Below are 72,089 nucleotides of genomic sequence, written 5' to 3'. Positions count from 1 at the left end.
TTTTCCTGTGACTTTGAAGAAAGTTGCACGAGTTTGGTTTTTTGGTCTAAGGTTGAAATCTATCCACAATCTCCGACAATTCATTTTTTGACAACATTCGGAGCAGTCACAGTCATAGAAGACTTAGGTTAACTTGATAGCGATGAAGCAACGCACTGATGAATCTGTCAAAGCCTCTTCCACAAGGAATTACTAGAGGTCCAATACTTGAATCCAACGGTGATATTCACAGCTCTAATCGGTGGCATCAAGGACAAACAAATTTTGTTCTCCCTATCCAAGAAGCCGCCTTACGATTATCCTAATTTATTGGTCGGTGCGATAAGTACATTAACGTCGTCGAGACTATGGCGGCACGTGGGGATGTTGAAAAAGGAAGGATTGAGAGAAAGAAGACGGAGACAAGTGACAAAGACACCCAGGCAGGTCGAAGTAAGAGGTAGCACTCTGACCAGAGTTCGGGTCGGCCTCAGAGCCCTGTCAAAGCCTTCACCCAGTACATGCCCCTTAGAGGAGATTTGCCATTTTGATGCAGATCAAGAATGAGAATCTTGTCAAGTGGCTGAGTAGGATGACCTTGCATCTCAAGAGGCGAGATCAAAATAAGTATTGTCCCTTCCATTAGGGTCACGACCACGACAAAGATATAGAGAGTTTGATTCAGAGGGGGTACCTCAAACGACACATTAGCCAAGACGATCAAGAAGTTGCATAACGTTCACGGTTTGCACGACCTGTGACCAAGTCTCCCTGATGGTGACGAGCAGCAAGGTCACCGCCAAGGTGATGTCAGGAGAGGTTGCCAGTAAGACAACGTCAGGAGAGGTCACTAGCAAGACGATGCCATGAAAGAGAGTCGTTGAGACGTCGTCAGGAAAGGGAGCCCAATCGAAGGAGGGATCATGAACCAGAGAGGACAGCCGGACCATCAGAGGGAGGTATGAAGATTAGGCCAACTAAGCCTTATTCGAGACAATCCTCACAATTAGTGGAGGACTTGTAGTAGGGGGCACCAGTCCTCATAATTAGTGGAGGGCCCGCTATGAGGAAAAATGACGCCATGGCAGGGGATTACCACATGTCTTCCACTTCATCCCCTTCTTTGGAGGCAGAGAGAGAGAGAGAGGTGAATTGGATGTAGGGAGTCGCCACCTAGAGGAGGGTCTAGGACCCGGAATTATAAATGTAATGACTCTCATTGCAATGCCCTTTTGGGGATTAATGGTCTGTTGGTTTGTGTATGGGTAAAGTTACAGTTCAGGGAAGATATTAGGTAGCCCAGTCTGCCCGAACTTGCCGGTCTTTTTATTGCTTGGCTCGGTAGTGGTATAACATGATTTTGGGGAGAATGTAAAATGCGAGAAAGCTATAAGAAAATAAAAAACAAAGGAAGTGAAGAAACACACACCAAAAGGTTTGACTGCAAGGCAAGGGTCAGTATATAAGAAAGTAAAATAAAGGACTCAAAGCCTACGTGACCTAAGCATGATCGACTCTAACTAAGCATGGTAGGGCATGAAAATAAACATGAGAAATTAAGATTGAAGAGGCGTAGAAAACATGTGCATGGCTTATAAATATACATAAGAAATCCATAACATGTATGCAAGCATAGGGGAGTCTTAGACTACGGGGGATGAGGACAATGGATTAATGCATGGATGCAAGTGAAATAAAACATTAAAAAGAAAGGAGGGAAAGCAAGGAGTATGTGTTGTTATACCATGTAATGGCCACCCAATAGACCTATGACACATGGCACTAGGGAGAACAACCAAGGACGGTTGACAGGTAAAAACTATCCACCCGAAGACCCATGATGGATGTGATGGGTAAGAACCATCCACCCAAAGATCTAAGATGGACGTGCCGGGTAAAAGCTATCCGCCCAAAGATCCATCGATAAAAGATCCACGGGTCTCTCCATGGAAGCAAGAAGAAACTGGCGTGTGTCTATCAGGTCAATCAACCCGTCAGCACCAGCCCTATACACCCTAAGACATCACCCCTCACTATGGGCAGCTGTATTGCAGAAGGCCTAGCCACATCAATAGCCTCCAAAAATAGTAATCCAGTGGACAATACCACTCTCCAAAAGAAGATACCACCCTCCAACTCTCCATCACATTTATGAGCCTCCCACAATGCTCAGAAGAAAAGGGAAGTCTACGTTCTATTGGGAACCTCACCCCAATGAAAAACTCTCCATACAGGAATCTCCACATCAGAAACAAAGAAACACTCCACCTCCTAATCATAGGAAGACTTCTCCATTGGTCACATCAAGACCTCTTCATTGACATTACGCCCCAAGGGGATTAAAGGGGAAGGAAACCCCTCTCATAAGAGGATTGATGGATAGAAAAAACAACAAGAAAGAGAAGAAACACTACTAAACTCTTGAAATTCTCATTTGTTTCATCTGTTTGCTAGAGAGACCTAACTTAGGAATCAGAGAGTCCCTCGTCAGCCCCCCACGGCCCGACGTTCACCTCCCTTTGCCCATTTGTTGTGTTGTGCTGGTCTTTGCCCTTGGTGTACCCGATAGAGGTTTCTTAACGAAACATATTGGCGCTGTCTGTGGGAACGATACTATTTTATCCAACCCACTTGATTACCTTCTGTTAATGACTGAGAAAATAGAAAACTTACAGCCCAGCTCCTCCCGCAGGAGAGGAAGTGGCCGTCCTCCCAGAGGAAACACCAGTGGAACCAACCACCCTAGGAGAATAGCTTCATAGATGGAGCAACAAATGAATCAGGAAGATTCAACCATAGAGCTAGTGGCACTAGTCTCTGATGATCTCCCAGAGGGACATACCATCCCAATTATGGAGGAGCTCCCACCACCACCACCTGTTTTGGCTATAATGATACTAGAGGTGTTGGATCTTGACGCTCCAGCCACTAACGCACAAATCAATGCCTTCCTTATAGACATGGTTAGGCAGGGAGGCCCTATTAAGTTTCCACTACCACCTTCCATGGTACCTCCGCAACAAGTGCCTACGACCCAAGATTCATGAGGGCCTTTGGCACGAACATCATCTCCGGTGCAAAGATCAAAAATCGAGTGGGGTTATCTCAGCCATCCTCCCTCAAGATGACAACTCCATTGTTCGAACGAAGATGCTCAGCGAGCAGTTCCCTTCGAGGTAACCCCGTTCCAAGGAACGCGGAGCCCACAACTTGACAGTAAACCCTGTTGGAACGGAAGAACTCCTAACCAGAGAGCCACGCGTTGAGAACCAGTACAGGTCTAGAGAGCGCATTGGGGATCCCCCTTGATAAAGCCTGCTCGATGACCACAAGAGGATCTATAGGCCTAGTCAGTAGATCACGGTGTCCAACAGACAAACAAACCAAGATCTGGAAAGAAGGATACGAGACCTTAATGCATGACTCCAAAGCCTTTGCTGACCGGCGTTACCCCTTGGACTTTCCCTCACTGGAGATCACCCATTCTCCGTAGAGATCATGAGTGTAGAGTTGCCGCATGTATTTAAGCTGCCAAACTTCATACCATATAGTTGGACCACATATCCGAATGACTACATTAACTACTTTAACGCCATGATGACCATCTACAGAGGAGGCGATGCTGTTTCTTGTAGAGATTTCCCTGGATCTTTGCAAGGGGTAGCAACTACAAGGTTCTCCCATCTGAAGTCAGGCTCCATGAAAAGCTTTGTGGATCTCAGAAAGGCCTTTGTCCTCCACTTCTAGAGCAGCGTCAAGACTGCCATCGACCTCCTAACAGTCAGGCAGGGAGATGATGAGCCCATCCATGATTATATCACAAGATTCACTAAAGAATCCTTGGACATTAAAGATTTAGACTATACCATGGCGTACAACTTACTCTACATTGGCGTCACGGAGAAAGAGCTCGTCCGATCCATAGCTTTGGATCACCCTAACACCATGATAGAGCTACTGCAAAGGTGCTATCAATATGCCAACATGGCTGACGTCCTAGAAGTACAGAAGATGGTGGAGCAATGAGTCCAAGAAAAGAAGAGACTGTCCCCAGAGAAGGACGATCAAAGAAGCAGAGAGAAGAAATGAAGATTTGACCGATTAGAAGACAAATGAAGAGAGAAGAGCATTAAGTACACGCCACTGAACACATCCCGAACAAGAATCTCGATGCAGATTAACAACTGTGGACTCCTTCAGCAGCACAAGCCGATGTACTCAACACCCAGAGAAAGGAATTCAAAGAAATACTGTCGATTCCACAGAGATAATGGGCAAAACACGAAGGATTGCTGGCAGTTAAAGAAGGAGATCAAAGAATTGATCCAGGCCGATCGACTCTACCAGTATGTAAAGAATGAAAAGTAAACTATCGTTCAGGCTAGGGAAGAAGGAAGGGGCCAACCCTGAAAAGAGGAAGCAAAGGGCCCCAGGGCCACCAGAGACACCCCACTAAAGAAGGAAGAAGATCACGTTCCAAACCTGAAGCTAACCAGCTAGTAGGCGTCAACATCCTTACCATCTTCGGAGGGCCCGATTAGGAGTTGGTCCAAAAGGCAAAAGCTCACTCTCAGTTCGGCAGTGTGGCAAAAGTACAAAACAAGAGAGTAAGGCCAAACCTCGCCATCATCTTCATGGATGAGGACCTTGGAGGGTTAAGCTTCCCACATGATGATGTGATAATCATACAAGCAATTATCGCCAAGCACACAGTTCATCGAGTACTGGTGGACACCGGAGCCTCCATGGACATCCTATCATATGATGCCTACAAACAATTCAGGTTTGAAGAATAAAAGCTTCAATGCGAAGGTATGTCTTTGTATGGATTTTCAGGTTCTATTGCTAATATTGAAGGATGGGTCAAGCTCCCCCTCACAGTAGGAGAAGCACTTAAGGACTTAACCATCATGGTTAACTTCATGGTGGTCAAAGTCAATGCGGCTTTCAACATCATCTTAGGACAACCAAGCCTCAACATGATAGAGGCCATGGTATCTACAAAGCACCTCAAGATGAAGTTCCCAACACCACATAGCATCGGGGAATGCCAGGCAGAACAGAAGAAATCAAGAGAATGTTATACAAAATTTATGAAACAAACAAGAGGGAACTGTTGGGGCATGGCCCTGACCATGGAGATTTTTGACAACAGAGACGAAGCAAAGGAGTGGCGTGGAGAACTAGTTGAGGACCTTGTAAAGGTCATGCTGTGCGAGACAAATCCTGAGTGGACGGTCCAGATCAGAGCTCTATTGGACGAAAAACAAAAAGAATAAATGGAGGAGTCCCTTCAAAGCAATGTGGACGTATTTTCCTGGTCAGCATCCGAGATGCCAGGTATACCCCTTCACCTAGCTGAACATGCATTAGATGTTGACCAACACAGGAAGCCTGTACAGCAGAAGAGAAGGAACTTTGAGCTAGACCGACAAGCAACCATCAAAGAAGAAGTTGAAAAGCTGAGCCGTTTGGGTTTCATCAGGAAAGAACAATTCCCAACATGGTTGGCAAACGTGGTGATGGTCCTAAAGACCAATGGAAAGTGGTAGATGTGTGTGGATTACATGGACCTTAAGGCCTGCCCAAAGGATGAGTACCCGCTCTCTCAGATCGACCTCCTGATCAACGCAATGGCTACCCATGAGATGCTGAGTTTCATGGACGTCTACTCGGGCTATAACCAAATCATGTTGAAGGAGGGTAATGAAATCCACATGAAATTCAGAACAGACCAGGAAAACTACTGCTACAAGTTCATGCCATTCGGGCTCAGGAATGCGGGTCAACCAGATGTTCCAAGACCAAATTGGCAGCAGCATGGAGGTCTACATCGACGACATGCTGGTCAAAAGCGTGAAAGCTGAGCGGCACATAAGAGATTTGGAAGAAGTCTTCCAGGTGCTGAGGAAGAACCAAATGAAGCTGAACCCTACCAAATGTGTCTTCGGTGTGACTTTCGATAAGTTTTTTGGGATTCATGGTGTCAAAATGAGGGATCGAAGCTAATCCCTCCAAAATCCAGGCCATCAAAGACATGGCACCCCGCTAGTCCAACCAACAAAAAAAATGTGTACGAATTTCATTTTCATAGCATTTCTACTAGTATGTATTGTTTGTATCTCACTTTTTTCATAGAAAATTAAGTTGAAGTTATGAAAGACGACTCTCCAAAGAGAAAGCCTTCTACATGAGGCACAAAAGGCCTCTATGTGAGGAAGAAAAGCTCTCTATGTGTGGCAGAAAATCCCTCTACATAAGGCACAAAAAATCCTCTCTGTGAGACAGAAAAGCTCTCTATATGATACACAAAAGCCTCTACATAAGGCACAAAAGGCCTCTATATGAGGAAGAAAAACCCTCTACGTGAGGTAGAAAAGCCATCTGTGTGAGGCACGAAAATCCCTCTACGTGAGGTAGAAAAGCCCTCTACGTGAGGCACAAAAAGCCTCTATATGAGAAAAAAAAATGCCCTTAATGTGAGGCACGAGAGGCCTCTATATGAGAAAGAAAAGCCCTCTACGTGAGGCAGAAAAGCCCTCTAAGTGAGGCACTAAAAGACCTCTATGTGAGGCAGAAAGGCCCTCTACATGAGACACAAAAGCCTTCTACGTGAGACACGAAAGTCCTCCAGGTTAGGTAGAAAAACTCCATGCATAACAAAGGCAAAGAAAAACTCCCCGCAAGACAAAGAAATAAAAACTCCATGCAAGAAAAGTTCCACGCAAGAAAAAGAGAGAGACCAGGAAGAGTATTACTCAAAGTGCAAACAGAAGGTAGAAGTATACAAGCCAAGACTATTCACCGTTGAAAAGTCGTGGTGATACAACTCCAGTCAAAATCAGGGGCCTAGGCAATCATAGCCTCTTGTACAAACTTGATACCAGCAAGGTACATAGAGTTGCCATACATCTTGTATTTAGGGGATGCCTAAACTATTCCACGGCCCACTCGACAAATTGGGGAAGTGCGTCTCGACACTCCTGAGCAAGATCTAGTTGGGCAGAAAGCTCCCGCAGTTGATGATTGGCATCATCTAGAGCAGCCTCATACCACCCTTGGTCATGCTCCACTTCGGCCACAACGCTCTTTAACTTTTTAACACAAGCTATGAATGATCTATTAGCTTCGAGAGCTTAATTCAGATCATCAACAAGAGAAGCATCAACAATTTGATTATCTTCCGTGATAACCTGGAATGCATCAAGGTCAACCTCCTGGTCATCTCTCTTCTTCGTCAACTTGGCAATAACTTTCCCAAAAGCCCAAAGCTCAACGCGATATTCTCCGAGTTGAGCCTCCAAAGATGCCCCTAGACTTGGGGATAAAGCTCCTGTTCCAACAAGGAACGTCGTGGTAATATGAACTACATAAGGGGCCTACATTAAGTAAGCTGAGTCAAAGAAAGAGATAAAGGGAAGACAAAGAAAGTTCTATTCCAACTAAAGTCGAAGTACATTCGACAAAGAGTTACAAAAAAAAAAAAAAGGTGAAACGAAGTATTTCATTCAAGGGGAAGATCTACATTGTGACCATCTCCCGCAAGGGCTGGGGGATCAGCGTTATCTCCAATAATCCCCACCTTCGCAGCGGCATCCTCCTCACCAAGGTCTTGGCAACTTCTGGCTCCACGGCAACACCTGCTCCCACCTTGGCCAACTCTGTCGCACGCTCCTCACTAGTCTTCTCCAACTGCAGCGGAATAAGCAGAGAAGTCAAAATCAGGAGTGGACCCCAGGACAAAGTTCTGAATTTCCCGAGCTCCAAGGATGAAGGAGTCAACATCCGCCTCGATCAAGGCATCATCAAATTCTTTGGAAGCCTTGAACTCAAAAACTGCCTGGGCAACAACAAGTGTATCTCGCTCGACAAACTCATCCAACTTGGCCTCAGCATCCTTCAACATGGAGTCAAGCTCCTAAACACGAGCCTCCACCAAACTCTCCACTCGCCCTTGGGCCCATTGCAAGTTACCTTCTAGAGCCTCCTTCTCATAGGCCCAAGAACTCTCCAAATTATGGTGTCTCTCTACGGCCGAGATTATCTGACCCTTAAGCTCCCTGTTGTGAGAGTTCACCGCCTCCAAGGCACTCTCAGTACTGGCAGCCTACAATTTGAGCTCTTCTTGGAGGTCCAAAATCTGCTGATCCTTCTTCCTCAATTCCTTAAGGAGGAACATCAGATGATCGTAGGCACCACCTACATGGGCAACACACTGAAGAAATACAAGTAGTTAGACAAAGCGACGCAAAAAAAAATCTCAGAAAGTTACACACAAGGTAAAAAGAACCAGCCTGGACGAGTGTACCCACAACATTCAGCACCAGATCCTTAATGGATAATTTCCCCACTAGTTCACGATTGCGAGGAAGCCTACCCTCCTGAACCCAATCAATGCCCGGTGAAATGTCACAACGGACAAAGCAAGTAGCTGAAAGACGCCATGAAGGGCCAAAAGGAGAAGTGCCCTCATTAGGGCATGAAGGGGTCAGGTTTGGAGAAATCTATTTGTCTTGCCTTTCCCCTAAGTCCTCAATCAACATCCACGGCAGAGGAAAGGAACTAGTCTCCAATGGCGATCGACCCTGGTTCAGCCGAAGGGACAACCTTGTGACCTCAGCCCCTGGAGTATCAAAATTATGAGGCCTAGAGCTCTCGACAATAGGCAGAACATGCCGAATGAGGAAATCCTCCTCAATCAGAGGAGAGGCATCAAAGGGAGGATCCAATTTCTCCAACCTCTCAAAAACCCAAAGCTCAGACTCACTCAAGGGAGGTCTGACATTCAACACTGAAAGGTTGGGTTCAGACCACACATTGTCGGTCGATACTCCACCAGCCCCTAGAGCAAAAAAGAAGCGGTGTTTCCAACTCTTATTTGAAGTAGGCAAGCCAACAAGACACTCCACCCCAGAACGCTGGCTAAGGATATAGTGACCCAGGGAACTAGAATGGGGATTGATATGAAAAAGATTCAAGAAAAAATTCAGAGAGAGGGGCAAGCCAAGATTATTCATCATGGCAATGTAGGCAAGGATGATCCTACAAGAGTTAGGGATAAGCTAAGAAAGAGAAAGGTGATAGTACTCTAGAAGCTCGCCAAGGAATGGCTGAAGAGGGAATCTAAAACCACCAATAAAGTGGTCCTTGATAAAGCAAATCTCTCCCTCAGAAGGGTCACAAAGGAATTCCCTTTCTCTAGGAAACCTAAAGGCTCTCGAGTTGGGAACCTGACATATCGCCCTAAGATGGCTCAAATCGGTCGTGGTAACTGTGTTGCCATACCCTTGGGCACCCCAAGGATGGGAGGGTCTTACTTTTGACCATTTGTATCCCTGAAGAGTACGGGGCACTACACGTACCCCCACAGGACGAAGAGAACCACCTTCAAGGGCAGAATGGGCAGGGCCAGAGGTAGAAGCCTCACCACCATGACGAAAAGAAGACCCTTCACAGGATGGATCCAGAGTTGAAACACTACCCAATAGGAGCCCTTGCCATAATAAAGGGGAAGCATTCCTCGTCCTGGTCCTCTTTTGAAGGGAGGATTTATCCTTACCAAGGGACATTAGAACTGAAAGATGAGGGGAAAGGGAAAATAAAGAACAGAAGACCAAAAGAGAAGAAAACCTTATTGGTGGAAGCACACTTGAAAGAAGAAGAAAGGAAAACCAGACTAAATCAGCACTTGATCAATGAGAATAAAGCTTGTAGAAAACTAAAAGACAGAAAGGAGCCTAGAAGGGCGAAGATAGAAGACAAATGGGTTTTTAAGAAAAACCCGAGACTGTACTCATCAAAGGGTATTTAATGCTCCTCAAAAAGTGCAACAAGAAATCGAAAAGGCACAAACACGCAATGTTATTTCAAAGGGACACTATGTTTTATATTATGAACATATATTCACTCTTGCATAATAATGTTTTTATGTACACTCTTGCATAATGGTTTTGTTAATGAAATAATTAATGTTCATAAGCAAGAATAAAAATGAAATAAAAGACATGCCGACAGTTATCAACATCAATAGACACCCAGCACATACCTGCCCAAAGGTACTATGGTACTGAAGGGAAAAGTAATAGGCATGTACTTTGGTACTTTGGTACTGAAGGGATAATTAGTGCTTTTAGTGGTGTTGAGACTAAGGGAATGAAAATGGAAAGATATAAATGAAATGAATGACAAGGAAATAAATGAATTGAATGATAAGGAATATGAATCCTAAGTTTTTCTTAGGACTAAGTGATTGCTTTAGATACCTGGGGTCAACCATTAACAAATAGGGTGACATAGAGGATGATGTCTTTCACAAAATTAAAGTAGGATGGATAAATTGGAGAGGTGCATCGAGAGTGTTATGTGACAAACGCATGCCTATTAAGCATAAGCGAGAATTCTACATGACAGTAATAAGACCAGCCATGACTTATGGAGCAGAATGTTGGGCAGTTAAGAAGAGTAATATGGATAAGATGAGTGTAGTGGAGATGAGAATGTTGAGGAGGATGTGTGGTAAGAAGAGTAATATGGATAAGATGAGTGTAGTCGAGGTGTCAAAGCTTGAAGCCTCAATGGAGTACTAGGTCCAAAAGACCAAGTGGTAAGTTCTTTCCCCGTTCTTAATGAATATTTTATTTTGGAATATTCAGGGGTTAGGGAATAAGCCGTCATTGAGGCACCTTAGATCTATTATTTTATCTTTTAATGTTGAGATTGTTGCTATTGCGGAGCCTAAAATTCCCTTTTCCAAGGCGGGTGCTATCATGAGGAAAATTGGGATGGATGCCATGTGTTCGAATGGTTCAGAGAATGGGGATAGAATTTGGTGTTTTTGGAAAAACTCGTGGCAGATTCGGGTTTTGGAATGTCATCCTCAGTACATCTCTTTGGAGTGTGTGAGTTTATCCTCCGATAGGAATTGTTGTTTAACAATGGTTCACGCTCTTTGCTCTTTGATGGAGAGAAGGGCGCTTTGGGATTCACTGGTTTCTTTCGCTAGAGATATCTCACTACCTTGGGCGTTATGCAGTGACTTCAATGCTATCCTGGCTCTAGTAGAGAAGATTGGGGGTAGACCACCATGTGCTCAATCGTTGGAGGAGTTTGGGAGGTTTGTGAATGAAGCAGCTTTGATTGATGCTGGCTTTTTGGGAAATGCTTGTACTTGGACAAATAATCAAGAAGGCAGGGGTAGGTTAATGGCCTGTCTGGATAGGGTACTTTACAATTGGCTCTGGCCAACTCACTTCCCTGCTACCCAGGTTCACCATTTAAACAGGACGTGTTCTGATGACACACCTATCTGGATTGACTACCCTGCGGATTCTAGCTTTAAATACTATACCTTTAAATTTCAATAAATGTGGTTGTCCTACCCGGATTTTTATTCATTTGTGAAAGAGAAGTGGGCCATCCCTTGTTTTGGATCCCCTCTCCATACTCTATGTTTGAAATTAAAGTTCCTTTGCAGTCAGCTCCTAATATGGAATAGAGAGGTGTTTGGGGATATACATCAAAATGTAAGGAATGTCGAGGATACAGTGAGTAGGGCAGAAGTGGATTATGACCAAAATCCCAGTGTAGAGAATTTGGAGGGTTTGAAGATCCTCGGGAACCAGTTGCACAATGTGCAACTCCAAGAGGAAAGTTTTTGGAGGCAGAAATCTAGAGTGAAATAGCTAAAAGAAGGTGAAAGAAATACAAAATTTTTCCACACAATGATGAATGTTCGGAGGAAAAATCCAAGTGTAGAGAAAATAAAATCTTTTGATGGGCAGTGGATTAGTAGTTCGAAGGGAGTGAATGCAGAGGCAGTCTAATATTTTTCTGATATTTTCTCTACTCAGGGCTATGCATAGGATTTAGATCTCCTTGGGAACATTCCATGACTTGTTTCCAATGAGGATAATAAGATGCTTCTTGCTTGTCTGTCACTGGAGGAGGTTAAAAATGCAGTATTTGATTTGTCAGTGGACAGTGCACCTGGTCCTGATGGTTTTCTGGTCACTTTTTTACTACGTGTTGGGAGGTGGTAGGTCATGATGTTTGGGCAGCGGTCAAAGACTTTTTTGATGGTGGACTCTTGCCAAGAAGTTTTACTTCAGCTCATCTTATTCTCATCCCAAAAAAGGAGAATCCAGAGGTAATGTCTGACTTTAGACCTATCAGCCTGTGTAATTTTGCCTATTAAGATTATTGCAAAAATTATCTCTTCTAGATTGGCTATTATTCTCCCTAGCTTGATGTCGGAGGAACACAGAGCTTTTGTACAAGGTAGATACATCCATGAAAATATTGCCTTAGTCAAGGAGATGGCTCAAGACCTTCACAGGAAAGTTAGAGGTGGTAATGTGATTTTGAAGCTGGACATGGCCAAGGCTTACGATCGTATGGAGTGGAACTTTATTTATGAGGTGTTGCATAGGTTCGGTTTTGATAGGGAGTAGTTTGCTTTAATAAAAAACACAATGGAGAATTGTTGGTTTTCAATTGTTTTACATGGTGATCCCTCTGGTTTTTTTAAATCCTCTAGAGGACTTCGGCAAGGGGACCTGCTGTCACCCAGTTTGTTTATCTTAGCTGAAGAGGTGTTAAGTAGGGAGTTGAAGGAGTTATTTGCAGAAGGAAGGGCGGCACCCTATCAGCTTCCTAGAGGATGTTCAAGCATCTCGTATAGCCTTTTTGCTGATGATATGATTATTTTTACCAGGGGGTTGAAAATTTCTTTGAAGCAAACTTTGGGGTTCATTAAGTGGTATGAGTCTGCTTTAGGCAAAATGGTTAACAAGCAAAAGAGTTGCTATATCTTAAGCTCCAAGGTTTCGGAGGCACGTAATCGTATGGTGGGAGAGGAAATAGGCTTCTCTAGGAAAGCTTTGCCTATTATTTATTTGGGTTCTCCTATTTACACTGGTAGGTTGAAGGTGTGCTATTTTAAAGATATTTTGGCGAAAGTCAGAAATAAACTATCAGGTTGGAGAGGAAAGCTTCTCTCTTCAGGGGGTCGTTTAGTGCTTCTCAAGCATGTGCTTTGTGTAGGCCAAACTGTGGTCCATGGGATCATAATGGTTCACCGTGGCAAACCAATTTACTACAAAATTGAGAACCCTAATTTAGGGAACTCCAGGGTTGTCCCTAGGGACCCCTAGGGTTGCCCTAGGGCACCCCAAAGTGGCATGGGCACCCCGTTTACAATTTTAGGGTTAACCAAGGTCTCCCATGGTGTCCCTATAGGAACCCTAATAGGGTTTGGTGGAACAAACCAATGCCCATTCCATTCATCTCTAGTCTATCACATAGAAAGAGGGATCCATCCCATACTCGAATACACAGCAAAAATAAATCGATTCGGGTCTCTTTCGCATCCCATGAATATTCAATAATTAATAACAGAAGGAATTAATAACGAATTGCTAACCTGGTGAGCCTCAAGTGTTGCTCCTCCAATAGACAATGGTTCTTCCTCCAATGAGCGCTCTAAGTAAACAGATCTGAACCTACAAATGGCACTACCAATGTTCTTCAAGCCAATCCCAGATGCTCTTAAGTTCTTCAGCACAGATCTAGGTTTCTAAAACCCTAACTCTCAAACACAGATGAGAGAAACTAAAAGAAGGAGAGAGATCACAAGAGGGAGAGAGAGTGACCAAAACGCAGGAGAGGGGGTCAGGCTGAAAATGCATAGCACACCCCCTCTGTGTTTTTGGTCCCCTATTTATAGGCCTAGGGTTTTCTAAAAACCCTGAATGGATTAGAATTAATCCTAGTGAGAGTTTGTCTATCTCTCTCTCACTTTGGCAGTTTTGTTTAAACTCAAAATGCTTCTAAAAGGGGAAGAAGCAGAATCTAATAGGGAAAGTATTAATTAGTTACTTTATTTAATATTTATGGATAATTACAATTAGCACCATACCCATTAATTAAATAAAGAACCAATTAAAATAGCAAACTTCCAAATAACTCCCTATATGATAACAAATTATCATATACAACCCCCCCCCCACTAATCAACATCATCATTATGGAATCTAGGGCATGTACACAAGTACTGCCAAACCCCAATCCATAGTACATGTCCATATAAAGTGTCTGTGCATCTGATCGGGTCCCACAAAACTCGATAAAACACTTTGTTCAAATAATTATATATAATCTATCATTTTATGTAAAATAGATTTTTGCAAAATCATTTCCAAAATGGCATTGGATCCAGATTCTAATCCGACCATACACAGACAATCTCAATCTTGGTGTTCCCCAATTGGGCAGTGGTGACCTTGTAGGATAACTCCTTCATTCACAAAGTGTTCACACATTCCCAGAACATCAGCTTTGACTCTCTTGAGTCTTAGTAATTGATGAACCAAGGAATGCGATCACACTTTGCAACGACAGGGTTCCCTCAGGCAAAGGGTGTCGGTGACACATGTCTCTCCCTTCCTACATTTGGCAGTAATACATGAGGGAATCGACAAAGTAGATTCTTCGCCAATACACACATCAAACATGTGAGTACTCGCATTTGTACCCTGACATCACATGTCTAGGCATACCCAATGCGACGACCATATGATAAGGGTGCCCAGCTCAAACCCTAGTCGTGAGTACCATTTTAAGTAAAACTTACGGACACATAATGCTCAAAAAGTTTATATCGCATGTGATGATATTAAACTAAAATGTATAAAAGTTCAATACAAAGTTAAATTGGGTTGAACCGGACCGAACCGGGTTTGATGGACACACAAGTCCAACACTTTGCTCTTTGCCCATTCATATTCTCTCCATGTTGGATGTTCCCAAGTTAATCATGGTTAAGTTTTACAGGTTGTGTGCTGATTTTCTGTGGGGCGATTCGGAATGGGGGAAACGACATCACTGGGTAAATTGGCAATAGATTTGCAAGCCGTTGTTGGAGGGAGGACTTGGTGTTAGACGATTGGAAGACATCAGCCTATCCCTGAGATTAAAGGGGTTGTGGAAAATCATGTTAGATCAGACCCTATGGAGTGAATTTTTCAAAGCAAAATTTCTAAAGGGGAATCATATTGTTTTAGTTGGGTCAAGAGCAGTTGGGTCAAAATCATGGAGAAGGGCGTTGGATCAGAAGGATCTCGTGCGTAATAGATCAAAATGGCTTATTGGGGAAGGTAACGTTAATTTTTGGCTTGACAATTGGCTTGGTATGGGTCCCTATTTGATTTTGTGGATGGCGCCCATTAGTTGAATCTCTCTCTCAGAGTTAGGGACGTTCTTAATAATGATGGGGATTGGATCAAGAGGTTTTGAACTTCATTGACTCTACCGATGTTCGGAATGGTATACTCCAAAGCAACATTGCTCTCTCATGTAGGGCGGATAGGCTTATTTAGATACCGGCCATTGATGGAAAATTCAAACCGAAATCGGCTTGGAACGAAATTCGGGTATAGACTCCTTTAGTGACATATGCTAAATGGATATTGAATAGCTCGATTCCCCCTAAAATTGGTTTCTTTGCTTGGCAACTCATGAGTGGGTGAATTCCAATGGATGATGCTTTGATGAGAATCGGTATTCCCTTGGTTTCTAAGTGTGTGTGTTGTGGAAGTCCTTCAAGGGAAACGACACCCACATCCACTCCTCTCATCTTAGAGAGAGTTCCACTAAAAAATAATCTTGAGGAGAGTAAGAGGACTCTTAGAAATCTTGATTAAGAGCAAGAGGACTCAAACAAACAACTCTTGATTTTGAGCAAGGGGACTCAACACTACTCTTGATTTCGAGCAAGAGGACTCAACCAATCTTGATTCCGAGCAAGAGGAACTCAATTAATACATAAAGTAAAAACTTCTAAGAAAAGGGTTACCTCAACCTTATTAGGAGTGTATGCTACCTTCCACCCTTGAAGCTTAAAGCTAGATGAGGTAGAGGAGCTTGAGTGTGTGAGCTTGTGATGATTAGATGCTTGGAATCTATGAATGTTCACTTGAGGCTATTGCAATTAGAGCTTGTAGTGAAGTCTCTTAATGATGGTGATTAGTATTAATTAGAGCTTAAACAAGTGCCTATTTATAGGCTAGGTAGCTCAAACTAATTAGGAATCTGTATTAAGATTGGATTCATAAGACAAAGTTAATCTAGTATATCGTTTCCTAATCCGGTATGCCGGTTCACCAAATTTCTTAAAATAGCCTTTGACTCAACGGTCAAGTCCCAACGGTCATATTATGATCTGGTATATTGGATCAAGATTCGGTATGCTGGTTCAAGGTAAACCAGGCAAAAGGTGATCCGATATGCTGGATCCCAATCCGACGCACGCCCAAAGCATACTAAAATCAATTTCCTGAGATTGCATCTGATCCGGTATGCCGTTTTATGATCCGGTATGCCGGATCAGCCAATTCTGCTGAAATTAGTTAAGTCCTTTGTTGGACTTACTTGGATGATTCCAAATAGGTTTGGTCACATGTATTGGGGTTAATTTTAACCTCCTAAAGTCCATCTAAATGAATGCATGCTTGTGTGTGTGCATTACATCATTTGTGACTTTAATTATGAGTTTAGTACAATTCTAAGTCTTCAATCTTCTTCAAGTCTTGAACTTCACTTCTTTACATGAATGTCTTCAATGTGAGTTCCTCTAACTTGTCTTGATCTTTGTCTTCAAAACTTGTTTTCCATTCTTCATGATTCTTTGATGTCTTGAAAGATTGGACAGAGGTTCAATTTGCTTTGAGCATCAATCTCTTGAATTGAATGCTCCCCCTCACTTGGTGCCATACTCTTATCTATGCATCTTAAACAAGAGTTAGTACACTTCGGTTTATTTGTTATCATCAAACATTTATATCATCATGATAAATGATTAGAGTGTATGTATGAGGACTTTTCCTCAACAGCCTTCTCCGATGCACAATGGACCTGGCCAGATTGGGCATCAACTGAGACACAACGCTTAAGGCGACGATGAGAGAGATCCTCTGCCGCCTTCATGCATTGTGCCTCCATCGATGCCCATCTCTAACTCGGACCACTGTGCATTAGAAAAGACCTCATGTTATCTTGGCACTATTGTGTTTGCATGATGAAGAGGCAATCAACTATATTTGGTCAATGCTTGCATGATGAAGATTCATTTGGACTTTATGGTCGATTATTGTGGATTTATTTTACCAATTTATAGACAATTATACCGAAGTTTCTGATAGAGGTATTTTAGTGTCTTCCTCAGTCTGGTTGGTTCAAATTATGCATCGATTGATGTCCTCTACGCAACCCAGGAAAGGCGTGTGCAGAGGGGATCATTTGAGACTGTCATGCTAATGTAATCTCTAATTTTAGATTCTACCTTGTTGTTTCTATGAATTTCGTGGTGGATTTTCGTCCCTTGGTTTTTATTACAATAGTGGACTGCTCTTCAAAGTTTTTTATGAGGTATCGAATGGAAAATCTCTCATCGCTTTAGAGAAAAAAATCGGGTGGCTGATTTTCTTACAAAGTCAGCTTCGGTTGAAGAGGACCCTCAGGGTTGATGCTCAAAGGAGGCCAAGATTCCGGCTACATTTTTCTTTCCTTATATTTATTTGTCCGCTAGGTGATCTCATGCTAATGGCAATGCCGTAGGTGGGGGATTGATCTAGTTGGTTTTGTTCATTTTCTCTGTGTTTTTCCAGTTTGTCTGTAATCTTCATTTTTCTTTAATATATATATAAGACCTTTTAGTAAAAAAAAAAAAAAAATTAGTTAATTAGACAAACGAAAGCAACTTATAATGGGGTATTGTTTTGGGTAATTTTGTCATACCATTATTTGCCATCCATGTGTGAATTCTTCCGCATACCAAGATAGAAAAAAGGGTGTGGTGCACTCTATCTCATAAAAACCTCCTATTTTATTATTCGTAACCCTATCCTTCCTACCTATTGCATAGGTAAACCAAAGATTAAACGGTTAGTTTTGTAAAAAGAATTCTATTTTTGAAGGATCGAGTTTCTCTTCACCCATGGTGAATGGAATTCCATTCAACAAGGAGCAGGAGAGATCGGGAATAGGTATCAGGAGGGTATTTTAGAACATACAAAAACCCTAAGAGAGGTTTGTGAACCATAGAATGGTGGGTGAATCGTCCTCTATGAGTGGAAGAAAACGTTATCCATTTTTGAATAATCTTGTAATTTTGTTGTATTTAGTGTGAAGATTGTGAGAGACTTACAGTCACAGCCAAGTCATTACTATAGGAGATTCTGTACTAATGGATTTTATTGGGGTCTAGCCGTCTAGGGTCCTCACTGTCGACCTTAGTCTACTTATTATTCTTAATTTCTAGTTACTTGCTTCATTAAAAAAATAATTAAAAAAGAAAAAAAAAAACGATGTAAGCTTCACACCTTCGTTCACGCGTTAACACTCACGCCTGTAAGAAAGCGATATGTGAAAATCTATGGGTGTTGCGAGTAAATCGCTTTCACAGCGGCGGCTTTTCTATCTCAAGAACCTATCTGGTGAAGATTTCAATGGAAAAAAGAACGAGTCATGGATTGCAGAACCTACATTACGGGACAATGTACGCTATTCTGCTCAATCCACAACTGAGGCGGGTTCTCATTCTCCTATAACAACCATTGGATTGAAATGAAATCCACGTGACGGCCTATGAGTTGAGCAGACAATGGTCGCTCAACCTCAAACCCCAGAGGATCCAAATTCACAATTCTTATAGCCCAAATTCCAATCGGAACTCGGAATTCTTCACCGTCTTCTACAGAGAGAGAATAGAATGAGGACACCAGTGTTCATGTTGCCTCTCTCCTTTCTCCTCATCCTAATATCTTTTATCCCACCATTAACGGCCCAACAACAACAGCAGAACCTCTCTTTCTTCTCCATCTCTAACTTGCCATGGTCACCAGCAATGAATCAAACCCTTGTATCCACTAACTCAACCTTTGCTGCTGGATTCCGACCATTACCCAACTCCCCACACCTCTATATCTTCGCCGTTTGGTTCCTAAAAGGCCTTGATAAAACCATTATCTGGTCACTTAATAGCACTAGTACTTCACCAGTAAACCAATCTTCTTCTCTTGTCATCATGCCAGCCGGCATTCTCCAACTCAACGATTCAACCGGAAACAATCTATGGCAGCCGACGGCGTTCGGAGATCCTAAACAGACTAAACTAGTCCTCGGCGAAGATGGTAACTTGGTGTTTGGCAATTGGAGCAGCTTCAACTATCCAACCGATACAATTCTATGCAACCAGACCATCGATGGCACAACCCTAGTCTCAAAGAATGGAAAGTACATGTTTAGAAACAATCAAGACTTAGTTTTCAATTCATCCAATGTTTACACCACAATCACTCCGATTGGCATTCTGTACTCTAGTGGGACTCTCACCGTGAAAAATATTGCCTCTTCATATATGATGGCTGATCTTGGATCGGTTCGGTTGCGCCGATTGACTCTCGATGACGACGGGAACCTGAGAGTTTATAGTCTCCGTTCTCGTTCAGGGACATGGATGATTGTTTGGGAAGCAATACAAAATCTTTGTACCATTCCTGGCAACTGTGGTCCAAATTATATATGTGTGAACAATGGTTCCAATTCTACTTATTGTGTTTGCCCGCCGGGATTTGAAGTCCGAACTGGGTCTGGTGGTGAGCAAATCTGCGAAAGGAGAATTCCACTAACGCTAAATCACAGCAAATTTCTCCGGCTGGATTTCGTTAGCTTCAGTGGTGGCCCAAACCAAGGGGACCTTCAAGCTCCCAATTTCACTTCCTGCGAGGATGGATGTCTAGCCAACCCAAATTGCCTTGCCTATTCAGTCAAATTCAATGGATATCACTACTGTGTCCATCATGAACGCCTCTTGTATGGCTACTGGTCTACATATTCGAGGCTCGCAACATTTCTTCGAATCTCCAATTCAGAAACAAATGTATCCAACAACTTCACGGGCATGACAACAAAGGTGAACACAATCTGCCCTACTCTTATTAGTCTTCCTCTACCACCTAACCAATCTAAAACCACAACTAGGAACGTTGCCATTCTCTCCATTGTCTTCTCTATGGAGTTCATCGTTCTTTCCCTCTCTGTTTGGGCTTTTCTTAAGAAATACCTCAAATACCAAGACATGGCATGGACGTTAGGTCTTGAACTCCTACCCTCTGGAGGCCCAAAAAGATTTAGCTATGCAGAGCTTAAAGCTGCCACAAATAACTTCTCCACCATTATTGGGCAAGGCGGATTTGGGATTGTTTATAAAGGTGAACTACCCGATCACCGGAGCATTGCCGTGAAGTGCCTTAAGAAAGTCACCGGTGGAGAGACGGAATTTTGGGGTGAGATCATAATCATTGCCCGAATGCACCACCTCAACCTAGTCCGAATTTGGGGTTTTTGTGTTGAGAAGGATCATAGAATATTGGTGTATGAATATATCCCAAATGGGTCTCTTGCCAAATACTTATTCCCTGCCAACTCACCTGCAATTACAGAATCATCAGGTCAGGGAAAGAGCAGCACCGGCAGCAGTAGCAACAACAACAACAACAACAACAATAGTGATAGTTGTAGGAGCAGTAATCTTGTAGAGAATACCCCATTGAGGCCATTACTGGATTGGAATGTAAGATACAGGATTGCCCTTGGTATTGCAAGGGCTATTGCATATCTTCATGAGGAATGTCTTGAGTGGGTTCTCCATTGTGACATTAAACCAGAGAACATCCTCCTCGGAGATGACTTTTGTCCGAAGGTAGCAGATTTTGGGCTATCGAAGCTGACAAAGAAGGAAGATAAGGTAGCCATGTCACGAATCCATGGTACACGGGGATACTTGGCACCGGAGTGGGTGACAAGGGAACAGCCAATTACTGCGAAAGCCGATGTTTATAGTTTTGGAATGGTGTTATTAGAGATTGTGAGTGGTGTTAGGAACTTTGACTCCCGTTTATCGTCATCGAATGCGAGTGAGGACTGGTATTTTCCGAGATGGGCATTTGACAAGGTGTATGAGGAGAGGAAGGTGGAAGATCTTTTGGATAGAAAGATCAACCATTGTTATGATAGTCAGGTCCACTTCGAGTTGGTAGATCGAATGGTGAAGACTGCAATGTGGTGCGTCCAAGAACGGCCTGAACTAAGGCCATCAATGGGGAAAGTAGCCAAGATGCTTGAAGGAACATTGGAGATAACAGAACCTCCGAAGCCATCCATTTTCTACTTGGAAATGGGAGATGACTCAGCCTGTTATACACTGGCATAACAGCAGATATCTCCTTCAACTTAGCATGCGATCTCGGCGATCTCACCTTCCTATCTTACTATCAACCGAATATAGCATCGCCAGCTTTACATGGCAAGCTATATTCGGTCATCTTGGTGAAATCTTCCATTCCTGGAGTTTCCTCTGTGGTGCGTCACAACAGCAGCAACTCAATCTCCAGCCTAAGTTTCCTTATATTTCATGTGCAGTGTATAGCAAGTTTCCTCATATTTCATGTGTTGTTATAGCAAGTTAGGTGTGTTGAGAATCCACAACAAGAAGGATCTCAACCTTTGGTATATATATACACATTGTCATCGTATGTATTGAACATTAATAAAATTCTCAAAAATCTTTCACTAGGTCTAGCATGGCATCAGAACCATTTTAGCTCCACCGAGCAATCTGTTTCCTTTTATTTTTTTGCTCTTCTCCAGTCCGACCAAGCAGCACTACCACCGTGATCTACAATGGGGGACCCGAACTCCACTGTTGCCGCTACTACTTCCTCATCAAACACCACCAACACCACCATCTCCTCCACTGCCACCGTCTCCTCTCCTCTAATGGCGACAGCCACCCCTACCCTCTTGGTTGATCCGATTTTCTGCGCCCCCCCCCCCCCTTCTAAACGCCTACCTCACTTTATCCCCTATATCTTCTTCTCCATCGATCCCTAATGCTCACCATTACCAATCCATGACGCTGACCTCTAAACATTTTGTATATTGGCGCACGCATATTGAGCCTTTCTTCCAAGGCCAAAATCTATTTGGTTTTCAAGATGGATCCCACCCTTGTCCAACAGACCCGGCAGTTTGGTTTACCTTTTGCCCCACCCAGCAAGATCGTTTATGGTTTACCTTTTGAATCCAAACACCCACAACACTGCAAATTGTAACTCCAAACCCATCAGCCTATTATTCCTACTACTGTCACCATCCCCTCTCCCTTGGCCAAATCGCATAAACCCTTCTTCACCGGCCTACCCTTCTTACCCTGCCCTACCACCACCCTCTATCGCCACATGGTACCCTGATACTGGCGCTACCCATCACGTTACACCATATTTGTAGTCTGTCTCATCCTATGATGCTTATTCAGGTGCTGATCAGCTCCATGCCGGGACAGCAATGTGCACTTTGAATTTCACCCGTCCGCTTTTTTTGTGAAGGACCAGAAAACAAAACGTACTCTACTTTCCGATCCGGTTAGTGGTGGTCTGTACCAGCTTCCCGTAGCACATCATACGCCTTCTACCAATATTGCTGAGTGTACCTCTTCTAACGGGTGGCATCAACGACTTGGGCATCCCCATGAACGTGTTCTTCGTAGTATTATCAGTAGACATAAATTACCTGTTTCTTCTACGGCCTGCCAACTTGGTAAGGCCAGTAGACTTAATTTGCATACTTTGGACTATCGTAGTTCTTCATCTTTGGATGTAATTTTTACGGACGTTTGGGGACCTTTACATTTTATTTTTATTACTGGTTTTCGTTACTTTTTAATTTTTGTTGAAGATCATGCTTGTTACATTTGGTATTATCCATTGGTCCATCGATCCACAATTTTTGTTTTTTAAACATTTTCAAGCGTTAGTAGAGCGCCAATTTTAAACAAAAATTAAGGCTATTCAATTTGATTGGGGCAGTGAATTTCGCTCGCTTTCAAAAATTTTTGCTACCCTAGGAATCCAACACCAAGTAGCGTGCCCCCACACCCATGAACAACAGGTACCGTTGAAAGATGCCACAAACACATTGTCAAAACAAGATTTACTTTACTTGCCCAAGGATTGGTGTCTCACCAATATTGGCACCTTGTGTTTGAAATAGTGGTATACCTCATCAACTGTATGCCGTCTCGTGTTACTGGAAGTAAATCTCCCTTCGAACTTGTTTTTTCATCACCCCCCTGATTATCAATTTCTACGTATTTTTTGTTGCTTATGTTTTTTCCTTTCTCAGGCCTTACAATTCACAAAAAATGGAGTTTTGCTCCACTTCGTGTATGGTTTTAGGGTACAGTCCCCCCCATTTTGGTTATCGATGTATGGACATTGCAACACACAAAATTTCCATTGCACGTCACGTTTATTTTAATGAGTCTGCATGTCCTTTTTCCTCCAATCGGCCCTCTCTCCTTGGGTCCATTCCTCCCAGCCCGCCCCCTTCCCCATGGGTGTTGGTACCCACTAGGCATCATACAGCGCCCTACGGGCAGGCCACAACCGGGAACCCTACCCCGTTCCAACCGTCACCACCACCCCAAGGTCCTCCTACCCCTCCACCAAGCCCACTGGGCAGCTCCCCACATAACCCGGTCACTCCTCATCCACGGTCCCCTTCAGGTCCCTCTTTGTTACTTTCCCAACCCCTATGGCCACACCTAAAACCAGGTCCTTAACGGACCTAGACGCTAGGACCCAATTGGTATATGGCCTTCCTCCACTCGCCCCACACCATATGACCTTGTGCTCCAACACATGACCACGGCACAATCCACCTACATCGTGCCTAACACTGTTGAACCCACCAGCTACACCAAAGTTAAAAGCAGCCCTGCATAGCGGGCGGCGATGGCCAACGAATTTAATGCTTTGGTTCGGAATGGAACTTGGTTGCTTGTTCCTCCTAACCACAGTTTAATGTTGTTGGTTGTAGGTGGGTGTATAGGATTAAAAGGAAGGCTGATAGCTCCATAGATCGCTATAGGGCTCGCCTTGCTGCAAAAGGTTTTCACCAACAATAGGGCGTTGATTACAATGAGACGTTTAGCCCTGTGGTGAAACCAACGACTATTAGGACGGTGCTTTCTCTGGCTATGCCTAAGGGGTAGCCTGTGCACTAGCTAGATGTCCACAATGCATTCCTCCATAGCACCTTGAATGAGGAGGTTTATATGGTTCAGCCAGAGGGTTTTGAGGACCCCAATCATCTTGGCTATATTTGCCGATTGCACCATTCGCTTTACGACCTCAAACAAGCTCCTCAGGCTTAATTCCATCATCTATCACAGTTCCTTATCCAATTTGGCTTTCGGGCTTGCCAGACGGATCCCTCGCTCTTCATTTTCCTTACTAGAAATGTCACGAGTTATGTCCTGGTATACGATGATGATATATTGGCCAGTAGCAGTAGTTCTTCTCATGTATCAACCCTTCTTTAGCAGTTATCCAAGGAATTCTCTATCAAGGATCTTGAACCGCTACATTACTTTTTGGGTATTGAGGTCGTAGCTCACCCGAAGGGTCTTCTTCTGTCTCAACAACGCTATGTCATTGACCTGCTTCACAAGACCAACATGACCGATTGCAAACCTGTTCTTATGCCGGTTCTTGTCTCCTCTATGGGCTTGTAGACAGGGGGTGCATAGTTTAGTGATGCCACGTGTTGATAAACTATTGGGACTCTACAGTATGTCACTCTTACATGCCCTGATGTGGCCTATGCAGTTAATTGGGCCTGCTAGTATATGCATTCACCCATTGATGAACACTGGTCTTTTATCAAAAGCATCTTGCGTTACCTCAAGCAAACAAAATTTCATGATCTTCTTATTGACAAGCAATCTAGCCCTCACATACAAGCTTACACTGAGGCTGATTGGGCCGTTGATAATATTGATCGTCGTTTCATAGGGGCTTTTCCATTTTTCTCAGTTAAAATTTACTGTCTTAATTAGTCCTCACACAAACAACGGACTATTGCTCGATCATCCACCGAAGCCGAATACAAGGTTATAGCCGATATTGTAGCCGAATTGACTTGGTTGGTGGCTCTGTTTAAAGAACTCAGTGTCCCATCATCTCAACCTCCAGTGTTGTGGTGCAACAATATTGGAGCAACGTATTTATCAGCCAACCCGGTGTTTCATGCCCGTACAAAACACATGAAATTAACTATCATTTTGTCTTGAAAAAGGTTGTCCATCAAGAAATCTCATTCCAATTCATCTCCACTACCAAACAGCTCACACATATCTTTACCAAAGGATTGTCTTCTAAGCGGTTTCAGTTTCTTAGTGGCAAGCTTAAGATCTTACCTATCGCATCCTAAGCTTGAGGGGGTGTATCAGCCAAATATAGCATCACCAGCTTTACTTGGCAAGCTATATTTGGTTCTCTTGGTGAAATCTTCCATTCCTAGAGTTTCCTTAGGTAGCGTGTCACAATAGCGGCAACTCAATCTCCAGCCTAAGTTTCCTTATATTTCATGTGTAGTGTATAACAAGTTTCCTTATATTTCATGTGTTGTGTATAGTATTTGGTGTTGAGAATCCACAACAAGAATCTCAACCTTTGGTGCATATATACACATTGTCATCGTATGTATTGAACATTAATAAATTTCTCATAAATCTTTCACAAGGTCTAGAATGGCATTATTTTAGCTCCACCTAGCATTCTTGTTCCTATTTTTTTCTTCTCCTCTCCAGTCCGACCAAGCAGCACTGCTGCCATGATCTTTAATGGGGGACCCGAACTCCACTGTTGCCGCTACTATTTCCTCATCAAACACCACCACCATTTCCTCTCCTCTAATGGCGACAACCACCCCTACCCTCTTGGCCGATCTGATTTTCCAGTCTCCCCTTCTAAATGTTTACCTTACTTTATCCCCTATCTCTTCTTCTCCATTGATCCCTAATGCTCAACCTCACCTATCCATGAAGCTGACATCTAAAAATTTTGTATATTGACGCACTTAGAGTGACCCTTTCCTCCAAGGCCAAAATCTATTATTTGTATATCATGGTTGATTGATGCCTGATCATATTCATTATTTTGGCCAAGAGATGTCACCTCATAAAAATATAATGAATTCTCATATCATTTTCATGTTGTGTCATGACTTGAGAATCATATTTGCATATTTGATTTTGGTGAACAGCCTTACAGTAGGCAACCAGCATGATCAATTGATCGATTTACCGAAGAGTGGTTTTATCGTTCAATTTTATCACCTATGAGCAAAATAACGATAGTACATGCTCTTGGTGACAAAATTAGGTGATCCTTTTTCTTCTCCCTTCAGCTGTTGGTACAAGCCTCGGCCAAAGCGAGGGAAATCGTACACACTGAATTTTGTCAACCCCTTGCAATTATGACTATAGGACATGGATAGATGACATCTCTCTCAAGTCACCCATACACCCATAAAAATATACCAGATTGAGAAAAAGACCATTTTTGCCAAACAGAGCCAAACCAAGACTGGTGGCAGCCCCACCCGCCTCGGTGGCCCAGCCCAAGGGGTTGATGGCACCGTCGAATGCTCGGTGGCGCCGCCCAGGGGCTAGGTGGCCTCACCCAGTAGCTCGAAGGCACCGCCTAGCCCTCAACACTGCCACCGAGCCATCGGTGGAAATACCCAGGTACTTGGGACCCTCTATAAATAGAGGGCCTCTGTCAGAGTGAGAGGAGGATAGTTTAGAAAGAAAAAATAGTCTGAAAAGTGAAAAGCCATAAAATAGGGAGGTTTTGATCCCTAGAAAAGTTTTGTCCATTTTTCTCGAGTTTTGTTTTGTTTATTTTGGCCTTTAAGGGCCCTATTAGTGATTAAGACGCAGAAGCCCTGCTGGTATTTAGGAAGCAGAAGCCCTGTTGGTGTCTAAGGCACAAAAGCCCAACCAGTGTCTAGGAAGCCCTATCGACGTTTAGTCCATATAGCACCGAGGTACTACCCGAAGCATAAGCAACATGCTCTTTCATCCCCAGTTACGCCGTTACTATACCCGAAGTTGGAGTAGCAGTAGTCCCCATTATGGCTGTTACTGTGCCCGAAGTTTGAGTGTCTATTACCCCTCCCAAAATGGTATAGTTACCACTCTGCCTGAAATCTGAGTTGTGAAATATTTCATTATAGCTGTTATCCTACCTGAAAAGAGAGAGTCAGGTAGTTTGTCCATCTCCACTTGAGCTGGGTGGTGACCCATTTCACATTTTTTGCATTTTGGTAAAATTCACCATCAGGTACGTATTTTCATTTTGTCCATTTATTTTGGCACAATGTAGATTGTTTAAGCATATTTTGCTCTTTTTGGTCTTTTCATTATCTTTTACATATTTATCATCATATATGTTAGTATAAATTACATCATTATGGGAGAACATTTGAAATCAAGCATCTAATACAAAGATTGATTCAGTTGGGTGAGATGGGTCTAACACCTTCTCATTCTCGTAACCTGTCAGCTTACCCAAATTCTTTGAGCAGACCATATGGAATCATATAGCCCTTTCCACTTCTATGTATAGGGCTACACCCATTGGATCCTAGGCCCTAATCCTAGGTGGCAACTCTATTTTATTTTGTTTATATATTGCATGATCCCAAACCCCCCAATAGTTGCCAAGGGACCATGTGTACCCATTCAAAATGCTCTTTGAAACTCGCGAGCAAGGCGGAGAAACCCGCTTCTAGAGTCCGCGGTACCTACAATATGCACACTTGGATAATATTACCTATTATGAATTTGGATTTTACTTATATCTATGCATTTCCTCAAGGGACCATTTAATTTATCTTAGCATTTATATTTGAGTTAAGCACATTTTAGGGGGAGTTTTTATCCACCTAAGCCCAATTTTTGTTGATAACAAAAGGGGGAGAGAATATAGATATATTTGATTGATTCTCAATATTTAACTCTTATATTTGCTGAATTTTTATTTAGATATGGTTTATCTAATTATATATATTTGATTGATTCTCAACATTTAACTCTCCATATCTGCTGAATTTTTAGTTAGATATGGTTTATCTAATTATATATATTTGATTGATTCTCAATACTTAACTCTCCATATCTCCACAATTTTTAATTAGATATGCTTTATCTAATTCTAATATAACATTGATTAAATGCTTGAAATTTTGTTATGGCTTTGATATGAGACACCGAGATTCTTGAAAATTTTTGATTGATATGGATATAATCTCAGTCTTATATGATTCATGTGAATATTTTTATGTATTGAGAATCAATTGTTTGTCATCATCAAAAAGGGAAAGATTGTTGGGGAATTGCCCAACAAGAATATCACATCCCCGAGTTGTTCACAACTAAGTTTTGACGATAACAAACACTTGAATATATTTAAGGTATATGCAAAGACTTGTAGTTTGTTATTGATGACAACGATCAAGACACTATTCTATTGGAGTAACAAGATTTGAAGAAGAGATAAGATCATGCCTTATGAAGCTTATCAAGTCAAGTCAAGACAAGATACAAGGTTGAAGTCATAACAAGACATGGTAAAGCTTCAAGACAAGATACAAATAGAAGATCGTAGTCAAGACACACTCGAAGATTGAAGACAAAGTTTCATACGCTCGTGTGCTCCTAGACTGTTTTAGAACACTTCGTTCATACATACTTGCATTACATACTCGCATTACATTGCATACTTGCATACCCATACGAGCATAAACCTAGATAGACTCCAGCAGATGCCCAAGGACCCTTGAAAAGGCCAAAAATATGTTAAAATACCATTGGTGTAAAAGCCCCAAAAGACCTAATCAAAATTGGGCTGAAATTGCACCAACCGGTCCATTTGATTCACCAATCAATCTAACCAGTTAGTGGTAGTGTGCACTGGGCTTATCCGACTGTAAGTACTGCGGTCCTCGGCCTTATGGCGACAGGAATTGCCTTTCATGGATTATCGCGTACCATTTCGATACATCATCATGGGGATTGGGGTCATGCTTCATAGATTAAAATAAATGGAGTCGCCACCTAGGATTCGAGCCTATGACCCAATGGGTGTAGCCCTATCCGGGGTAAGCGGAAATGGGCTATGTGATTCCATATGATCTGGTCAGAGATTATGGGTAAGTGGTTAGGTTACGAGCGTGGGAAGGTATTAACACCCCATCTCGCCCGGTTAAGCCGGTCTTTCTACTAGATGCAAGATTTCAAAAATTCTCCCTTAATAATGAGTCTTATACCAACATGTATGACTAGATTATGATGCACTACAGATGACAAAGAAAGGAAAAAAGTCATTTACTACGTACACTAAAGTGAATTACTTTAATGGTCAACATTGTGCCAAAAATAATAAGGAGAAAAGAGACCTATCAAGAAATACAAGAAATAAATAAAAATATACCAAGTGCAAAATATGCGATGTCCCACGGCTCAGATAGAGACGGATGATCGACTTGCCTCTCTCTTAACTGACAGAGTAAGGACTATATGAGATGGGTTTCGTTACTCAGACTTCGGACGGAGAAACGGCTATATAAGGGATTCTCATTATCTGTATACAAATAGAATAACGGCTAGGAGAGGTGGTTTTCGTTACCTGTATGCAGACGGAGTAACGGCTTAACCTGAGATGGTAGCACTACCTCTCTAAATAGAGTAATCGAAGAATCTACACGCGACTTGAGAGAAACCTCAGAAAAATCACTCAAAAGGGGCTTGAATGGAGGAAAAGTGGCCAAAAAAATGGGTTGGGACCCTCTCCCCCAGACTCTTCTTCCGTGAAAATGAGGTAGGGGTCACCCCTATTTATAGGTGGGCACCCACGGCACCATGGATGATGTCACCAATATAACGTTTGTCATTTCAACGGTGTCGTGTGGACCTTATAGGTGTCGTGGAAGGGTTTCACAGTGTTGTGGTAGTCTCACACAGCGTCGTGCTTAAGATGTGACATCATCCAGCATTTTTGGGCTCCAAATGGGCTTTTTTGGGCTTTTGGGCCTATTTGGCTTTTTTCTTGGGTTTTAGGGATATTTTGGGATTTCTCAAGAGTGTGAGAGTAATATGGCTTTGGTGTTTGGGGAAAAATTCCTTCTCTAGAGAGGTACCGATATCTAACCATGTCTGGTTATCATCATCGTCGAGGGGGAGGGGTGACAAAATCCAGTGTCTACAGTTTGTCCTTCTTTGGCCGAGGCTTGTGCCAACAGCCGAAGGGCGAAGACAAAAGATCATCTGATTTTCCAAGAGCATGTACTGCTGACGTCTTCCTTAGAAGCGACAGAGTTGACTGACAATACCACTCTATGGTAAAATCATTCGGTAATTCTTCATGGGTTGAATAACAAAACCACTCTTCGGTAAAATCATTCGGTAAATCTTCATAGGTTGAATGACAAAACCACTCTTCAGTAATAATCATTCGGTAAATCTTCATGAATCAAATGACAAAACCACTCTATAGTAAAATCATTCGGTGAATGACAAAATCACTTTATGGTAAAATCATTCGATAAGTCTTCATGGTTTGAATGACAAAACCACTCTACCATAAAATCATTCGGTATGTCTTCATGGGTTGAGCATATACTGCCATTACTTTGTTCAAAGGCAACAGAGTTTGAATGATAAAACAACTCTCCAGTTAGATCATCTGAGGGATTTTTTTGAACGATAAAACCACTCCACGGTTAAATCACTCGGGAGAATTTTGAATGATAAAATCACTCTACGGTTAGATCATTCGAGAGAAATTTGAATGATAAAACCACTCTACGGTTGAGTCATTCGAGAGAAATTTTGAATGATAAAACCACTCTTCAGTTAGATCATTCAAGGGGAAATTTTAAATGATAAAACCACTCTTCGTTTCGATCATTCGAGGGAATTTTGAGTGATAAAACCACTCTTCGTTTAGATCATTCGAGGGGATTTTGAATGATAAAACCACTCTTCGGTTAGATCATTCGAGGAAATTTTGAATGATAAAACCATTCTTCGGTTAGATCGTTCGGAGGAAGTTTGAATGATAAAACCACTCTTTGGTTAGATCATTTAGGGGAATTTTGAATGATAAAACCACTCTCCGATTATATCATTCGAGGGAATTTTGAATGATAAAAAAAGGAACTCTTATGGTAAGATGACTCATCGTGTCCTTTACTTATGGTGTCCTTTACCTAAGAGTAACAGGCTTCAAATTGTACTCCTCTGGTAATATGACTTATGGTGTCCTTTACCTAAGAGTAACAAGCTTCAAATTGTACTCCTCTAGTAACATGACTTATCATGTCCTTTACATAAGAGTAACAGGCTTCAAATTGTAATACCATTATCTGGGCTCTGGTAATATGACTAATATTTGCCATTTGGTTCCTAAAAGACCTTGATAATACCATTATCTGGTCACTTAATGGCACTAGTACTTCACCAGTAAACCAATCTTCTTCTCTTGTCATCATGCCGGCCGACATTCTCCAACTTAACGATTCAACTGGAAAAAAATCTTTGGCAGCCAACGGCTTTCGGATATCCTAAACAGACTAAACTAGTCCTCGACGATGATTGTAACTAGGTGTTTGGTAATTGGAGCAACTTCAAATATCCAACTCAATTGTACCGAACCAGACCATCAATGGTACAAGACTAGTCTCAAAGAATGGAAAGTACATGTTTAGGAACAATCAAGACTAAGTTTTCAATTCAACCAATGTTTACACCACAATTGATGCCATTGGCATTCTTTTCAATAACCATATAATATGGCCGATCTTGGATATGTTCGGCTGCGCCGATTGACTCTTGACAGCGACGGGAACCTGAGAGTTTATAGTCTTTATTCTCGTTTAGGGACATGGCTGATTGTTTGGGAAGCAAGACAAAATCATTGTACCATTCCTGGCAACTGTGGTCCAATTCTACTTATTGTGTTTGCCTGCCGAGATTTAAAGTCGCACTGGGGTTGGTGGTGAGCAAATCTGTGAAAGGAGAATTCCACTAATGCTAAGTCGCACTGGGGTTGGTGTTCTAATTGTGTTTTACCATATTAAGATTTATTAAATTTTAGATTTGAGAAAAACCCCAATATTAGAAAGTTCAAAATTTCACCTACCGCCGAAAAATCCAGTTTTGGTTCTTGAACTGGGGGGATTGATTTTTTAACTATTTTATTGGATTCAAATAAGTGGGTATTTGTTAATTCAACATCTTAAGTATTATATGATATTTGGCATAAATAAGGATTAAAGTGTTCTATACCACTAAGGTGACAACCGTCCACTTGGAATCATTGAAGTACTTCAGAAGCATCAACCCCTTACTACTGATTTGGAACAACTCAAAACACATCTAGCTAAATTTTATTGTTGGCTTACACCTTGACTACTTTATGTAGATTCATCAACGAAATAAGCTTTTTTATTAGGAATAAGTTTAGGGTTGGGTTCTATACATGTTGGGCCTTTGATCCTATGATTTTTTATTTTTATTTTTTATATATAAAAGGCCACTTCTATGAGCCTAAAATATGGGTAATTAGGTTGCATACGGGATTAGCTATTTTAATTCTTTAGTTTTTATTTTTATGTAATTAGTGGTCATGTGATCACTTAAGTGATCATGTGACTTGGTTAAGTGGTCATGTGACAACTTAAATGGTCATGTGACAACTTAAGTGGTCATGTGATGTAAGTTGAGCTGGATTAGGATTCTATAAGTCCAACCATGTTTTTTAGTCTATTTCCTTTAGTATTTCAGTTTCCTAATCAGTTTAAGTTACCTAATAGGTCAAAGATTAGGTTAGGCCTTTCCTTTTTAGAGTAGGAGTCTATTATATAAGGTTGTTAGAGGGGCAAACATTGAACATGAATTTGATTAATAAAAAATAACTTTGTTTGCTGCCATTGCTGCTGCTACTGCTGCCTTGCTCTTTTGAGTATTGCCTTGTAAGTCATATCATGGTGAAGGGACTTGTAGATCTCCAGTTGACTCCTTGCGTCTTGTGGACCAGAAGGATTTGCTACTCATCTCCTTACATCTTGTAGATCGGGAGGACCTATCTTCTATCTTCAAGCTGCTGCCATTGAAGACCTACATCTTCAATTTGATTATTCGAATCTAGGACTACACTAAGTGGTATTAGAGCCATGGATGAACATGGCAATCCAGTACTGAATCCAACACTTCCACCCCTACCCGATCTCATAGTGGTTGCCATAATGGAGATGCTCCAAAAGCTATCTGTAGATCAGAAGTCTATCCATGACCGAATACAAGTTATGGAGCAAAGGGAGGTTACACAGAGACAGACGCAGGTATGATAGAGAAGGGCATCAAGAAGACAGAGGAAGGTACAAAGATCACTGTGTAGACAGGTATAGAAATTACAGAGACTACATGGAACAACCTAGACCTTCAGAGGCGGTCGAGTTGAGGGAATATGATGACATATTCCAAGCTTGTGGGACCAACACATAATTGGTGGAGAACCCATCTTGACTACCATGGTAGAGAACCCGTTACATGAGCAGAGATGAAAGAAGGTCTGAGTAACAAATATCTACCACGGACATTCAGAGCTCGATAGAATGGTAAAATAAATTCCTTTCGACAACATTAGCACCAAAAGGCTTTCAATGCTGAAGACAACTTGAAGCCTCCATCGATGAGATTCAGTTTACAAGTTGAAGATTGTTGGAAATTTAACACCAACAATGTTAAATCAAAGGTTGAATGCAAATTTACATTGCCAAAGGAAATTGAGAGAGTACCAATTGAAGATAAAACTGAAGTGATCACAATGAATTGTGATGAAAAAGAAGAGATAACGCTTGAAGTTTCAAAAAAAGTTCAACATGTAGAAGATTCTACTAAAGAAGTATACATTTAAGAGAACAAAGTAGACAAAGCTGAAACAGCAGAAGATGAAAAGGTGGTTGAGAATATTCCACAAGAAATCAAGATGCTGTTCTTGAAGAGGTACAACTTGCGCCTCTAGTCTTAGATGAAAAGGTTACCACTGCTGAAGACTATAAACACAACGTACAGGATTGATATTGATTCAAAGATCAAGCACATAGAGTTTGTTAATACTACCGGTCGGTTATAACATCTTGATCGGTCGTGGCTACTTTCCTGAAACATTGAGAGTAGTTGTAACTCCTTAATCGATCATAACCATAAATTATTTGAATATCAACCGAATATGTTAACCACTCGCGTCATGATCGATTAATTACCATGACCGAGCCTATCTTAGGCCACCTTTGGCTGAGTTCAGCTCTTTACTCTAGTCGAAGTTTCTTGAACCTGAAAATTAGACCGAGTGAATTTAGAGTGTAAATAGGCTCAGCCTATCTTTGCCCGTATCATAAACTGGCCTGTCAACATGGGCTCGGTCCCTTGCATACTTAATATTCTGTTCGGTTCTCAAGACTCACTCGGCATGTCACGTGTTAGCCTCGGATTGATCTGCTGATTTATGACTCATCAAGAGGTTAGAGAAGAGATTTTAAAGGAGATTCCTTTCAAGAGGTACGTCTTTCTTACCATTTTATAATTTTTGTTTTCTTTTCAATTTGCAAATCTTTCAATCGGGAAAGACATCTGAGAAAAGGAGCGAATAGTGGAGAGAAAATAGGAGAGTGAGAGGGGAAAGAGAGAGTGTGCATGAAAGGGGGAAGAGAGAAAGGAGAGAGGAGAGAGGGACCCGAGAAAGTGATAAGGGGAAAGAGAGAGAGAGAGAGAGAGAGAGGGTTCAGCCGAATCGTTATCCCCTCGAATTCGCTGCCCCCCTCCAATTCCTCCAATTCCTCACATGGGGGGCAGAAATGACCACCCTATCCCCTACCCAAAAACACTGCCCAAGGTGGGGTCCACTCCCCCCTATTAAAGGAATTGGAGGAATTGGAAGTGCCCACAAATTGGAGGTGATAATTATCCAGTTTGGCCAAGGAGGCCGAGCAGCCACTTGTGTGTATTTGGGGAAAAATGTTTTACTGCTACCCTGCTGGCTGCCAAGGAAATGAAATAATTCACTTCCCCTTTGGGTTCATAAATACCCTCCTAGGTTATTGTATTTTCAAAAATACCCTTTAAGTTTCCATTTCCTTGGCTGCCAGCTGGAACATTCCTGCTACCCTGGTTGTAGCAAAATTTCGTCCTTGTTTGGGAGCCACATAGGTTTCTAATGTGGCATTTGTCCACTGTTTAAAAAAAGAAAAATGGAAGATGATAATAGATCTTAGTTATGGTGTATCAAAATTTAATGAGAATTGATTACATTCTGTAATGGGCTTCTATATGGGCTGGACTCTATTTTTTTAACCACTGTTTTGGGCCTATCTTATTGCTTACACTAATAATGTCTTAGGCCTAACTCCTTGCATGATTTGCTATTAATATTTGAGCTTCACATATTGATATTGGCTTAAATAAGGGACTGTTTATACATCTTGGACCCAAAAGAGAACCTAATGTGACATATCATGAAAGTAATGGGCTAAAAATACAACATGGACCATATTAGAACCTAATATGAATAATGACTAAATTCAACAAAAATAAAATAAAATAAAATAAAAGTATAGATAATCAAACTAAAAATAAAGGGGTTTGATTGGGTATTTAAAGTAAATGATCATGGATTGAACAAATTAAATGGATTAGCAAAATGATATTAAATTAAGTAATTAAACTTAATGTGAGTAAATTCTATGATGGAACTTAAGATTTGATTAAATATAATAAATCAAGTAGAACGAAGGTTAATTCAATTAACGGGCTACGTGGAGATTAAAATGAACAAATCTATGTAGTGATTCACACACTAAATAAAGGACAATTCTAAGGAAATAAATCTGTGAACACAATATAGGCTAGAAGTTTAAATAAAAGTGGACTGGATTATGGGCTCTGCTATGGGCTGTCAAGACAAGTAGTAAAATGGAAAATAAAAAGAGGGGAAAAGTTCTTTGTCTGGGAGTGTGGCCTATGCCAGGACTCCCTTGAGTCTATCTCTCTCCTCCTCATTCGAAAAGATACCTCTGCCCCCTTGTTTTGAGGAGGAGAGAGATAGACACATGGGAGTGCTGGCGTAGGCCACACCCCCGGACAGAAAACTATTTCCCTAAAAAGAGAGGAAAGAAAGAAAAGAAAGAAAAGAAAAAAATAAATAAACAAATAAAAAGACTTGAGGTATTGTTAGGACTTCTTATAGGCCTAAACGTATATTTATAAAGTTATAAAGTTTTGAAGTATATCCTAAATATTTCAAAGGATCCTAATATAATCTTAGGACTTAAAATAATACCTAAGGGTATATGTACATAATTTTAATAAGAATGAAAATACAGAGTCAAATAATTAAATAATTAGATAAGGACTTTGGGCCTAAGGAACTTAATAGAAGGATCATCAACAATAAAAGGATTTACAAGCTAGAATGAAAACCTAAACTAAATGGATACGCCTATTTAGGTGACGCGACTCGAAATTTAAGGACACTAGCAAGAGGGAGTTCTTCCAATTTCCTTCAAGCACAGATTGTATTGTGAGTGTATATTGTTTACTTTATGGAATTCTTAGGTGTTGAATATGTATACTTGGCGCAGAATTGAGTTTACATTATGTTCATTATGATATGGAAAGCATGTGAGAACGATGAGATATATGATGATTTCGTTATTATGGACATTGTGACATTCGTAGTTTTGAGATGAATGGTCTAATGGAAATTAAAGAACTGTTAAACCCGTGATTGTCATCCCAGCTTGCCAGTAGGGGATTAGGTACTAGTTGAGGTACTTGGTTATTTCTCGGGGTACGACCGACGGGATGCACAGATTCACCACCGCATGCCTTGGTGTTTCCGAGCACCACGAAGATTCTTTACTCGCCTACCCAATGAGTGCTTTAGACTCTCCCTCGTCTAACCATTGAGGGAGATGTCCTTTTTTTTAATTATTTCCTCGCTTACCAGCAGGATGTCCAATGGATGCCGACTGGAGGGCACAGTGCTACTATAGGCCGTGACTGAATGGGGGGTGTGGCTTCTTGGATTCCGCATTAGTGATGCGATGATGACACGTGGTTGGCAGCCTTTGATCAGGGCGTATGTACCTCACTCATTTTTATTGTGCATTTGACAATCATAAAATGACTTGACTGTAAGAGTTATACTTCTTTCTTCTTTAAATTGAAAATTTACATGTCATTATATATTTTAAATTTGTTGTTCTTATTTAAAATGGAAATTTACATGCAATGTTATATTCTGTAATTTCTATTTAATTGTGTGGTATTTAGTTGTGAATTTCATAAGGTAATTGTATTTACATTCATTAAGCTAATGAGCTCGCTCACCCCATTATTTATAATCTTTTTCAGAGCCAGCATAGATTATGGATCATAATACAAGGGCACCCCAAGCTCTAGGGATTGAAATATTTTATATCTTCTGAGAATATGTGGATGTGCCTTTATTTTAGATCGAATGTGACATGTATTTTTATTTTGAGAATATTATGAGTTATACTTTGTGGAGGGGTTGATATATTTGGAAATTCATGCACACTTGGCTTGTAATATTGTAATCTCCCATAAACTTTAATCACCATGTACTAGCTAGATGCCACCCTTGTACCATAGACTTTCCTTGTAATTAATTCTTTTGGTAGTTGCCTCCCTAGTAAAAAATAGATACGCCGCTATTCGTTGTAGATGGATGGCTGAGACCTACTTCCACTACTTTGGTTTCTGCCGCCGTGTCCTTCACAAAAATAAAATTTCGCTCCTTTTAATTAACTTTCCCTATCTTTCTGCATGAAGGTGGCACGCACTGACATCTTTGGCGCACTACATCTTTGACTTATTAAATTTATACAATAGTAATTGAGTGCCTTGTAGCCTTGCAACATTTCAACTTGCCATAAGTGGGGGGTTAATTTTAGGTAGGGAGAGGGGATCTTTATTGCCCCCAGTATTGGGGGTGCTGTTGTGCGTATCATGCAGTGTAGCGGTGGCCATGTACACACGGTGGGACTCATTGTGTATGCATGACCGCTGCTACGCCGCATGATATGCACAACAGCGGCCCCCATATTGGGGGCGGTAATTTTCCGAGAGAGGGAGAGGGAGATAGAGTATTTTACAAAAGAAACATATTTATCTTTCCAATGTATAATATGCTCAGTTTTCACCAAAAAAAAAAGTGTAATAGGCTCAGTCATCTTCAATTTCCAAGTAGAAAATGTTTGGCTTTGGAGGGTCTGTGATCTCCAATGTTCCTTCAAGCATCTTTGCAACTTTCCCCATTGATGGCCTCAGTTCAGGCCTTTCTTGTACGCACCATATTGCAGTCTTCACCATCCGATCCACCAACTCAAAATGAATCTGATTATCATAACAATGGTTGATCTGTCTATCCAAAAGATCTTCCATCTTCCTCTCCTCATACACTTTCTCAAATGCCCATCTCGGAAAATACCATTCCTCACTCCCATGAGCTGACGATAAACGGGAATTAAGGTTCCTTTCACCGCTCACAATCTCTAATAACACCATTCCAAAACTATAAACATCGGCTTTCGCAGTAATTGGCTGCTCCCTTGTCACCCACTCCGGTGCCAAGTAACCTCGTGTACCATGGACTCGTGACATGGCTACCTTGTCTTCCTTCTTTGTCAGCTTCGATAGCCCAAAATCTGCTACCTTGGGACAAAACTCATCTCCTAGAAGGATGTTCTCTGGTTTAATGTCACAATGGAGAACCCACTCAAGACATTCCTCATGAAGATATGCAATAGCCCTTGCAATACCAAGGGCAATCCTGTATCTTACATTCCAATCCAGTAATGGCCTCAATGGGGTATTCTCTGCAAGATTACTGCTGCAAAAACTATCACTATTTTTGTTGTTGTTGTTGTTGTTACTACTGCTACCGGTGCTGTTCTTTCCCTGACCTGATGACTCTGTAATTGCAGGTGAGTTGGCAGAGAATAAGTATTTGGCAAGAGACCCATTTGGGATATACTCATACACCAACATTCTATGATCCTTCTCAACACAGAAACCCCAAATTCGGACTAGGTTGAGGTGGTGCATTCGGGCAATGATTATGATCTCACCCCAAAATTCCGTCTCTCCACCGGAGACTTTCTTAAGGCACTTCACGGCAATACTCCGGTGATCGGGTAGTTCCCCTTTATATACAATCCCAAATCCACCTTGCCCAATAATGTTAGAGAAGTTATTTGTGGCAGCTTTGAGCTCGGCATAGCTGAATCTTTTTGGGCCTCCAGAGGGTAAGAGTTCAAGGCCTAACGTCCATGCCATGTCTTGGTATTTGAGGTATTTCTTAACGAAAACCCAAACAGAGAGGGAAAGAACAATGAACTCAACAGAGAAGACAGTGGAGAGGATGGCAATGTTCCTAGCTGTGGTTTTAGAGTGGTTAGGTGGTAGAGGAAGACTAATAAGAGTAGAACAGATTGTGTTTACCTTAGTTGCTATGCCGGTGAAGTTGCTAGAAATATTTGTTTCTGAGTTGGAGATTCGCAGAAACGTTGTGAGCCTCGTCGCTGGAGACCAGTAGCCATACAAGAGGCTTTCATGGTGGACACAGTAGTTCTTTCCATCGTATTTGACTGAATAGGCAAGGCAACTTGGGTTGGCTAAGCATCCATTCTTGCAGGAAGTGAAATTGGGAGCTTGAAGGTCTCCATCGTTTGGATCACCAGTGAAATTAACGAAATCCAGCCGGAGAAATTTGCTGTCCTTTTGCGTTAGTGGAATTCTCCTTTCGCAGATTTTCTCACCACCAACCTCTGTTAGCACACCAACCTCTGTTAGCACTTGAAATCCCGATGGGCAAACACAGAAAGTAGAATTGGAACCATCGGTCATACATATATAATTTGGAGCACAGGTGCCATGAATGGTACAAAGTTCTTGGATTGCTTGCCAAACAATCATCCATTTTCCTGAACGAGAACGGAGACTATAAACTCTCAGGTTCCCATCGTTATCAAGAGTCAATCGGCGCAACCGAACAGTTCCAAGATCGGCCATAATATATGAAGCGGCAACATTTTTCATGGTGAGAGTCCCATTAGAGTACAGAAAGCCAATCGGAGTGATTGTTTTGTAAATATTGGATGAATTGAAAACTAAGTCTTGATTGTTTCTAAACATGAACTTTCTATTCTTTGAGACTAGTGTTGTGCCATCGGTGGTCTGGCTCGGTAGAATTGTATCAGTTGGATAGTTGAAGCTGCTCCAATTACCAAACACCAAGTTACCATCTTCGCCGAGGACTAGTTTAGTCTGTTTAGGATCTCCGAACGCGGTCGGCTGCCACAGATTATTTCCGGTCGAATCGTTGAGTTGGAGAATGCCAGCGGGCGTGATGACAAGAGAAGAAGATTGGTTTACTGGTGAAGTAATAGTGCCATTAAGTGACCAGATAATGGTTTTATCTAGGCCTTTCAGGAACCAAATGGCGAAAATATAGAGATCTGGAGAAGTGGATAATGGTCGGAATCCAGCAGCAAAGGTTGAGTTAGTGGATACAAGGGTTTGATTCATGGATGGTGACCAAGGCGAGTTGGCGGTGTAGAAGGAAGAGAGCTTCTGTTCTTGTTGTTGGGCTGTTAATGGTGAGATAAAAGAGATCAAGATGGAGAAGAAGAGGAGAAAGGGGAGATACAACGTGATCACTGGTTTACTCCTCATCTCTCCGAAGAAGATGGTGATGAATTCAAGAGTTCCGATTGGAATTTGGGTTATAGAGAGATATGGATTGAACAGAAAACGTGCGTTGACCAAGTAAAGAAGATTCCGGCTATCCATAACTCGTTCTTTTGCTCCCTTGAACTCTTCATCAGATATGACCCTCACCAGATACAACCCTGTGATCCAAAATCCGCCGGTATGAAAGCGAGTGTTAACAATTTTTTGGGTAGAATGTTTAGTGTTAACGCGTGAACGAAATTTGGCTGCGCAGTCAAGGAAATAGAATCTTATTCTGCCAATCTTGTAACAGTAACTTTACCGAATGGGTTAGGTTATCTTTAACTCTGTTAATTACGAAGGGAGGCAGGATTACAAATTGTAAAATAAGAGAAGACCCTACCTGTTTTTTTCCGTAATATATAAAAGAATTCACACATGGATGGCATAAGGATCTTTTGCTCTTAATTAATATATTTAAAATAAAAATAAATATTAAAAAATACCCGAAACATTATGTCTACTTGTCTACAAATTTATAAACAACTCCCCAATAATCGATCATAAAACCCATCGACTTTCTAAAAGATGGGCAACGTCAAACGCACAACACATGGAGGCGGCCTCTCTCTCTCTCTCTCTCTCTCTCTCTCTCTCTCTCTCTCTCTCAATGCAAGCAGATATATTTAGAATAATAACCAAGGTCGACAATGAGGACCCTAGACCCCAATGAAAACCATTAGTATAGAATCTCTAATGATACAGTGGAAATGACTTGACTGTGACCCCTATGTGTGTGTGCTGTCACGTACAATGTTAATATTAACGACCGGCCGTTTATAGGGGATGTTGGGGTGGGTTTTTGGGAATTTGGGACTCACATGTTGAAGGAATTTTATTGTGATGAAAATGTTGATCTAAAATTGAAATAAAATTATTTTTTTCATGAATGGTAGTTAAAATTCCACCCATCAATTTGGTGGGATTTTGAAAGGTTACTTTAGTAAGCAAAACAATTAATAATGTCCCCTATGTAAGTTTTTCATCTTAAATTAATCAAACAAGATTGGTGAAGGATTTTTGAAATACCACATCAGTATTTTTTCACCCAAATTCTCCCACCCCACTTAAGTTTCCTCTAAACAAACAAAGCCTAAGTTAGTGTATCCTACTCTCTCTCATAGGGCATCGTGAAATGACATCTCTACCTACTGGGGTAGATACTTAGGACGTGTTCACCCATTGGCCCATATGCTTGTGTAGACACTATACAACCTAAGTAAAGATCTAATATTAAATAGACCAAAATTAGAACATTACTCAAAAATGGACTTGTTTTACAAAACTAATCACCCAATCTTTAGGTTTACCTAATGGGATAAGTTCTCTCCAACGGAGATAATTCGGAATCGGACGAATGGAGGGACAGGGTTACAAAGTGTAAAGTAAGAAATTTTGGAGAGAGAGTGTGTCTGTGTGTACAGCCACACTTTTTTTGTCTCTTGATGTATAAAAGAATTCGCACATGAGAAGACATGCTGATCTGTGGCCTTTTAACTAAATATATCTATTTTTTAAGATACGTAATAAAAAAATTACCCAAGCCACTCCTCATTATGTGTAGTTGTCTACAAATTGTTAAAATAATTAAGTTCCCCCAATAATCGATCATAAAGTCCAATCGACTCTTCACCATGCCAGCATCGACCACCAAATACAGAAATCATGTGGACACAGCAGTGGCAATTAGATAACGCTAAGGTCTTATCCCATGCACAGTGGTCCCGGTTAGAGATGGCGGCATTCACGGGGGCACAACGAATGGAGGTGCCGGAAGATCGATCTCTCTCTCTCTCTCTCCATGCAGCTATATTTAACTCTTGGGAAAATTTAGTTGTAATCAAAATTATTGAAAAGGATATTTTAATTTTAATATGGGAGAGGATTCCCTCCGATATCCATGCGCAATTTCAGGCGATGAATGGAGAAGTATTAGCGGAAACCCTCACAATAGGAGGGAGTATATGGAAATTTCAAATGGAAGGGGGTGCTACAGTAAAATGGGTGTGACCATGCTGAAGTGTTTCAAATGTTGGCATTGTAGGGAATGAAAAATTATCTCCTCTAGTTCTCTATCCCGGCCCAGTTCCCTAGTGCCTCTAATAAGGGAGGCGGAAGGAGTTGGACCTCACCCAAGCAAAGTGTTTGGACAGCGGTAGGGTGGTCATTGCACCCCCTTGTTTGGGGCACTGATGAACTGGAGGGATAAAGATCCGGTTATTTTTCCCTTTTATTATTTTACCCTTCTAGTATATCACATTTCCTTCTCAACAAGTGTAAAATCTTGGGTAACTTCTTCAAGAAAAGTAGACACCATAAATAGGTCAAACATCCTATGGTGAAGGGTGGCAGTGGTGCTAATAGTTGGATTGCAACAGTACTTGTTTCTTTGAAAGAATACGTTATCTAGAGACTAGCATATTAAATCATGGGAGTAGAAGCAGTCAAGCATTATTCAAAGTTGAGAGATAGACTTTGTTTCTTTTTTAGGAAATGTTGTACAAGTATGATCATTTTTTTAAAATTGTAAACATTAGTAACAATAAAGTGCATATTAAATCATGGGAGTAGAAGCAGTCAAGCATTATTCAAAGTTGAGAGATAAATAAATATTATTAAAAACAATTCAATATATTTTTTAGTAACATTAGTCAGTTGCCCCTAAAAGATAAGAGAAAAGGTTTTAGAGGCAGTAGTATAATGCCTCTAATGTTAACGACCAAATGCATAAGAGGCGGTAGTAAAATGTCTCTAATATTTAACATAAACCGCCTTAAAAAGGTATTTTTCTAATTACTCAATTTGGTATTAGCAGCAGTAATTTAGAGACCTTTCACAGGTGCCACTATTAGCTTTAGCAGCATTTCACAAATGCTACTACAAACTGCTTCTAAAGGACCCAAAATAGAGGCGTTTGCTTGAATGCCTCTTCCACTCATTTGTAATAGCACATATAGAGGCATTAATGTGGCATTAGTAGAAAACGTCCTAAAAGTATTAAAAGCGTTTGTTTAAGCTTTAGAGACATTTCATGAACGCCTCTAAAGTTAGACTTTATTGTAGCGCTCTCCCACCCTTTTTGGGAAAGTGTTTCTTGACCATCTTTCTTTACAAATAAGATTCACAAGTTGGATAAGGGTCTACCTTTAAACTTTCCAAAGGTCCGTCCTTTACCAACTTTTTCATTATATCTATTCTAATATGGCCTAGCCTTAAGTGCCACAAATGTGTAGAGTTAAATGGAGCTAGTTTTCTTTTAGAAACACTTTTCTTTTAGAACTAGTGGTAAGTATGCTGGAATTTTCTGTTTCACATTTGAATTCAAAAAAAATTAAAATAAAATAGGAACCATTCTCATTAAAATTCAAAGCAATAAACTTTTCTTTAAATTTAAAAACAACACTTGTATTAAATTTAAAGGAATATCCAGAGTAAACAAATTTAGAAACAGAAATAATGCTCATATGAAAACTAGGAACATAATAACAATTATTCAGAGCGATTGTTCTAGTATCACCTAAATTTAAAAATAAAATGTCGATAACAACCACATCAACGTCACCTCCAGTCCCTAATCTACGCCGTATCTCATTTTTCTGAAGCCTTCTTGTCTCCTTCAAACCTTGTAACACATGACATACATGTATAGTAGACCCAGAGTCCACATACTATAAGTTAGTTTGTCGTACCAATATATTGGATGAACTTATGACATAGGTTTCAGAAAGAAACTTCAGTCTCAGCCTTCTCATGCTTCTTTGACATGGATGTTAGGTAAGCATAACAGGTATATTTTAAGTGACCTAGCTTATCACGGTGGAAAAAATTTCCATTGACAAGTTTCATATCATAGTGAGGTTCAGGGGAAGATTCCACATCCAAAGCTTCAATACATAAACCGTCTTTGTCAGTCCTGATAGTTAGGACCGGTGACATGGTAGTTATTCAGGAGGGTATTGATAGCATGAGAGAACGTCATCTAAAAAATCTACAATTACTTACAAGAGAATTAATTCTCAATAATAATAACCATTGAATTTATAGATCAGTTGGTCATACCAACTAAATACCAACTAAAGGGAGATTAAAATTAGTGGTGTCTCACACATAAAATTTCCTTCTTGCTTAGTAGTGTGAATTGGAACCACACAATACTTATGTACACAACTTACCCTGTCGAGAATCATCATGCATGCCTTGATTGGTTGGATCAATTTATCTGTCTTATCCCCATAGGACGATATTAGATTTTTAATATATTCGACTACATGAATGTCATATTAATTCTTACCGGCCAACATACACTCAAACCAAATACATACCCTTTATCTCGGCATGAGTCACATACTGTGAGATGGTGTCATACTGTCGCAAGTTGCTCTCACTAGTTGTGTTTACTTCTTATCATAACATGAGATGTATGCAAGCTATCTCATGGTTGAATTCAAGTATTATCCTATCGGCATCTACAAGAATTCAACAGCTAGATCCACACACCAACAATGGGAGGCCATGGATTCTCTTCCACTCAAGAGATTTTGTATCACATTTACTTTAACAACGAGGGAACAAAATAGCTCATATTAACAAATGCATATTTCATATGTATAAAAAAATAAATAAATGGCATGGTCATGAGATTGATCAATCATTCATCCATGACTGAGCTACAACTTGATCAAATCTTTGGTTACTCCCACTGGACATGACCTCATCTGGTAGACGTTGCTCCTGCATCACCTTTGATCTCCTCCCCAAAGCTCATCATATAAGCTCCACCAAATTACTTATCATGTATATTACATTAAGCTACATATCATGAACTTAAAGAAAACCTTGAGAAAACTAACCCTCTCAAAATTAGGGTTACCCAAGGGAGAGTTCATTTATTAAAAGGGGAGTGTGATTCTAGGAAGGAAAGAAAGAGAAATATAGTGTAACCATGCATCTTATATATCACACATAAATCCTATGACCAGTCGTTACTAATATACAATCACCATTGCATACATATAACATTAAATAGCCAAATTACATATAATTTAACATTACCCCTTAACTAAAAGCAATCAAGTAATCATCATAATATTTTTTTACTAGAAGTCAACAAGTATATATTAATAAAGAAAAATATGTTACAGGATTACCGTTTAGGCACACCTAGACGGACATAGATACATGAAAGAAATCCCCTTAAAACCCTCCACCTTACACAATGCCATCAACATGGAGTGAGAGAAAATCGCAACCTTGTCAGAGACCCACCTTCGGCATTGCTAGCTGCAGGAGCTCTAACCAAGCATTATGTAAACCTATACCTAGGTCTGTTTTGGGCATCCCAACTAACGTTTGAGGAGACGATACTTGGGCAGCACAGCCAATTAGTAAGGCCTTGCATACTTGCACCATGTTTTGAGAGAGTATCAATCACCATATTAACTTCATGAAAGCAATGGTTTATCTACCATGATATTGAGTCAAGGAAAGAGATAAAATAACGCCATTGTTGTTGGAAATGCCAAGGGATTGATCTACGAAGCACTGCTTCCACCACAACTTGCAAGTTGGATTCAATCCAAAGCTTATCAACACCCACCTCCCTAATGAACTTTTAGTCTATAACTAATGCAGAGAATTTGGAACATTAGTTCATCATGTTTCCAGGAGGAACAACAGAGTATCTCTGAACAATTTCAAGCTCATTTTGAACCATATGGGAATTAATACTTTAATTTCCAACAAACTGCATCTAACTCTTAGAATAATAAATTTAAGGTTCAAATTGCAATCCTATAAATATAAATTCTTTATATTTCAACTTAGGTGAATGCCAAAATTGGTTTTATTCAACTCACAATTACATCATATGTCAAAAGGGTTCAAGAATACAAAACCAAAAAAAAAAAAGAAAAAAGATATTGTTCATGTAAAAACTAAAACGGTATAAAATCAGATCCTAAAAACACTATCATTGTGCCCGGAAGAGTCCAAAACCGTAAACCCAAGAGGACTGACGCTACTCCCAATAAAGAAACGACAATTTAAATGAAAATGACTTGATTCGATTCAATCGGACTGAACTAGTGCTGCACTGCTGCCTAGTTGGGTGGGCTTTAAGTAAAACGATTTTACTTGGTTTAAAAAAAACTATTTATTAATTTAAAAAGGGAAGGTTTAAATTGTACACTGTTTCCAAAACAATGTTTATAACGAAAGAAAACTGTCTTTATTTTTTAGGTAAATTACAGATCACTCCCTGATTTTCAATCGACACTCAGTTCATCCATTGGTTTTTGAAAAAACTCAAATCACCCTCTGATTTAGACCCCAAGATTAAATGACAAATTAATCTCTAAGGTTAGTTTTATGCTGTTAAGTGACGATGTCAGCCAATTACATAAATTTAAATCCCTAAACTATCCTTGACCAATGTTGAAGATGAATGAAGGATAGTATTGTAAATTTAATTCTAATGTTTTAATACAAGGGTAAAATAGTCATTTCACACCAATAACTAACAGCAAACTAACACCGTAATTGTAGTGGGGGACATTTGAGATTTTTTAAAAATCAGGGGGTGATCTGAGTTTCGATTGAAAATTAGAAGGTGATCTGTAATGTACCCTTTTTTTTTTTTTTTGATAATGAAATTTATTAACAGAAACCTCTACGGAAGGAAGTGCCTAAAGAATCAAAGTAGAAATGTAAATAAACAAACACAGGAGGATTTACGTCCCAAAGGGATTCCAATTGAGATTCAGTACCATTGGACACCATGACCAAGCCGCCAACGACAAAATTTCCTTCACAAAAGGTATGTTTCAATTTAATAAATTCAAAAATCTCCATTAGTCAAGGCAGTCCTCCATGATGAAGTATATGCATCATGGTATGCTTTGGCAATTACCCTAGATGATGGAAATGATAAGGAGACTATCTCTCTCAATGCATATTCTCTGCAGACCATGCTCACGAGCAATCAAAAGAACTTTGTGTATAGCCAGTGCCTCTGCCATACATGCATGGTTGGTACGAGATCCATCGGAGAAACAAAATAGGAACTTTCCTTGGAGATCTCAGGCCATGGCATTAAAACCACTTGTGCCAGGATTGTCGTGGCTAGCACCATCCACATTGATCTTAACGTAACTTACTTCTGAAGGGGACCATAGTATAGAAATTTTGGTATTGGATGTGCGAGTAGGACCAATGGCATAGATGAACTCCTTAGTAAATTTGGTTGCTTTAAAGACAAGGGCATTGGGATGCATGTTTTGCTGCCAGAAAGTATGGGACAAGTAGTTTACTCAGATATGCCACAGAATGCTAGCACAAGAAACAACAAAATCTCTATTTTGTCTCGATAAAGTTGATGCTTTGATGAGTTTGATCAAGAGATTCACAATGTTTTTTTTTTTTTTTTTTTTTTTTTTTTTGGGAATTGAGAGCTTTACATATATATTTGATAGAAGGGGGGGGATCGAACCGGGGAGGGGATAAGACACCAGCCAAGAGACTCGAACTCGAGACCTCTTGGTGAGCATGGGTATGAAGCGCACCACGGCTCACCAACTGAGCTAAGCAGTTGATGGTGAGATTCACAATGTTTTTGTCGATTGTCGCCATATCGACCTTCACAATCGGCCATATCTCTCGGGTTCTGGGGCAGTGGAGGAATAAATAAAAGGAGTAAGTTGTGTAAGCAAAGCCAACTGGTTACGTCTGATACTTGGATGAGAGCTCAAGTAGATAAAAGACATAAACCACGATTCATTCATCAAAGGGTGGAACAAAGATACATGAAAACATCAGAAAGTATTCCACACTAACTGAACCTATAACTGATCCACAACAAGGGAAAATCACTCGCTCCATGACATGAAATCTTCGTCATTTTTCATGTCTTAAGATTTCTTGGTCTTAATGGCTGCTTAGACCTCATCGTCCTACCACAAACTCTCCCTAAGGGCATGAGATTTACTTTTTGATTCCCTAGTACCTCTTTGGCAACCTTCTTAAATATAAGCCATCATCACATTCCGCATCATATTGGTGTCGCCCTCAAAGTTGAAAGTCCCACCTTCCTTGTTTGACCATTTTATTAGTTAATGGATTCAAGGAATCTCCTTTTAAACTCAACCACGTTATCTTAGGGCAAATAGGCTCCCCTATCTTATGATGTTGCGTAATGAGGCACTCATTCAGAATCATTAATCTATGTTGAGTGGTTTTGCTCTCTCCAGATACAACCTTACAGCCCTCACAAAATAATCCACAAGACCTTGTTAGGAAGAAATCTATTTTACTAATTTGGTGCCCACTTTTGTAGGTAATTAAATATCAAAGTGCCACATTGCGCCTCACGCACACGCACGCGCTCGAACGGTCACCGTCCTCGCTCGCAAGTACACCGTACAATCCTTTTCAAACATAACATGTGATAATAACACACAATCATATATAAACCAAATGAAACATTTCTCCGTAACCGATGTGAGACTAAATATCACATCTATTATTTGGAAAAATTCCAACAGTTTAAAGCTGAGGTCCCCTCCTCATTCCTCTCTCCAACTCCATAGCCGATCCATGAATGCCTCCATAACCTTTATGATCTCTCTCAACATGTCAATTCAGATCACTCCCTACAATAGTGTTTTCTTCTTGACTAAAACCTTGCACTAATCTATCCATGTGTTCTCATTTTCGAATCATACTTGGGGTGCATAAGCGCTAATTACATTGATAAACTTTTTTTCCAACACAAGTTTGATGGATATAATCCTATTTCCAAATATTTTCACATCCACCACCTCATTCTTAAAGTCTTTATCTAGTACCATGCCCACTCCACTTCCATTACTTTGATTTTTTTGTTTACCAAAGTTTAAGGTTTTCCAACACCTTAGCTTTTTTTTACCCTCCCATATATATAGTCTATTGAATAAAGGCAATATTCATTCTTCTTCTCCTCATAACATCTATCAACTCTAGACTCTTACTCGTTACGGATCCAATGTTCCAATATGTTAAACTAATTCTACACTAGTCCATACGCGTTTGTCCACTGTATGAGAACCCTTGCCTAATAGTTACCACATCCGGCCATCGACGAGGCACGTTGCTTATAGGAGATGCCCTAACAGACGGTCGATAGGACAAAAATAATTCCTATAAATACATCTATACTTGAAATTAAAATAAAATTAACACCACATCATCTATACTCAAGAACCAAGAATTGCTTCTCACTAAAGAAAGGATATTGAAAATACTATCAAGATAGAATATAATTCTGTTACGCAGGACGAAAAATTCCATCAAGATAAATACAATGTTTCCAAAGATAAATGTCCGTAGAATCTCCTATTTTCAGAACCATTAATGGTAAAATTCAGCTGAAGCTTTCCCTCTTCCATTACCAACCAACATGAGATGCCCCCATGTGTACTATCTTCACCTTGATCCAACTCAAAACAGATCCTACTCCTTTCCAAGGAGCCCAATGCCCAAGAAATGCCTAGGGGGGGACATCCAACGGATGGACTATGCTGCACACATCCCGGCGGGCACCAGTCAGCCAGTAAGATGTGTGCGGTACAACCCAGCTATTGGATGTCCCCCTAGACAGTCCCTGGGCGCTGGGCTCCCTGGAGAGGAGCTCGGTGCACTCAAAATACAAGCATAGAAAACCATGGCTTACCTAATAAGAGCTTCCTCATGACGCCAATAAACAATTTGACTTGCAACCTATCCCAAATTAAAAGCCCATCACTGGACAATTAGAATAATGTAACCCAGTGAATGTGCTCCTCAATCATGTAACCCTCTCAATCGCTCTGGCATGACTGACTGTAAGAGCGTCCTTACACCCATGGCAGCCACGGCTAACCCATCTAATTCAGGGGGTGCTCCGCTGTCCAAATCCACTATGTACCATTCTATTGTTGGTGCTCTACAATATGTGATTCTCACCCGATCGATGTTTCCTTTGTTGTTAATCTGGTCTTCCAATTCATACATGTCCCTACCGAAAATCATTGGGGGATGGTAAAGCGTATTTCACGCTACTTGAAACAGACTCGTGATCATGGTCTCCTTTTACAACGCACCTTGGATTTTCATCTACAAGCTCTTACAGATGCTGATTGGGCCGGTGACAATGCTAATTGCAAGTCCACGGGCAATTTTGCTGTATTTTTGGGTCCTAATCTCGTCTCTTAGGGCTCGGAGGAACAGAAAAACATGGCTTGGTCCTCAACCGAGTCGGAATACAAAGCCCTGGCCGATGCTGCAGCTGAGCTTATCTGGCTCAAATCTCTCTTCAGTGAAATTGGATTTCCGGTTAAGGCACCCCCAATCTTATGGTGTGATAACATTGGGGCCACCTAACTCTCCGCCAATCCAACATTCCATTCCAAAACAAAACATGTTGAAATCGACTTCCATTTTGTTTGTGATCATGTGGCCAAGAAATAGTTGTCCATTCAATTTATCTCTACCAATGATCAAGTTGTAGACTTTATAACCAAGGCGTTGTCCACTACACGCTACCAGCTCTTACGGGACAAGTTGAAGATCCGTTGTCACCAACCTTCCACTTGAAGGAGTTTATCAACCGATATTGAGACTCTTTCTCCCTATGGACACTCAATATCGGATCTCTCCTCTATTGGAAACACATACGATATGCATGCCTCAATCGCACATGTGATATGGATTTATTCTTGTTACCATACTTCCTCGGATTCTTTCCTATTCTAATCTTGCATTCATCGACGACTAGGATATCTTTTTGTATCCACCTATATAACTCTACATCGTAGAGGAAACCAATGAATTGAATAATACAATATAGTGATTTAACAATTTTAGATAGATCTTTCATATATTTTTGGTTAGTAAATAACTATCCTATCCATAGACCCAACGCGCAAAACTAAATTTAAAAAGTCTCTCTTAGTTTCGGCCGAAAAAGCTAATGTGAGGTAGACTAAGTAATTCGTTCATATATCATTTTTTTTTTTGGTGGGATGAGGGGGAGGGGGTGAGGAACAGGAGGTGTCGCCTCAAGCTGTTCTCTCATTCATATCTTATTTTATATATAATAAGGGGGAAAAGGAGCTTGCGCGAGAGCATGGCCCCTATATTAGCTACAAGATAGGATAAAACGACTGTCTCACTCCCATGAAATGCGAAAATCTCGTCATTGTTGATGCTTTCACGTGTGCTTTTATTGACCCTTGCACCAGTGCAGGGGCCATGCACCTGGACAGAAAACTGTTCCCCATAATAAGGGGAAGGGTTTGCTGCCCATACATGTGGCCACTGCATAAGCACGAGGGCCAATGAGGGGCCGCATAGAGGGGCATCCAATAGGAGGGTGCAACAGTCATTTTGTTCCCTTGTGCCCACACAAGGGAAAGTGACCATGCAATGTTTTTTTTATCATATAATAAATAGGGAAATGGTTCTCTGATCCATTGGGGTATATACTAGCATTTTTGTGTCTATTTCTCTCCTCCTCACATGAAATGATCTCACTTTGCTCCTATAATAGATACTATTTAGATGCAATTTTGAAGCAATTCATTGTGGGAGGCAATGGGAGCGTGTACGAAAGCATCAACTTGATTGAGATTGTTATCTTTCATTAAGGGGAAGGACAGGATCATTTTGCATCCCTCTGTGTCTGGACGTAGGGCTCGCACTGCATTTCAGGATTCTCTTTCCCATATAATAAATAAGACTAGCTACAAAGTCAGATATATGGGATTAATAAAAGAAAGAAAGCAATATATGTTAGTACCCTTAAGGATTAAACATGTGAAAGCATAGAAAAACGTTAAAAATTTTCTGATAGTAGGAATGCTACTTTATGACCACACTTTAAAGTTTGAACTAAACTCTATATAATCTAAATTCTTGATTCGGCTCCTGTCAATTCAGGCAGCACCTGAGATGAGGAGGTGCGCATTTACCACTTTACCCATTGCCCAATGCTTTACCCAAACAGGAGTAAAACAGTCAATGCACCCACCTTATCTCAGGGGCTGCACTCGGCTGCATGCTGCCCGGGGATTGACAGGATGAGCTGACCTAGATTCTCTAAGTATTGTTGGTAACCAGTCCTTTTCTAACAAAGTATCACTAACACTCTCAAAACCCATCCCAAAGTCAGAGCCACAATATATTAATTAGACACAATGCCTAGATTTTGGGATGATGTTGCCAACTTGCCATCTTTTAACAATCTTCTTTGTCAATGGATGATAGTTAAAAGAAACGAGAGATAAACGCCCGCCTCTTTTCTTGACCATCAAAGCATTGCCCTTCAAGAAAAGACTAGCTTTTTTCATCAGAAAAAAAAGAAAAGACTAGATTTGGATAAGATGGAGAGAATTATAAATGAATGTGAAAACAATATTCATTATGTCCAAAAGTAATGGATTCATATCATGGATACGCCACAGAAAAGTAATGCATATTTATATGCTTACCGATAACGTCTCAGATCACGCAAGTGCCATTGACTGACTATGAGTGGCCCCGCCCTATAATTTGACAATTTAAGACACTAAAAAGTCAAATATCAAACTATCTACAGCCCTGGTCATTTCTTCAACTATCTAGATAAGGAGAAATTAATATTACTGGTTTGTGTTCCTAACATTAATTATGGAATTTGGTTAAATTAATATTAACATTATTTAATGAGTGTTTGTCTTCTTTTCCATGGTTTGATGTAATCTTTAAGAGTTTACCAAAAAAAAAAAAAAAAATGTAATCTTTAAGAGAATTATATCCATGTAATCCAGTCATTTTCAAAAGAGGAGAAGAAGTTAAAATATAAAAAAGTGTATATTCAGTGCATGAGGCTCTTATCACTATAGGGTTTGGGGTGAGTCAATCATAATGTACGCAGCCTTGCAGAGAGGGTATTTTTTTGACTGGAATCTGCGACTACTAAATCGCGATAAAGCAACTTTACCATGTGCCAAGGTCCACCCTCTAAGAAGTTAAAATATAAGACCATAACAATAAAGAGTATTGTTCAATACCATGGATACTGCAGGGATTACTCAATCAGCAATTCACATAAACTGCAACTTGGCAAAGGATAAAGTTAAACCTCCTCCAGTGCGAAACCAGCCAAACAAATATATAATTAATAATTTCCTCACAATGGTAGTCAGTAGAGATGCAGCACAAACACCTCCGCGTTTGAGAGATTATAATAACTTGTCTGTATGGCCGTACTAAAATTCAACGCATATAGAAGGAGAATGTACCAACTTCCTGACTTGGTTTCTGCAACGTAGGAACAAAAGATGTGGGTTGAATCATGTCAAATGGTCACTTTCCTAAAAGTTTGTAAACATTCCCTATTGGTGCAATCTGGGTTGCTTACAAATTAACTTCGAATATAAAACAACTCTTCTTTAGATTATACTAGTAGTGATAGATGACTAACTAGGCCACTAAAGGACACCAAAAGTTGCGCCCAACAAATATGGTAATTGATAAAGAGAAATACTGGTGTTGAAGTATAAAAAGTTGGAGTGAATTGGGCTACCAAACCTCTCTCTATTTATGATAGAAAGATGACTCTTCAAAGTAGCCTTTGAAATTGGTATAAACGGCTACTGTGAAAATTGCATAGGCTCACAAGTTGTAATGCTGGTGTCTGACACAGAGACGGGATAAATCAATAATGTACGGTAGAGAGAGAGAGAGAGAGGGATAAAAATGATAGGAAGAAAAGAAACCTGAAAGGGTACGAGAGGGATAAAAATGATAGGAAGAAAAGAAGCCTGAAAGGGGACGAGAGGGATTTGTTCGAGGACAGAATTCAAGTGTGGTGATTGGTGAGCTCTCTCTACAATCCTTAGTCTTCTTCCAGGCCCTCGCCATGTGCTCTGGCAAGCCCCTAACATAGAGGGCCTCTTCCTTCTGACACCCCAGAGCACCCCAACCCCCGCCTTTCCTTCTCCTTCTACCCCTGCCTCCCCCCCCCCCCCCCCAACCGAAGCAGTGGTCCAACCTATTTTCAGGCCCTAGCCCTAAGGCTCAAGGAATGGAACTAGAATTTAGCCCTTCGGAAGTCATTGATGGCATCAAAGTGGCAAAGTGCTCTCACGCAGAAACCGAATCAGAGAGGGAAAGATGGGAGAATGCCCTCGTAGGATACATCCTTGGGCCAAAACCCTCTTATGCAGCGATGAGGAAATTCGTGAGCTCCTGCTGGCAGCACATCGAAGGTGTTGACGTTTATGGTTTAGACAACGGCGTCTTCACTTCGACTTTCAGGGATCCGAATTCTGTCATCAAGTCTTGGAAGAAGGCCCTTGGACCTTCGATTCTTGCCCTTTGATTTTAAGACAATGGTCTCCAGAATGTTTGCTGGTCCAACGCGAAGTATCTGAAATCCCCATCTAGATCAAGCTTAGAGGCCTTAGCCTTCACTTATGGGGAATCCTGGGCAAGATCGCCTTTGTAGTGGGGAAACCGCTCTTTGCAGAGCTATGACGACCAATCGTGAGCGTTTATCATATGCAAGACTTTGTATGTTCATTCGAGTAGAGGACAGTCTCTCAGACTATATCCCCATCGACGATGATGGCGTTCACATAACCCATCTGGTTGAATACAACTAGAAGCCTTTGTGCTGTTCGAAGTGCAAGATCTTCGGCCACTTGGACCACACTTGCCCATCGACACCATCAGCCTCTGCAAATCCTCCAACGCTGACTGATCCTCAAGGGCGGCATGGAGTAGGCAAGAGACATCATAGCCGTAAATCAGGAGCTCAATAGCAAGAGTATGACCTTAACTTTGGAAATCAAAGCTCACCTCTAATGTCACTGCCATGGATACCAGTGCTGGAGATAAACCATCTGATCTGGAGATGCAAGCCCAAAACCTCTCTGGCGAAAAGCGCAGCCGCAATGACCACGGCGAGTTCCCCCTAGCTATTCCCAACCCAGAAACCCTAATCCCTAATCCATGTCCCGTAGTGAGTCAACTAGTGAGTCCTCCGCTCGACCAACCTCCTATCAAAACTTGTGTCCATTCCAAAACCAAAAACAATAAAGCCCAGCCCAAAACCAAAAACACTCAGGCCAGCCCATCCTCCCAAACCTAAACCAACGAACCGATGCCTCATCCTACCCTCACTCAAACCACTCCCCCTGCTGTAGCCCAAGCCCAAATTGTCAAACCCCTTCCTTCCAATTCGAGCCCAACCCAATCAACCCTTTCCTCTCCTAATCAAAACAACACCCTACTGTAGACGTACACCTCATTTTATCTTTCCCCCGGATGTTTCCCGTAACGATGATCCGTAACCTCTAAGGCCGAGAGCCGGTATATCTGTGGATGTAGCGCCAGTGTGCACTGCCCCAATCCAGAGCCTCCAAGCCCTCCAAGAACCCCTATAAAGGCTAGCCCTGACCTAGACCCCTTGGAACCAGCCTGTCCCAGCCCAAAACCTGGCCCAAACCATCCAAACCAAGCCCGTCGACACTAAAACCTATTTCGACACTCAAAGGCCCCGAGTCGACACTGAACCCACCTGCCATCGACATTGAGCCCTACCCTCTCACGGTCGAACAATGCACTTCTACTGTCTGTCTCACTTTGACATTCAATCAATGGCAATCGACATTCAAGTACCAACCTTCAATGTCGAGTCCTGTTCATTGACAGCCACTCGATGTCACCTGTACCCTACTTCGATGTCGACTCTGGCAATTTCACTATTGATTCTCTACAAATTCGAGAAGCCCAAACTTGCCATATTTTACTACGATTGCAGTTCCTTTCGCATCCAAGCCTATTTTTGGCACCTTGTATCCCAATTTTGGCTCCCTTAGGCCCCAAAAAATGTTCTCTAAGGCAATAAAATACTTTCCACTCATCCATTGGTCCTTACCTTGACTTTACACCCACCATCGATGCAAAGACCCTCCTTTTGAACGATCTGGATTGATCCACCCATACCTACACGAATTTGGGAGTGCAAACACCCCTCTACATCAATAAATACACCCTCTCTCACGTTGAGGAGGGTTACATGAACCTAGCACAGCCTTTACTTGGCAAATCTTTGGTCCTTAGTGCATTGTGACACCCTTTGCCTCCATACTTAACATCCACACTTAGCCTACATTCCTACCACTCTCCTCATCTCTTGAGTACAACAATCCCATTTGAGACTTCAAGATCAAAGACTTGGAGACACCAATCCCACAATCTCGGCTTGACGATGAAGCGCTCAAGTACAAGGAGACAAGAGAAGCCACTACAAGCGGCAAAACTTGCTCAACGTACAAATCTCCTAGTTATACAAGGGAAACCTCCACATCTCCGGTTTTGTTTGTCTTCTCACTAAGTAGGAAACCCTCTTTTTTTCACTTCAATTGATTCTTTCACTTAATCTCTTAACTATAGTTTTGCATCTCCTGAAGGGGTGTGGTCCCATCTCTCTAGATGGTGGCCACGCTTTTCTTCTTCCTTCTCTTCATGTTTATTTTTGTTCTTCTTTCACATGGCAAAGATATCACTTCCATGCATGCATCTTCACATGATCCCCATCCCCCGTAGCCCAAAACTCCTCCATACACTTGTTCTTAATTTTCTTTGCATGCCATGCGTGCACACTTTCATGCTTTCTTATAAATTTTCATCTTTCTGTCATGCCTAGATTAGTGTCAATCATGCTTAGGTCATTTATGACTCTTTATTTTACATTCCCGAACCTTTGGGTATGTGTCTCTACAGTCCTTCTGCATTTTACTTTCTTACAATTTTACATGTATTTCACATTCTCTCAAAGCATGTTATTCATCCCATTATGCCTAGCAATAGAAAGACCGGCAAGTCCGGGTGGACTAGGGTACCTAATACCTTCCCCGGACAGTAACTTGACACGTACTTAGACCAACGGACCATCTGTCCCCAAAAGGACGTTGCATGGAAGTCATTACATTACAATTTTTGGGTCCTAGACCCTCCTCTAGGTGGCGACTTCTTAACATACATCACGTTTTATCACCTCTCCCAATCAAAAGAGAGGGTAATATGGTGGAGCCCGCATGGCGGTCCCCCACCGATTTGGCCGTTGTCCTCACACCTACTCTTAGTGAATCACTTTGCCTCCCTTCAGAACATGGTTGAAGAAGCTACGATTGCTACCTCTACTCATCACCGTGATAGGAGCCCATCGATCGGGAGAGGCCATCACACATCTCCCAACCCCTCCACCCATTCTCATGTTTAAGCTGGGAAGTTGGAACATTCGGGGATTCAATACCCTAGAGAAGCAAAGTATCATAATGTCTTGGGTCCAAACTAATCAGTTGGGTCTCTTTGCCATAGTGGAAACTCGAGTTAGAGAAAATAACATGCAATCGGTGGTTCAAAGATTCAGTCCCTGTTAGAAGCACTTCAGCAACCACAGCCATGTCCCCCTTGGCTGGATATGTATATTTTGGCTTGATAATGAGTTTGATCTCCATGTCGGCAGCACTACTGATCAGTCCATCACCTGCTCTATTCATAGCACTACCAATCAGTCCATCACCTGCTCTTTTCATTCCAAGACCGCCAACGTCACCACCAACGTCTCCTTCATTATCTCCTTTGTCTATGCCGCAAACTGTGCTAGTGAAAGGGAATTGCTCTAGTCCAGTCTTATAAATATAAATATAGTAGCGAACACCTCTCTTCCCTGGATCATCTTAGGTGACTTTAACTTGGTCCTTCACCAGGAAGAGAAGATAGGAGGTAATCCCATCCACTACCACTCCACTAAAGCTTTTTCGGATTTTGTTTAGGATACATGTACTTTCGACATGAAATGGAATGGATTTAAATTCACTTAGAGCAACCAATAGGCCGGAAGTATCAGGATTTCATGCAAACTCGGCAGAGTCCTTATTAATACAACTTGGCTTGATCAATTCCTTACTTCCAGTACCCGCCTCCTTGCCCTTAGTGTCTCTGATCACTCTACGATGATAATCTCGTTGGGTGCCTCTTGTTCGTTACGGGGGAAGTCCTTCAAACTTTTCAATCATTGGGTTGACCACCCTGACTTCTTCCCTCTTGTGCATGAAGCTTGGCTGGCCCAGATCTCCGACAGCCTCATGTTCAAGTTGGTGTCTAAATTGAAGGCTACCAAGAACAAACTCAAAACTTGGAGTAAGGGAGTCTTTCACAACCTTGACGGCAGAATCAAAACTCTCTCAACCCAAGTTGAAGGTCTTCAATTCTGGATCCAGCAAGACCACTTCAATGCCCAGCTAGTTCTGGGAGAGCACAAGGCTATCAATGACCTCCACTCCCTCACCTTTGTCTAGGAATCTGAGCTCCGCCAACTCTCCAAGAATCGCTGGCTAACTCTAGGAGATGGTAACTCAGGGTTCTTTCACTGTTCTCTATCCAACCGTCGCAGCTTCAATAGAATAAATAGCATCATGAATGAGCCTGGAGACCTCCTTGAGCAAGAAGTTGAGATTAAGGTAGCGGCGGCTAAGTACTTCGGTCACATCTTCAGTGGTCAGCCCTAGATCCTATCATCCCCCTTACATCCCCCGGCTGATTGTATCTTAAGCCATTCTGATTCGCACCTTATGGCTAGGCCATTCACAGTTAAAGAAATTAAAGTTGTCGTCTTCAGCTACGATGATGACTCCTCCCCTAGAATGGATAGCTTTGGCCCTAAGTTCTTTAAATCCGCCTGGGACATCACTGGCCAAAACCTCTATTCAACCATCCTCGACTTCTTCCAGAACAAATCTCTTCTCCAGGAGCTTAAAGTCTCCAGAATGATCCTCCTTCCTAAGTCTGACAACCCCGAGCACTGCAGTAATTTCCACCCTATCTCCATCACTCCTATCATTTATCAATACATTGTCAAACTTCTCAGTAACACAAGTCAAGTTGCCCTTGACCGCCTAATAGAGCCAAACCATTCCGCCTTTATCAAAGAATGAAACATCTTAGACAATATTCTCCTATGCCAGCAGCTTCTTCACCAATAACATCTCCCTAGGGGCATGCCTAGATTCCCGGCTAAACTTGACATCCACAAAGCGTTCGATTCGGTCCAGTGGAGCTTCCTTTTCACCCTTCTTCATAGCCTCAACTTCCACCCCACCTTTATCAGTTGGCTGGTGGAATGTGTTACTCGCCCCAGCTTTGTGGTTATTATCAATGGCTCCCCCTCCCCTCAGTTTTGGGGAAATTGTGGATTGCGGCAGCGCTTCCCCCTATCCCCCCTTCTGTTCCTTTTGGCCATGCAATATCTCATTGACCAGCTCAAGGTAGCAGTCTCCTCCCCGTGCTTTGTCGCTGATTTATTTGGTTTCAGCCGAGCCACTACTAATTCTGCCATTGGAATCCTTTCCACTCTGACCTCCTTTGCTTCCGTTTCAAGTCTCTCCATTAATTGTGAAAAGTCCTCCATCTTTTTCTCTAACTGCTAAGCCCCTCTCCGTTCTTCCATCACTTCAATCCTTTAAATCCAAGAAGGTAGTTTCCCCATCAAGTACCTAGGCATCCCCCTTTGTTCTAGAAGACTTTCCCATGAAGATTTTGCCCCTCTCTTGACTAAACTCCATCATCGCTTGGAGAGGCAGAACTCTCTCCTTTGCGGGCCGCCTTCAACTCATCAAATATGTATTGATGGGCTCGATCTACTACTGGCTCTAGGGTCTCAAATTTCCCTCCTACATTTGCCTCAAAATTAAGAGACTCCTTGACCGATTTCTGTGATTTGGCAATAGTAGCTCTAGAGTATTTAAGGTGGCTTGGAAAGACATCTGTGTCCCTTATAACGAAGGTGGCTTGGGCCTCAAGCGCATTTCGAAGGTCAACAATGCAGCTGTGATGAAGCAGCTGTGGGCCTTGATTTGTGACCAACCCTCTACCTGGGCAACTTGGATAAAGAAGTGCTAGCTCACAATTGATTCAATCTTGTCATTGCATACCCCCTTCCGCCTCTCCCACCTTAAAGCACATACTCCGGCCCAAACCAGGAAACTCATAATGCCCAACACCTCCTATCCAATCCATGATGGCAAGCATATCTCTCTTTGGGTTGATCCTTGGTTAAACCACTCCCCTTTGGCTCAGTGTGGGACCCTCATTGCCCTGAACCTTAGAAGGTCAAGAAATGACCAAGTCTCCTCTTTGATTACCAATTTCACTTGGAATCATGCTGCCCCTTCAGTTCTCTTGCTTCAGCAACATTGGGCTTCCATCAACCAGCTTAAAATCCATCCTAGAATCAGTCAAGACATCCCCATCTGGACCAACAACTCCAAAGGCAAGTTCACCAGAAAATCTGGCAGGGAGAGCATTCGGCATTGCTCAACTTCTGTTGAGTGGCGTGGATCGGTTTGATTCAAAGGCAATATGCCAAGATTCAGCTTTGTTGCTTGGTTGGCTATCAGAGGAGCACTAACGACCAAAGATAAGTTGTTCAAATGGGGTCTTTCCACAGACTGCCAATGCACTTTTTGCAACAATGCCGAGGAGACTTTTGAACACTTGCTTTTCTCTTGCCCCTTTGGTTCAGCCATATGGAAGGAGATCCTCAAGGTGAATGGGTATACCAGAACCCCGAATAATTGCTGGCATAGAGAGATCTCGTGGCTGCTCCAACACTTCTCTGGTAACCATCCAACGCAGCTTATTAAGAAATTTAGCTTCTGTGCTACAATCTATAGACTTTGGATGGAGCGCAACATTCGCATACATGGTGGTAGTAGCAAGCCTATCCCTTCTATTAAAATCCGGATTATGCATGATACTAGAATGAGATTCCTCAAGCTTGCTACCAAAATTAAGTCTTGGGATATTCAGATCCAGTTCGCTGCCCCTAGAGCCAAGCTCCACAAATGGATTCGTCCTCAGCCAAACTTCATTGCCATCAATTGTGAAGGGACCAACAAAAATGGCCTTGGAGCCTATGGTTATCTTGGTCGAACCAATTATGGTATGGTGGTCTTTGCCAAAGCTGGTGCGTTCACTAACATGTCAACCATCCAGACAGTGCTTATAGCTATCTTTATTGGGATAAAGATAGTAATTTGGAGTTGGGCCTTCATGAGATAATCATTTTCTCCAACTCTTCGAGCGCTATAGACAGTATCAATGGTAGAGCTTGGGCGCATCGGGACAACTGGGAGCTTCTTCACCAAATCAAGTGTACAGCCGAGTCCATTTGCACAAAGTCCTTCCAATTTTGCTACAAGGAGGGCAACCTCTGTGCTGATTGGCTTGCCAATTTTGTGCAGTCCCCTTCGGAGTTATCCTTTTGTATAGACTCCCTTTCCCCTCTCCTGCAGCATCTGCTTTCAAAGGATGATTTAGGCTAATCTTCTTAGGTTGTAAATCCTTTATATATATATATAATTCTTTCTGGACAATACCGATACTTGATACGTATTGGCTTTTGGTGAAATTATTTTCTGGACAATTTTACCCCTGGTCGATCCATACCATTACACTTATATGTGCAAGAGATCACCGTCTAATCATGTAGTGCCTATCTATACTAACGTTGGGGCCATGAGAGTGCACATAGGGTATCAACATAGATGCGATTTTTTTTTCCGTAGGGGATAGGGCAGTACTTTCGCACCCTCCTATGTCTAGGCATAGGAGCCACACGACTAGATAGAGTTCTTTTTCTTTCACTAGACTACTTTACCCTCTATTTTTAATTTAACCCCCCCTTATTATTCTCTCTCCCTCATTAGTGTTTTCTATATCATTCTCTATTTTTTTTGGTACCCTTTCCTAATAAAATCTCTTTTCTTCGGCATTCTTATTGAAACACTTTTCCACAAAAGTCCTCTCACTCTAGAGGTTTTAACTCTATGGAGAGAAGCCCCTGGATTACAATGAACAAGGCAACGCTTCCATCATCACTGATGCTCTTCGAAACACAAGACATGTTCTTTTCTAGGTTTATCTCTCACATCCCTTCCTCATCCCCTCCCACTCACAGATACTTTCCTATTTGCTTGGCGTTAAAATTCTAACAGAAGAAGTTTCCAGTGGCTTAAAGTGACAGAAAAGTGATGATTTAAATTTGGTTCTCGAATTAGCATGATTACTATTTCTCTCACATCCCTTCCTCATCCCCTCCCTCTCAAAGATACTTTCCTATTTAATGCATTATTTATGGCTAATGAAAACATCACAAGCACTTGTAAAACCAATAGGGACCCTTTTTTTAATGAATCCCTGGCTCTCTCTGTGCCTTAACATATACAAAATTCAGATACTTGAAACAAAGTTTTTATTATTACACTAAGTTTTAATTAGAATATATGGGGATGTAGCTCAAATGGTAGAGCGCTCGCTTTGCATGCGAGAGGTACAGGCTTCGATCCCCTGCATCTCCATGTATCTTACAAAATTCAGATACTTGAAACAAAGTTTTTATTATTACACTAAGTTTTAATTAGAACATATGGGGATGTAGCTCAAATGGTAGAGCGCTCGCTTTGCATGCGAGAGGTACAGGGTTCGATCCCCTGCATCTCCATGTATCTTTTTTTTTTTAACCAAAAAACAAGTTTTGGTTCACCCAAGGTAAAGAGAGAATCTCTTAGTTGCGTTTAGTTGCATAAATTCATGGAAAGTCTGTCCATAGATTCATGATTCAGATTTAAAAAAATCGTTTGGTTGCAATTGGAGATGAATTGATTGAGATATGATGATTCTAGTTTTACATACAACATAGTGAACCTAAAATCCGGTCATGTACATAAACCTAAATTCATCTATGGAAATACTATTTACATACAACATAGTGAACCTAAAATCCGGTCATGTACATAAACCTAAATTCATCTATGGAAATACTATTATCGGGAAGAGAGAAAAAAAAAAAAAAAAAAAAAAAAAATGGGAAAGAGGAAGGGGAAGGAAACTCGCTGAAGCTCACCTTTTCCATCGATTGAGCTTAGAATCTATCTACAACCAAGCTTCTTGAAGGTAACAATCTCTCTCTCTGAATACTCAGTTCCTCTATGCTCTCTTTTTCGGATTCCAGGCCGTAGAAGACCTGAATTGCTCTCTATCTTCATCGCTATCGCTCTGCTCTCTTTCATATCCCTCTTCCATCTATGCTCTCTCTTTCTCTCTCGCTTTCTGTCCGTGTGTATTGCATATGGTGTCCTTTGATTAGGGTTTTAATTCTAATTTAGGGTTTTGTGGTTTCAGGTTGAAATTGAAGATTTCAGCAGCCTTAATCCATGGAAAGTCTAGCGCTAGGGTTCCTGTTCAGGTGAGGTCCTTCTACTCTTGTTTTGTTGCTTCGTTTATGCTCTGTATTATTTATTTTGTTCTATTTGTATATTACAAGTCCTTGTATAGTTTTGTTTTGTTCTCTTTTACTGGTGATGATTTAAATTTTCTTGAGGTCCTCCAAGGCATGATTACATTTTAATTAAATAATTCATTTTATAACTGTAAGTTAAACAAAATATTTTAAGGGAGAAAGAACGCCATGCATCCTGGCAGTGTTCTTTCACCCCTTTTTTAATTATGAGCTCCTCCAAGGCATGATTACATTTTAATTAAATAATTCATTTTATAACTGTAAGTTAAACAAAATATTTTAAGGGAGAAAGAACGCCATGCATCCTGGCAGTGTTCTTTCACCCTTTTTTTAATTATGTTATTTTTCAAATTTGTTTTGATAGATATACACTATTCTTGTAAACAAAATTCTTGTTTTCAGGGACGGAAAATTATATCTGTTGCATCAGGAAATTGCTCAGCGGTCCCTTGAGTGCCATCACCTGCAAAAGGACCAAGGGTGACAAAGGAGAACCAGTGTGGTTTCGGCCTAGGACTCTCCGATGCCAAAATCAGATCTCTCTGAGCAAACAGATGAGTGATTAGTAGAATTCAAGATGCCTTTATGGGGTAGAGTACCTCCCTTTTTATAGTTGAGCATGGCGGTGTGGAGAGTCCCAGTTTGATGGCGAGTGAGCCGTAGAGTGGATAGAGACCCTGGGTAGTAGGGCTCTTCCCTGGTTGGCCGTCTTCCTGTGGGAGGGAGTGTCCTGGTGGTGTTAGGATCCTTGATGGATAGACACCTGAGTGTGGTGATAGCGCCTCTGGTGTTTGAGTCCGTCTGGGTCCCTAGGCGGCGGCCTAGAGTCCTAGAGGTGGCGTATGTTTATAGTGATGACTGGATCCCAGGCTAGGTGCCTCGACGCTTGTATAGGTCCTGTCTGAGGAGATCGCACCTAAGAGGCCGCGCCCATGGTGAGATGCTGCGCCCATGGTGGAGGTCGCACCCATGGTGGAGAGGCCACGCCCATGGTGGAGGCCGCGCCCATGGTGGAGATCGTGCCTGGGGTGGAGAGGCCGCGCCCTTAATGGAGGCCGCGCCCATGGTGGAGAGGCTGCGCCCATGGCGGAGAGGCCGTGCCCATGGTGGAGAGGTTGCGCCCGGGGAGAGGAGGTCGCGCCCATGGGGGGTCGCGCTTGCGGGTGAGGTTGCGCCGGTGGGGGTTGCGCTTGTGGGTGAGGCCACGCCAATGGGAGTCGTGCCTGTGATCTTCCTTGTAGTTTATGTCCGAGTTGGTTCTTCTCTGGTTCTGGAACGGGTCACCTCTTGGATCGTGACACGTGGCAGCCTCTGATTGGTCTGAATGATCTTGGGTTCATCATTTGTCCCCCACTCTCTTGGAATAGAATGTCCAACAGAGTAATGCTTTCATGTAGTGAGGGGTTTATCGTGAATAAGCTTCTTTTGAGGGGCTTGCCTATAAATCTTCTAGTGAGGTGGGAGAGGTTGTAGGTTTAAACCTCTCCTCCTACACTTTTTTCTTCTTCTTTTTTGTGTGTAGATATATATATCTCCTTCCTTCTCTCTTCTCTTTCTCTTTTCACTTCTTACTTTTTCACTTTTCACTTTTCACTTTTTCTCCTCTCTCTCTCTCTCTCTTGCTTTTTGCTTTCCACCTTTTTTGAGATCTTGTCTCTTCCTTGTATTCATTTGGCTTTGCCTTTTTGGTGCCCACCATGTGTTTGTCTTTAAGCAACATAGAATAGTATGACTTTTTGTTGGCTTCTTTCTCTTTTGGTCCTTGGCCTTGGTGCTTGCTTAGTGCTTTGCTTGGTGGTGCTTACTTGGTGCTTGCTTGGTGTCACGCTCCTCGTGTGGTTGCATTCATTTGTTCAAGGTTTCGTCCCGTCCAAGTCTAAGCTTACCCAACCCGATTTGGGTTTGGGTCGTGCTCGAGGCCGTGCTCGTGTCTACACAAGAGGCAGCTCCCGTCCGTGCCCGTGCTAGAGGTGGCACCCGCTACACCAGAGGCCACGTCGTGGGCTGTGCTAGAGGTCGCATCAGTTCAAGGCCGCGCCTGCTTGAGGTCGTGTCCACCCATCCATTTGAGGTAAAAAAAAATATATTTTTTTTTGTATATGCCCTTAATGAATCACCTCTCATGGATTTGTTGGTTAACCTTTGCAGTTGGTCTTCTTTCTTCTGGTGTCAGCTCCTTGGCTTTTTGGGGGAGATCACTTTCTAAGTAAGTAATCTACCCTAGTGCTGTTCATGTCATCTTCTAGTGACTCTGACCCCGCCACGATTGTGGTTGGAGCCTCGGAGGAGCCTTTCTCTAGGTCGCCTTCTCCTATGGGTACCTCGTCTTCAGTGCCTTCCCCTAGTGCTAGTGATGGGGAAGTGGGACCTTCCAGCACCCCTAGCCCTGGTAGAGGTCTTAGGTCTTCTGGGGCAGTGCCTGCTGCTGCTGGTCCCACTAGTAGGTCGGGTCATGTTACCAGTATACTGACCCCTTCAGATCTGGTCTCCCTGCACCAGGAGTACCATATTCCTTCGGATGTTATGCTTCGTATTCTCGAACCCAGCGACTATGCCTTTTCTCATCGAGTGGACAAGATCTGTCTCTACCGCGCTTTCTTTCTCCAGGGTCTTCGCTTGCATGTTCCTCGTTTTGTTGAGTTAGTGTTGGAGCACTGGCACCTCACCCCTGGGCAGGTGTTGCCCAATTCTTGGAGAGTTATTTTGGGCTTTTATGTGCACTTCGCCCATATGGGGCGTGCTACCACTGTTCCCCTGTTCTTGTATTTTTACCTGTTGAAGAAGGGGGATGGTGGATGTTATCACTTCGCTCGTTGCGTCCTCAAGGGACCCTATGCCACTTTGGAGCTCCTCGAGGGGATCACCAGTTCAGTGAAGTATTGGAGGGATCACTTCTTTTTTGCCACGGTCCCCCGATGTTCACTGCGGACGACCTGGGAGGTTATCGACCTCCAGAGGGTCAATCGTAGTCTCGGGTTGAGTGGTTCTAAGGGTGACTCCCTCAAGCGTTGTCTGGGGCATGATCCATCCAACGTCCAGGAGCTGGACTCGGAGGCCTTCCTATTTCTTTGGAAGCTGAGTCCTGGTAAGATTGTTGTTCCATGTACTTGATGCTTATGCTTGTATCTCTCTCTTAGCGTATTGGATGCTGACTTTGCTTGTTGTTTCCCTTGGTCGTTGTTGTGCAGTGGACTTTCGACCGGACATCAATGTCTTCCATTCTAACCTACGGAAGAAGGCGGTCTAGGGGGTTCATCTTCTGGTGGGAGTGCTCCCACGACCTCTAGACCTCCTTTTGCTGCATCCGCTAGTGTAAAACGAAAAGGTGGTCCTGATGCATCTGGTTCTTCGAGGAGTGGTCCATGGGTTATACTTCCGAGACCACGATCGGCGGCTGATGCTCCGATGCCTCCTGTTCCTCCTGTCATCACACGGGGGGAAACTTCTTCACTTGCTGGGGCTTCTGCTGACCTGTCGCCTCCCTCTGCTGCTGATCTGCTACCCCCTTCTACTTTGGCGCTTCCCTGGGAGCTTCAAGAGGGTGCTATCTTGACATGCCAGGGTGTTCCTTGGGAGTGGTTGGATCTGGGGAGGCTTCTTGACAAGCGTTCAGCCTTGTAGGAGATGAGTGATTCAGTGTTGGTGCACTCCCTGTATCAGGACATGGCTTCGGTGAGTCCTAATTTTCTCTTTATGGTGTTCAATGTCTTTGTGTGATGGGCTTCTGATGTTCTTGTGGTTCACAGGTCCAGCATCATATTGTTGAGGCTGTACTTCGTCTCGAGGGGAAGGCATTCTAGGAGATTTAGTAGGCCCGCATGCTACGCAGTATGGAGCGGGAACTTCAGGAGCATCGAGTTGCCCATGAGGAGGCCACTATTCGAGTAAGGTGGATGGCTGAGGAGCTTAGGGTTATGTATTCCTGGAGCGTGGCTAGGGAGGCTGAAGGTTCCACCCGGATCCGTGCCATGGAGGAGGAGCTTCGAGACCTGAGGCAGAGTCATGAGGCGGAGTTAGCCGAGGCTCGTAGGTGCTCTATGGAAGAGTATCAGAGGTCCCCAGAGCTCATGGATTGGTTCTACGAGGAGAACCAGGGGATTTATGATGCAGGAATCCAAGACTTGGCCGCCTATGTTCTAGAGAAGACCCCTGGTTATGATTTCTCATAGTTTGTGGGTGTTGTAGCTTTGTCCTCAGTCGCTGCTGTGTCTTCTGATGTTCCCGCAGGAGAGAGCACTGTGGCACGGGAGGAGGGCGTTATTCGGCCTGACGAGGGCACAATTCCTGCTGAGGAGGGCATGGCACGCCCACCCGAGGCTGAGATGGCTTCTCTTCCTGAGGAGGATGTGACTCCCCCAAGGGAGGTCTCTTGACTTTTGCTTGTGTGGTGCTTCTGGAACTTATGAACTTTTGAACTCTGATTTGTAATTACTGTGATCTCTTTTCCAGACTATGTGTAATCAACTGTTACCTTTTTGGTGGCATATCCTCAGTAGTTGTTTGGTCTTTATTATTTCGATGGTTCCCTGATCTTTACGGCATTTACGCCTTGGTGGCCAATGGGCCTTGTTGGTCTACGGACCTTAGTGGCCAACAGGCCTTGGTGGCGTTACGCCTTGGTGGTCAACGGACCTTGGTGGCCATCAGGCCTTGGTGGCATTGTGCCTTGGTGGTCAACGGACCTTGGTGGCCAACGGGCCTTGGTGTCATTGCACCTTAGTGGTCAACGGACCTTGGTGGCCAACGGGCCTTGGTGGCATTACGCCTTGGTGGTCAATGGACCTTGATATCCAACGGGCCTTGGTGGCATTACGCCTTGGTGATGGCCAATGGGCCTTGGTGGCATTGCGCCTTGGGGTGGTGGCAGTGATTGTCATTACACCTTGGTGTGGTGGCAGTGATTCGATTGAGTAGTAGAAGAAGACGAGTATTTTTGAAACTAACTCTTTACTTCGAATGAAAATTTTTCAAATTATCCTTGAAACAGTGATGCCATCTACTGCTACTGCTACTGCTACTACTTTACTGCTACTATTGGTGGTGCTGCTATTCTGCTGTTGTTACTTCTACTAATAGTACTTCTTTAGGTGTTCTGAGTTCTAGGTACGGTCTACCTTCTTACCCCTCGGAGTTTTCAAACGGTATGTCCCTGGATGTATCTGCTTGGAAACTATGTAAGGTCCTTCCCAGTTAGCTGATAGCTTCCCTTCCTTCTTTAGCTACGATGCGCTTGCCCTTCTTAGGACTAGGTCCCCCTGATGGAATAATCGTTCTCACACTCTGGCGTTGTAGTACTTGGTTGTTCGCTGCTGGTAGGCTACGTTCCTCAGCAATGCCTTCTCACGTACCTCATCCAGGAAGTCTAGGTTTGCTCCTAGTCCGTCTGTGTAGGTTCTTTCATTGAAGTCCAGCACTTCGTGGGACATGGCGAGGACCTCTACCGGTGCTAGTATCTCTGTACCATATGCTAGGCAGAATGGGCTTTCTCCTGTGGGTGTCCTTACTGTGGTGCGGTATGCCCACAGTACGCTCAGTAGTTCCTTGACCCACTTCCCTTTGGCTCCTTCCAGTCTTTTCTTTATTCCATCTAGTAGTGTTCTGTTTGTCATCTCTACCTGACCATTGGCCTATGGGTATGCTACCGAAATAGGTCGACAGTCAATATTGTAGCTCTGACTGAAGGCTCTGAACTTGGGGTTGTTGAACTACTTTCCATTGTCTGAGACTATTATCCTTGGTACCCCGAACCTGTAGATGATGTCGCCACGGACAAACTTCTCCATTTCATTCTCTGTGATCTTGGCCAATGGCTTGGCTTCGACCCACTTGGTGAAGTAGTCTATGGCGACCACCAAGTACTTGCGGTTGCCAGATGCTGCTGTGAAGTCGCCTAAAATGTCCACCCCCCACATAGCAAAGGGAATGGGGTTGAGGATAGATGTCAGCTTAGTGGTGGGTAGATGGGGTACTGGGGCGAACAACTGACATTGCTCGTAGGCCTTGACGTACTGTATGGCTTCCTCTTGTATTCTTGGCCAGTAGAGCCCCTGGCGGAGGATTTTATAGGCTAGGGCTCTTCCTCCCATATGGCTTCCACAGATCCCTTCATGTACTTCTGCCAGGGCATACTGGGCTCCCTTGGGTCTTAGGCACCGAAGTAGTGGTGTTGTTGCCCCCTTCTAGTATAGTACTCCGTCTAGGATGATGTACTTTACAGCTCTCATTCTTATCTTCCTTGCTTTGACCTTGTCCTCTGGTAAGACGTTGTTCTGTAGGTAATTAAGTATAGGGTCCATCCAGCTAGGCCCCTCCTCAATCTCATTGACTTGCTTCTCCTGGTATGTTGGCTCATGTAATATTTCCACGTATACTACACTGGCCAGGTTTCTGAGTTCATCATTAGCTAGCCTGGACAGTGCATTAGCAGTTGCATTCTCGATCCTTAGAACTCGAACCATCTTGAACTTCATGAACTCCCTGATCAATTCTCGAGCACGTGCTAAATATGACACCATACGATCGTCCTTTGCCTCGTACTCTCCTTTCACCTGGTTCACTATAAGCTAGGAGTCACTCCGGATGGATAGATGTGTGACCTAAATGGCTTTGGCCACCCGGCGTCCAGTGAGTAATGCTTTGTATTCTGCTTCGTTATTGGATGCTGGGAAGGTGAATCGGAGAGCATACTGGACTTGGAATCCTTCGGGGCTGGTGAGTATGAAGCCAACCCCGCTTCCTGTGATGTTACTCGAACCATCCACGAACATCTCCCATAATCCTCGATCACGCTCTTCTGGTTCCTCTGCTTCTGACTCAGTCTCTGGTAAGGTGCATTCGGCGACGAAGTCTGCCAAGGCTTGGCCTTTGATGGCAGTCTTGGGTTAGAACCTGATGTCATGCTCACTCAACTCTATTGCCCAGGCTCTCAATCATCCAGAGACATCTGGCTTGTGGAGTACCTTTCTCAGCGGTAGGTCAGTGAGGACTATGATGGTATGGACTTGGAAGTATGATCGTAGCTTCCTAGCCGTGATCACCAGTGCATAAGCAACTTTCTCGATCCTGGTGTATCTGGTTTCTGCATCAATCAGCACATGGTTGACATAGTAGATGGGTCTCTGTATCTTACCCTCTTCCTTTACCAGCATTGCACTGACCGCGATGGGGGTCGCTGCTAAGTAGATCTGTAGTTCTTCATTGGGTTCTGGTCGCCCTAGCAGTGGTGAGCTCCTGAGGTATTCCTTCAACTCATCAAGTGCCTTTTGGCACTCTTCTGTCCATGCAGAGTCTTTAGGACTTCGAAGGTTCTTCAATGTCCTGAAGAACGGCAGGCACTTGTCTCCTGACGGTGACACGAACCTAGAAAGGGTAGCAATCCTTCCATTCAGCCTCTGTACTCTCCTGACCGTTCGAGGGGGTGCCATTTCTTGGATGGCTCTGATCTTGGAGGGGTTGGCTTCTATTCCACGAACTGAGACCATGAATCCCAAGAACTTCCCTGACGTTACCTCGAAGGCACACTTTGCAGGGTTTAGCTTCATCTGGTTCCTTCTTAGCACGGCAAACACTTCCTCCAGGTCGGTCAGGTGTTGATGGGCTTGGACGCTTTTCACAAGCATATCATCCACGTATAACTCCATATTGCGCCCAATCTGTTCCTCGAACAAGATATCTTATTGACCATCCTCTGGTAGGTGGCCCCTACATTCTTTAGTCTGAACGATATGACACGGTAGCAGTAGTTCTCCTTATCTGTTCGAAAGGCGGTGTAAGATTCATCATCCTCATACATGAGGATCTGGTTGTAACCAGAGTAGGTGTCCATGAAACTCAACATCTCATGTCCGGCGGTGGCATCGATCAGCAGATCAATCCTGAGTAATGGGTACTCATCTTTTGGGTATGCCTTGTTCAAGTCAGTGTAGTCGACGCACATTCTCCACTTCCCATTGGGCTTGGGTACCATGACCA

The 72,089-nt window shown here is 42.2% G+C and overlaps 2 protein-coding genes and 2 non-coding genes across 4 annotated transcripts; 3 read left to right on the top strand and 1 right to left on the bottom strand.

The window, feature by feature from the left end:
• Positions 1-18,742: 18,742 nt before the first annotated feature.
• LOC122668631 (G-type lectin S-receptor-like serine/threonine-protein kinase At1g34300) lies at positions 18,743-21,244 on the top strand. Its single transcript, XM_043865170.1, has one exon. It carries the CDS (start codon positions 18,743-18,745, stop codon positions 21,242-21,244), a length of 2,502 nt encoding a protein of 833 aa, XP_043721105.1.
• Positions 21,245-38,184: 16,940 nt separating this feature from the next.
• Positions 38,185-40,699, bottom strand: LOC122668630 (G-type lectin S-receptor-like serine/threonine-protein kinase At1g34300). The gene has a single exon (XM_043865169.1). The coding sequence runs from the start codon at positions 40,697-40,699 to the stop codon at positions 38,189-38,191; it is 2,511 nt and encodes an 836-aa protein (XP_043721104.1). The 3' UTR covers positions 38,185-38,188.
• Positions 40,700-63,104: 22,405 nt separating this feature from the next.
• On the top strand, positions 63,105-63,177 carry TRNAA-UGC. The gene has a single exon. It is a non-coding gene; the product is annotated as a tRNA-Ala (tRNA).
• Positions 63,178-63,247: 70 nt separating this feature from the next.
• On the top strand, positions 63,248-63,320 carry TRNAA-UGC. The gene has a single exon. It is a non-coding gene; the product is annotated as a tRNA-Ala (tRNA).
• The last annotated feature ends 8,769 nt before the right edge of the window (positions 63,321-72,089 follow it).

Source organism: Telopea speciosissima, chromosome 7, assembly GCF_018873765.1.
Source record: "Telopea speciosissima isolate NSW1024214 ecotype Mountain lineage chromosome 7, Tspe_v1, whole genome shotgun sequence".
NCBI classification, from domain to species: domain Eukaryota; kingdom Viridiplantae; phylum Streptophyta; class Magnoliopsida; order Proteales; family Proteaceae; genus Telopea; species Telopea speciosissima.
This window is presented reverse-complemented; position numbering and strand designations above follow the sequence as displayed.

What these genes read in the sequence shown, in the direction of transcription:
- LOC122668631 (XM_043865170.1), top strand. Translation starts at nt 18,743, where the DNA reads ATGAGGACACCAGTGTTCATGTTGCCTCTCTCCTTTCTCCTCATCCTA.
- LOC122668630 (XM_043865169.1), bottom strand. Translation starts at nt 40,699, where the DNA reads ATGAGGAGTAAACCAGTGATCACGTTGTATCTCCCCTTTCTCCTCTTC.